At 51.4% G+C, this 71,052-nt stretch overlaps 1 protein-coding gene and 2 pseudogenes across 1 annotated transcript; 2 read left to right on the forward strand and 1 right to left on the reverse strand.

Annotated features, from left to right (window-relative positions):
• Window positions 1–5,866: 5,866 nt before the first annotated feature.
• LOC131571847 (olfactory receptor 14A16-like) lies at window positions 5,867–6,814 on the reverse strand. Its single transcript, XM_058824606.1, has one exon. The coding sequence runs from the start codon at window positions 6,797–6,799 to the stop codon at window positions 5,867–5,869; it is 933 nt and encodes a 310-aa protein (XP_058680589.1). The 5' UTR covers window positions 6,800–6,814.
• Window positions 6,815–38,167: 31,353 nt separating this feature from the next.
• LOC131571849 (zinc finger protein 239-like) lies at window positions 38,168–38,894 on the forward strand (annotated as a pseudogene).
• A 6,835-nt stretch (window positions 38,895–45,729) lies between these two features.
• Window positions 45,730–48,472, forward strand: LOC131571850 (olfactory receptor 14J1-like; annotated as a pseudogene).
• The last annotated feature ends 22,580 nt before the right edge of the window (window positions 48,473–71,052 follow it).

A 71,052-nucleotide genomic window follows, 5' to 3' on the forward strand; every position in this document is an offset into this window, starting at 1 on the left:
TTTTTGATAACTATTGATGGAACTCTTTTGCAGATGTCTGTTTCAGGACCAAAAGGACTCTCAGATATTCGAAGGGAAACAACTTCGGCTCTTGGACTGTTCCTGAAACTCAGCTGCATGGACTTCAATTTCCTTTGCATTGTTTTTGGCAATTTTCTTATATTGTAGGATTGTTTTAGTGAATTGTTAGTATTCTATATTTTATAGGTGAAGGAATTTCCTGTTCATTCCACATCAGCATTTTTCTTTTATTTTATACAATTTAGAAAGGTGAGATGTCGCAGACATTTCTCCACAGAAATCCTTTCTTTCAGATTTCTGCGTCTTCGGGAGGCCAGAGGCCCCCGAAGAGAAGGTAAACAATTATTATCAGCTGCTGTGGAATGCAATAGGATTCACCTTGATTGGCTCATTTTCTATGTTTATAATTAAGGGCCAATCATCAGTGCAAGCCAGGGGACTGAGTCCCTGGACACAACTTTGTTTTAGATTCTTTTCTATCTCTTCTTAGCTTAGCTAGCAGCTCTGCAAACATCTCTCCTTATTCTTTTTAGTATAACTATAATGTATTATATCATATATTAATAAATCAAGCCTTCTGATCAAGATACAAGATTCACCGTCTCTCTCTCACTAGCTGTGACGCACTCAGGTCGCTGTAATATTTTCTTGTATAGTATGAAACAAACAGGTATTGAAACCTGTGCCCCTTTCCAGGCAGATATCAGCTGTATGCCCAAGAATTGGCAGTGCCACTTGTGCCCTGAGGTGCCCAGCTGGAACTGGATCTCTCTGAGAGCACCTAAGGGAGACCAGAGCACCTTGCAAGCTGCAGGTCCCTGACAGCCCCACAGGGCTTCTGTCCCATCAACATCGGCCCGACTCCAGTCTCAAACAGGGCCCAGCATGGTGCCAGGATCATCAGAGAGCTGAGGTGTATGCTGGAATTCAATGCCCTCCCCATCCCACAGCAGCCCTGCATTTCCCTCCTGCAGCCTTGGTCTCCAGCACAGCCATGGAGGCTCTTTGGGCTCTGGACTGTTCCTGCAGCCCTCAAGGGCAGCTGAGCTCTGCCTTTGGCACAGTCAGGTCTGGCCAGCGCAGGCCATGCTCAGCAATTGCTTGTGTGTGCCTGGCCTTGCTGTCAGCCCCGGCAGCGGCTGCGTGGCCCCTTTGTGGCCCTGTGCTGGCCCAGCCATGGTGGCCCAGCCCCTGTGCAGGCCCAGCCCAGGCCAGGAGCATTGCGGCTGGGAACAGCCCCTGTGCCGTGGTGCCCACAGCAGCCTTGGGTCTCTGTGCCCCATGGCCTCCCTGCTGGGCAGCCTCTGCCAGCTCCTGCAGAGCCTGTGGCACCTGTGGGGCTGCACAGACAGCCCTGCCCCAGGCTCTGCTGGCCTCTGGGCCAGAAGAGAGGCAGCCAGGGCTGGCCATGGCCGGGAACAGGACCTGAGCCCCGCAGGAGGATGGAGCTGGGCCACAGCCAAAGTCAGCCCAGGCCAAAGCTGAGCTCAGCAGCCAGGGCTGCCAATGCATGGGCACAGAGGCTGGTATTGACAAATGTCCTGGGCCCCCTCCCTGCTCTGTCCATGCCACCAAGGGCACAGAGCGGTCTCCTCTCTGGGCCACTTGCCTGTTTGCAATGCCTTGCACAGGCGCTGGCCCTGCCCCACAAGGCCTGGCCTGAGTCCTGCCCTGCACGCTCAGCCAGGCTGAGATGGACACTGATGGTTTCTGGGCCAGGCTCTCTGAGCCCAGCCCAGTTCCCTGCAAGCTCTGCCAGCTGCCCTGAGCTCTGGGCTGCACCAAGGGCCTCTCCCCAGCCCAGCCCAGCCGGCTCTGGCCCCACAGCTCTGCTCAGGCCAGGCTGCTCTGGGCACTGCCCCACGGCCTCAGCCCCTGGCAAGGGCACAGCAGCAGCTGCAGCTGCCACAGGACTCAGCCCCACCATGGGGGAAGGTGCTTGGCCAAGGCGAAAGGAGGCTCCCTGGCTGCCCTGCTCCCCTTGGGCTGAGGTGCTGAGAGCTCTGCACCCCCTGCTGCCATCCCATCTGCCCAGGGCAGCACAAGAGCCCTGGCCTTGGGGCCCTCAAGAGCTGCTCCTGCTCCAGGCCCAGGGCCCATCCCAGAGCTGGGGCAGCCACAAAGCTGTGCCCATTTCTGTTCATTGCTGCTCTGATGGGGATGGATCCTCAGCCACTTGGAGGTTGCTCATGGATTTTATTCCTCCAGCAGCCTCATCTTTCTTGGACTCTTCAGTTCAGGAATTCAGTGAGAAAAGCTCATAAACATTTGTTCAAAACACCCGAACAAAAAAAGCTTCTGGGAACATTTAGATTCTCAATCCTTCTGTGATTAATTCAATTTCAGAAGTGTATTCAAAGTGAATATCCTATATTGAAAACAATGCAGATAGAATTGGTCTCTTCTGTTAAGTTTTCATTTCTTGTTTATACTTTGGTATCAGCAATGTCCATATCAGCAATGTCCTCCAGCACCTTCTAATGCAGTCTGCATAGATATGAAAATCAAGACCCTTCATGGCTGACAATTAGGAACACTTTGCCTTCACCCCCTCCCCACCATTTCCCTCATCATACACCTGGCACTCCTATGGATCAGGAATGGTGTGGCCAGCAGGACCAGGGCAGTGATTCATCCCCTGTCCTCAGTGCTGGTTTGGTAGCACCTCGAGTGCTGTGTCCAGTTCTGGGTCTCCAAGTTAAGGAAAGACATGGAGGGGCTGGAGTGTGTCCAGAGAAGGGCAACAAGGCTGGTGAGGGGTCTGGAGCACAAGTCCAGTGAGGAACGGCTGAGGGAGCTGGGGTTGTTTATCCTGGAGAAGAGGAGGCTCAGGGGAGACCTCATCACTCTCTACAACTCCCTGACAGGAGGGTGCAGTCAGGTCAGGGTTGGGCTTTTTTCCCAGAGAACAGCGACAAGAAGAGAGGACACAGCCTTCAGCTGCCCCAGGGGACGTTTAGACTGGACATTAGTAAATATTCTTCACACAAAGGGTGATTCGGCATTGGAATGGGCTGCCCAGGGAGGTGAGTGAGTCAGTGTCCCTAGAAGTGTATAAGGAAAGACTGGTTGTGGAATTCAGTGCCATGGCCTGGGTGACAAGGTGGTGTTGGGTCCCAGGTTGGACTTGAAGCTCTCCAAGGCCTTTTGCAGCCTGGTTGATTCTCTGATGATTGTGGCACTGCAGGGCCCTGAGGAAGCAAGGGGCCATTGTGACATTGCGGGGCCTGGTGGCACTAAGACGACCATGGTGACACTGTGTGTGACATGGCAGCACAGAGCCAAGGGGCCACTGTGACACTGTGGGGCAGAATGGAAGCAAGGAGTCCATGGTGACAGTCTGGGTCCTGCTGGAACCACAGAGGGCACTGTGACCCTTCGGGGCCTTGTAGAACCTAAGGGGCATTGTGACACTGAGGAACCAAGGAGACCCTTGGGAGAGCCTGGAAACAATGGAATCGAGGGGCCATTGCGCCATTGCACCATTGCAGGGACTCTGGGAACTGAGGGAACAATTGTGACACTGTGGTGTCCCATGGAACCAAAGGGTCCCTAGTGACACGGCAGGATCTTCTGTCACCAGGGCTCCATTGCGACACTGCAGCACCAAGGAATTCGTTGTGGCAATCTGAGGCCTCATGGAACCAAAAAGCCACTGTGACCCTGCAGGGCCTTGTGGAACCATGCAGAGCTTTGTGACAGAGCAGGACATGGTGTCATGATGGGGCCATTGTGACACTGCAGGGCCCCATGGGACCAAAGGGTCAGTGCTGCTCCTCAGGGACTCCTGGAATGAAAGAAACATGTTTGACACCATGGTGGCCCTTGGGACCAAGAGGCCATTGTGACACTATGGAACCAAGGAGAGCATTGCTGCACTGCCAGACCTCGTGGAACCAAGGATCCACTGTGAGACTGCAGGGCCTTGGGGAACATGGTGAGATTGTGACACCAAGCGATGCCAGGGAACCAAAAGGAACATTGTGCCACTGGGAGGCCTCATGGAATCATGGAGACCATTGGGACACTCTGGGGCCTTGTGGAACCGTGGTGACACCAAGATGTCTGGGAGTGTTGATGTGCTGGAGGGTAGGAGGGCTCTGCACAGGGCACTGGACAGGCTGGATCCAGGGCCCCAATCAAACAACGTGAGGTTTAAGAAGTCCAAATGCTGGGTCCTGCACTTTGGCCACAACAACCCCTGCAGCACTACAGGCTGGGGACAGAGTGGCTGGATGGCAGCCAGGCAGAAAGGGACCTGCAGGGACTGACGGACAGAAGGCTGGACATGAGCCAGAAGTGTGCCCAGGTGGGCAAGAAGGCCAATGGCTCCTGGCCCGGATCAGGAATGGTGTGGCCAGCAGGAGCAGGGCAGGGATTCTTCCCCTCTGCTCAGCACTGCTTGGGCAGCCCCTTAAATGCTGTGTCCAGTTCTGGGCTCCCCAATTTAGGAAGGACATGGAGGGGCTGCAGCATTTCCAGAGAAGGGCAACAAGGTTGTGGAGGCGTCTGGAACACAAGAGCTTTGAGGAGTGGCTTAGGGAACTGGGGTTGTTTATCCTGGAGAAGAGAAGGCTCAGGGGAGACAAGGCAGTGTCAAGGCACAGGTGGGACTCAATGACCTCCAAGGTCTTTTCCCACCTTGCTGACTCTGGGATTCTCTGAAATCACCCTTGGAGCAGTTGCAGGAGGAGCCCTGGGCCTCCTCTTCAGAAGCTCCAGCAGCCCAGGTCCCTCAGCTTCTCCTGCCAGCCCCAAAGCCCATCCTGTCAGTCCTGCAGAGCCTCTGCAGCTCCTCCTCATTGCCCAGAACAGGGAGCCCCAGAGCCAGACACAGCAGCCCAGATGTGCCCCCCTGGCCTGGGGTGCCTCTGGCAAGGGAGCAGCACCAGGCACTGCAGGAGCCTGCAGACAATTCCTGCAGCACTTGCAGGATGATCCTGCTGCCCAAGGGACATTCCCATGGTGCCAAGTCAGGAACTGCAATGGGGAGTGGGGCCAGAGAGGAAAGGGCAAACAGGGATTGGCTGTTTGCAGGGGAGGGAACAGGGGTGGGCAACAGGAAGAAATTTGCGCCAGACAGAGTAAAGAAAGCAAAGGTGCCACAAAGGAAATGCTCAGGGCAGTTTGGGGGTGGCTGCCAGGCAGCCCTGGCTCTGAGCAACAGCGTCTGCAGTGGGACAGGAAATTCCCAGCTGATGGGAACAAACTTTCTGGCTGAGTGCAGAGGCCAGGACAAAGCTGAGTGGTTTCCCTGGTGTCCTCCAGCCCTTGCTGGCCCCAGGGGCTGATGGCATTTTTGCCTCTCGAACATGTCCCCACACCAACAGCAATGGGCTGCTCATGGGGCTTTTCTGTGCTGAGCACTGGCCTTGCCATGTTCTTGAGAGAGCCTGGGCAAGGAGCCTGGAGCCCCCAGGCCCTGGGCTGAGGCGTCAGCGCTGCCCCAGCAGTGCCCATGGCCTGTCCCTGCTGAAGCCCCGGCACTGCCACCCCCAGGGCTGTGCCCGGCCCCGAGAGCACTCAGGCCCTGCAGCAACACCAGGGCCACCAGGGCAGTGGGGCAGGGCCACGGCAGCAGCACTGGCAACACCAAGTGCTGCTGCTGCTGGGCACAGCTGCTGTGCCAGCCCTGATCTGCCCCATCTCTGCACACAAACATTGCTGCTGGAGCTCCAGAGAAGGCAACTAAAGGGCATCTCTGCAGAAATGGAACGAAGTGTGGCTTTTCTTTTGGAAAATATGAAAAAACTATAATCAAGGGGAAAAAAAACAGCAAGAAAACCAACAAGAGCTATCTAAGATGACTTTTATTGCAAGTGATTTGCAAAAATTGTCATCTAATTTAGTCTTTCTGAATGCATCCAACCATTAGTCTCCACACGGCAGCCTTGAGCTCCTGGTTCCTCAGGCTGTAGATGAGGGGGTTCAAGGCTGGAGTCACTACCGAGTACAGAACTGACAGGGTCAGATCCAGGGATGGGGAGGACATGGAGGGGGGCTTTAAGTAGGAAAATATACCAGTGCTGAGGAACAGGGAGAGCACAGCCAGGTGAGGGAGGCAGGTGGAAAAGGCTTTGTGCCGTCCCTGCTCAGAGGGGATTCTCAGCACGGCCCTGAAGATCTGCACATAGGAGAAAACAATGAACACAAAACAACCAAACACCAAAAAGACCGTAACAACAAGAAGCGCAAGTTCCCTGAAGTTTGAGTGTGAGCAGGAGAGCTTGAGGATCTGTGGGATTTCACAGAAGAACTGGCCCAGGGCATTGCCATGGCACAGGGGCAGGGAAAATGTATTGGCCGTGTGCAGCAGAGCATTGAGAAAGGCGCTGGCCCAGGCAGCTGCTGCCATGTGGGCACAAGCTCTGCTGCCCAGGAGGGTCCCGTAGTGCAGGGGTTTGCAGATGGACACATAGCGGTCGTAGCACATCACGGTCAGGAGGGAAAGCTCTGCTCCAATGAAGAAGACAAACAGAAATAGCTGTACAGCACATCCTTTGTAGGAGATGTCCCTGGTGTCCCAGAGGGAATTGTGCATGGCTTTGGGGACAGTGGTGCAGATGGAGCCCAGGTCGCTGAGGGCCAGGTTGAGCAGGAAGAACAACATGGGCGTGTGCAGGTGGTGGCCGCAGGCTACGGTGCTGATGATGAGGCCGTTGGCCAGGAGGGCAGCCAGGGAGATGCCCAGCAAGAGGCAGAAGTGCAGGAGCTGCAGCTGCCGTGTGTCTGCCAATGCCAGCAGGAGGAAGTGCCTGATGGAGCTGCTGTTGGACATTTGCTGTGCCTTTGCATGGGGATCTGGAGAAAAAGTATTCATGGAATAGTTGGGTTTGGAGAGGACTTGAAATATCCCAGCACAGCCTGGGGGCACTTTCCCCCCACTGCCTGCCCAGGGCTCTGCTGCCTGGAGCTGTCCCTGCCAGCAGCTGCTTCCCTGTGCCCAGGGCTGGGCCCTGCCAGTGCTGCCAGAGCCCAGCCCAGCCCTGGGGGCTCAGCTCTGCCCTGCAGACCCCTCCCAGCTCTTGCACTGCCCAGGGGCAGCTCTGGCTCTGCAGGCTCTGATGGCAACGTCAGAGTAACCCTGAGGAGACTGGAAAAGTGACAAAGATGCTGCCTGTAAGGGGCCCTGTGCTGATTTTCGTCAGCATCTGGTTTATTCACATCTGAGATAACTTTTTTTTTTTCCTAAATGTGAACTGAGAGATTAAAATCTGTGTGCAACTTCCCATTTAGGAAACCCAGAGTAGTAGAATAAAAAGCATGATTTTCTCTTTTATGCAGCCCCTGCCTTGCTGTGCTCCCTGTATATTCTATTTATTCTATTTGCAAATATTCGGCAGTTTAATGCCGTGCTGGGAGCAGTCCTGAACAATGCAGCATCCACCCCACACAAGGAGAAAACTTCCAAGCCTGACCAGCTGTCTCCTCCCACCCAGATCTTGTCCCCCAGGCTGGGAGCAGCTGCCAGGGCTGGCTGAGAGCTGTCCCTGGCAGGCAGCAGAGTCCCTGCCCCAGCACAGCGCCCTGGGCTGCAGGACCCTGCTCTGCAGGACAGTCCTGGGCACCCCTGGCTGCTCTGCACAAGAGACAATCAGAGAATGTACTCACAGGGTCTGTAGGCATTGGGATGTTCCAACTTAAGGAGATGGCTCCAGGAGCTGCAGCTGCATTGTCCTGCAGCCAGAGGTTCCTGTGCCAAGGGCTGGCAGTGATTCTGCCCCAGGCACTTCTCAGCACCTTCCCAGCCCTGACTGATTGAAGCTCTCTGTGCCTCTGTGCTGTGCCCAGGGTGGCTGCAGGCAGTGCCCCAGCTCTGCTGGGCTGGCAGAAGAGCTGCTCATCAAGAGAAATGTGCTTTTGAAGCTCTTCTTGGTTACCAGGAGCTGCCTCTGTGCCAGGAGCCCAGCACAGCTCAGCAGCACAGACACAGCACAAGGACATTAATGAGCCTCTGGGGCTTTGTGCTCAGGCCCTGAACATCAGTCCCTGAGAGGGAGCTGAAGAAACCTCTCCAGAACTCCAAGTCAGAATCCAACTCCAAAGTTTCTTGGACTTTTAATGGGTCCCACTGAGGAACACAACTGAGAAAGTGTCCCCAGGCCCCAGGCAGAGCAGAGAACTGGAGGCAGTGATGACAGGTGCAAACAAAGAGAAGCCAAGTCTTGGTGCCCTGGGGCACAGCAGGGTCTGTGCCACCAAGGGCTGTGAGGAGACACCTTGTCCTGAGGCACTGGGGCCTCCTGGCACAGCCCCAGCCAGGCTGGGCACTGTCAGTCCCTTGTCCTGCCCTCAGCATCCCCCCCTAGCCCACATCCCAGTGGCCTCAAGGATCTGCTGGAAGGAGTCCCTGGGGAGCCTTGCTCAGGAATGGCCCTGGGGGCTCCTGAATGCTCCCTGTCAGGACTGCAGATTTTTGAAAGGTCTTTGGGTTTGGCTTTTGCCTTGGAGTCTCTGAGAGGTTTGTGCAATCATGGCCTCCAATTATCTGCTTTAATTAGTCCCTGGAGAGGCTTTGTCAGTAACAACACTCATTGGAGCTCATTAGTATTTCAGGGTACTTCAGTTATTTTAAGGTACTTGGTGTTTCCCTTTTGATACGGACTCTGTGAGAGGTTTGTGCAATCATGGCCCCAATTCTCTGCTTTAGCGAGTCCCTGGAGAGCATTGTACTGACACTCAGTGGGGCTCATTAATGTCTTTAGATACTTAAGGTTTTTAATGTACTTTATGGATTTAAGAATACTTTTAGGTACTTTTAAGGATTTCCTTGCCCACACTGAGTCTCTGAGAGGTTTTTGTGCCATCCTGACCTCCAGTTCTCTCCTCCAAGGAGTCCATGAGGAGCCTGTGTTGGGTATCTTCCCTCTTTCTGTTTTACTACCAAGATGGAACTAAAAGAATTTTGTAAGGCTTTCTGAAAGCATCCAAACAAACATGAGACAATTAACAATACAACAACAGCTAAGAAAATAAATGTCCTGTTTTAGATAGACATCATCCAACCCTTTTGTCCCTTGGATTGGAAGAGTTCATTGACCCAGTCTTTGTTTTCCACTTGAAGCTTCTTGAACTCTTCATTCAGTACTTGAATGCTCTTGGGGATTGACTCCCTGTGGCTGGAGGGGTTCATGCAACACATGCCCTCAGAGTCTACACAGCCATGCCCATGTGCCCAGAATAAAAATTCTATCGCTGTTCTGCAAGTTGGCATGTTTGATGGTCTCTATGTCTGAGAGCAGGCCACTCAGTGTGAGGGAGTAGCATTGGTTTGCTTACTTAACAGGCACCCAAGATGGTCTGATTGTCCTAAAGCTTTAGCTGCAGCCACCCAAGGTAGTCCAAATTGGGGGTACTATGAAGTGGGACCTGGATTAAAGCTTTCAAAGCCATCTCTTTGATATCATCCTATACTTCTCTGGGGACACCTGCTGCTTGATCATCTAGTCGGCTTTGCTGTCCTTCTCCAGCTAGATGGCTGATTGTCAATTCTGCTCTTGCCTCATTATTAGCATAGTCTGCTATTAATTGATTTAGTAAACACTTCCATCCCCCTTCCCACAGGTTGTATTCTGTAGGAGACAACAACGTGGTGCTAATACATTTTAAATCATAGGGGGTTATGATGTGCTCTAAACATGGCCCTCATTAGGCCATTAAAACAAAGGAAGTCCTTCCTATGGTCTTTAGCTGCCCTACACAGATCCTTGATTTCCCTGTAAACCAATGGCTGATACCTGGGATTCTGCCCCCTTCTTTCATAACATACCGGGGGCAATGAGGGGTTTCGAGACTATTTGCCACGGTCCTTCCTTAATTGCTTCTTTTCGAATCATTTCCTAGGGACCTTCTGGGGTTGAGGGGAAAGGTGGCTCTGGGGAATCCAAACTGTCTTCCGGGGAGGAGGAATACCTTGGAGGAGAAACATTCTGATTAGAAATAGTGTGTCAGTTGGGCTTAGTATCTTTGACCATGGGGTTATATTATTGCTGAAGGGTGAGGCAAAGGGTACTGCCATTTTGTCAGGTGTTGGGGAGGAAGGGCCTTGATTTACGATGGCAGACTTCCGGGGTAGAGTTCTGGAGGCATTGCCCAGGGTGAAAGTGGAATGATTGACAGTAGGGACATGACCCACAGTTGTGGGGATGGAGTTTGGAGGTTCATTCAGGCCGGAAGAGAAGGTTGTGGTAGCAGGAAGTGGAGGAGCCAAGATGGAGGGAGGATGATTCGGCTCCCAAGCCACATTCAGGCTCCTTCCATCTTGAGTCTCCAGGGCATGATATTCCAAGACCACGTGGCCATTGCCATCTTGGACCATTGTGGAAGGTCTGAGAAAGGCATGTTTGAGGGGAGGTCCTGAGTTAGGAGTGACCAACGGATTGAGTTTTTGAGACACTGCTTGCTGGTGAAGGATCTGAAGGATGGTATGGAAGTTGGGGAGCATGTGGGCTGCAATGGGCTCCCTTTGGATTGAAAGGTTGTACAGTTTAAGTCCCACTGAGTCCTAAAATTCAGTGGTATGGATTTCATCAGCAGATGCATCTGGAAAATTTTTAATAATCCACCTCATGATTGATTTTAATTTGTTCTTTGAAAATATTTTGTCACGATCTGTTAGAATTAACTTAAAGCATCCATATAAACTCCTTTCTACTTTGGACATCTAGCTGCCCATTTTTCTCCTTCTCCGCCTTAGGGGCAACAGCCACCAGAGCACACCAAATCAATAATGGGACTTGGGTGCATATTGTAAAAACACAGTGGCAAAATGGGCAATAAATGTCTTGCATTTCCCCAAACCCACCTGAAATCCTATACAGGAGAAACCGTTTTTGCCCCTGCCGATCCTGGGCCAAGGTCCCTTGAAGGAACAATGAATCCACCAGGCCTGGAACAATCCAAAATCCCGGGGAGCACTGACCTATCCATCAGCTAACCCCAGCTGACGTGACTGACCCAGGGAGCCCTGAATGTCATGGTGCCAGTTCGGGTGCCAAATGTCACAATGAGGGTGGCTGCGACAAACCTCTCTGAGTCCCTGACTTCAGCAGGGTGAGGGTGGCAAAAATGAAAAGGAGTGGGTTCGATGGAGTTTCCCAAAAAGAACTTTAATTACAGGGTGAAAAACAATAAACATGGAGAATTCGAGCACGGTATGAGGGGCAGTATCCTAAAACCTGAGACAAAGAGGAAGTCACAACATAGACACTTGGGGCTAGAAAACTAGAAAAATAGAAGTAACAAGTAACCAATAAACCAATACAGGATTAGAACTTGGACAACTTAGCACAACAAAAATAAAGGCTTATTGGAAAAGTCTCAAGCTCAGCCTAAGTAAATCGAATGATTCCTAGAACTTGAAACTCACACCCAGTTCTTCCAGGGTAAAATCTGTCTGACTCTGAGTTACAGCTGGGCTAACTCCCACAGCGCTGCTTTGCACTGGCCCCTTGGGACCATGCGGCCAAACAGAGCCACAATGCTGTCCTTGATTCCACAAGGCTCTGCAGTGTCACAATGGCCCCTTCATTTCACAAGGCTCTCAAATGTCACATTGGTCTCCATAGGAAGGAAACCACAGAGCCCCAATGTTTCAGGAGCTGATGAACAGCAGCCATCAGTAAGCCTGACCTGTCTGTCCTGGCCGATTTGCTTGGAGCAACCCTAGGATATTTGAAATTACGAATGCAGAATCCTAATTTAGAACATTTGTGCTTGGAAAAGAGGGAATTTTTTTTCCATACAAAGAAAAGCTAAGAGCCCTTTCCAGTGTTTGGAAAATAGATGAGTGCTGCGACTCAGGAGTCAAAGACCAGCCAGACTTGTCTGTCCTGGCAGCTTTTGTCTGGGAGCAATCCTTGGATACACAAACATTTGGAGGTGGAATTCAAATTTTGGCCATGGATGCCTGGAAAAAATGGACAGTTCTTTTCCATAAAAAGAAAAGCTCAGAGCCCCAATGTTTCAGGGGCAGATGGGAATGGCCTTCAGCATTCCAAAGTGAGCCTGACCTGTCAGGTGACCCCTGGGAAGCCAAGGCAGCCACACCTATTTCATGTTCCCTTCCTTCCACAGGGCCCTGCAGTGTCACAATGGCTCCTTGCTTCCATGGTGCCCTCAGGTGTCATAATGGTCACTTGATTACACAAGTCCTTAAGGATCTTAATGGTCTCCATGGTTCCACAAGGCCCCACAGTGCCATAATGGTCTATTGGTTCCATGAAGTCCCGCTGTGTCCAATGGCCCCTTGGTTCCATTGGGGCCCAGTAGTGCAACAATGATTCCCTTGCTTCCACAACTTCCCATAGTGTCACAATGGCCCCTTCCTTCCATGACACCCTGCAGGGTCACAATTGTCTCCCTGATTCCATGGGGCCTTGCAATGCCACAATGCTCTCCATGGATCCACAGTGCCCTGCAGGATCACAATGGGCCTTTGGCTCCACAAGGCCCTGAAATGCAGCAATGGCCTCTTGTTTCCACAAAGCTCTGCTGCTTCACACTGGCCCCTTAGGACCGTGAGTTCCAACTGGGCCACATGTTCTTGGTTCGAAGAGAACAGAAAAATGTTCTTGGTTCCATGAGGCCCCAGAGTGTCACAGTGGCCCCTGGGATCCATGGTACCCTGCGGAGTCACAATGTTCCTCTTGGTTCCACAAGTCCCTAAGTGTCACCATGGCCCATTGGTTCCACAATGCTCCGCAGTGTCACAATGGTCTCCATAAGAAGGAAACAAGTGAGCCCCAGTGGTGCAGGGGCAGTCACCAGAGAAGCAGTCACCAGAGGTCAAGTTTAGCCCAACTTGTGTCATCCTGGTTTTTTAAGATTTTCTAAGCCTTCTGATGTTGACATTCTTGTAGTGAACTTTATCACACACTTTCTGTAAGTAACTCATTGTTTCGCATTCCTTTATGGAGGAAGAGGGAGTTGAAGGGCTGTTGGTTTGATCAGTGTCATTGGAGAGGTGGCACTGTCACCCTCCAATCGCTGTCACTTTTGGAAAACTATAGATGTTGGAGTCAGAATATAAACTTCACATTTTTTCTTCACCTTGAGAACAGCCATGTGTGCTTCTGTTCTTTCCTGTTCTCTAGTGACATCAGGTGACTTTCAAAGTGTACTGCAGCCCAGGCTGAGACAGAGTCCGGATTGCCGGTGAGGTTTTATTGTCCCCCCTCTTTGTGCTATGCCTGCTGTTCTTGGGGTAATGGCAACTGCTGTGGGTTTCAAGGAGGATTCCCTCATTTTGGATCTCTGGAGGGGGGGCCCTGCAGTGGAAACAGGTTTCTATTTACTGGAATGAATTCGAGCGATTGCTTCTGTGGGCCTGAGAGCGAGGGCTTTTTTGGACTCTGCAAAGCCGTTCTCCAAGGAGGAGTGTTCTCTTGTGAGGGTCCGCCTCATGGAGGCCCTCTTTGATGATTGCACTGTAGACGTGGGATCACTGCTGGTGCAGTGGAAAAAGTGTGAGGATCTTTGGCGGGGGTCTGGTTCTTGTACCCCTCGGAGTTCCCAGTGGAGCCCTTCTGTCTCGGACATGGACGAGGGGAAGTTTGAGTTTCTGTGCAATGTGGAGCTCTCTCCCCACCCTGGGACGGTGTGCTGAGGGACGGGTCCAACACGGGGGATGGCAATGGTTCCCCCGGAGTGGATTTGGCTGTGCCAGGCTCCCTTGTGCCGCTCTGCAGTGATGCGGCTCCACGGGCTGCACCTCTCTTGGCGCCCCTCCACTCCTCCATGTCAGGGACAGGGCCCCGGCCTCTCATCCTGTTGCAGATATCTTTTCATTAAAATCCTTTCATTAGGATTTTTCCTGCTGAAGCTGACACATTTCAGCAACAAAGTGTAAACAATGGTTAGCTGCTGCGGAATGCAACAGGTGGATCCGTGATTGGTCTCCTGTGGATGTTTGGATTTACTGACCACTCATGGCAGACCTGCTCTTGCTCTCTGATGAGACACAGATCTTTGTTATTCATTCCTTTTGATTCTATTCTTAGCTTAGCCTTCTGATAAACCTTTTCCTTTCTATTACTTTTTAGTACATTGTAATGTACTATATATTTAATAAAATAATTAATCAAGCCTTCTGATCATGGAGTCAACATTCTTGTCTCTCTCTCATCCTGAAAACCCTTGTGACCACCATCACATCGTCCCAGTCCACACTGGGTTTGCAGGCCATGCTGGCATCTGTGCCCGCCAAGGTGCCCCCTGCCAGGGCTGTGGCACAACAGGGTGCTGAGGTATTTACCTTTAGTCTGAATGCCGACACGGCCGGTGGGAGGCCGGTGGGTGCCCGGGGTTGTGGCGCTTCCTCACAGAATTTGTGGACACTTTCCTCGTGCCAGGTGACTGTGCATCCGAGGAACCCTGAGCGTTTCTGGCAAGAAGCCAAAACTAAGACTAACGAGATGTCTGAGCCTGCCTCCTCACAGCATCTGCTGGGTCATGGAAAGGGCTCCTCTGGCTGCAAGGGGTGCAGGGGCGAGTGGTGTTGACCTGGCTCCCAGTCAATCATCTCCTCTTGTCCCTGTGGGGCTCAAGGACCGGGACACAGCAGGTGCTGTGGCTTTGTCGGAAGGTCCCCAGGCTTTCCCTATGCTCAGGGGTGTTACTCATAACACCCATGAAGCACTTTTGTATAAGCCGGAGAGGGAAGTCCATGATGCGGTTGCTCAGCATGGTTTGGAGTCTGCTGAGGTTATGCAGACTCTCTGGAGGGTTGCTATGGATGTGCTGACACCTCATGACCTCTGTCGTGTAGCACATTCTCTTTTTGACTTCGTGCAGTTTGATGTTTTTGAGACCGTGTGGGCTCGTTTGGTGGCCCAAGCGGTGGTGCAGAATGCTGCACTGGCGCCGCAGGGCCCCTGGCCTGTGGATGTCACTGACATGCTGCTGGGCACAGGGCTTTATGAAAATGCTCAGGGGCACGTTGGCTTCGATCCCCTTGTGCTTGACCAGTGCCACGCATTGGGCTTTGCAGCGATTGTTCAGACCCTGGAAATGGCCGCTCCGAGGCAGCCGTTTGGAACCATTGTCCAGGGGGATGATGAGCCTTTCATGGCATTTGCGGCAAGGCTGACTGCATCTGATTAGGGGCAGGTTCCTGATCCTGTGGCAAAGAGGATTGTGATTGCAAACCATGTGAGATGTAATTGGAATAATGCTTGTAGTAGGGTCATAGTGGCTCTGCCTGGTTTTCCTACTGTCTCTCAGATGGCGGAGGCCTGTGCGGACATCATCCACTTGGGTCAGAAGTTGGCTGCCGTGGCTGCCGCTGTGCAGCCAGTCTGGGCAGCACTGCAGGGCAGGCAGCCACAGCAGGGGACTGCGCAGGCTGGCAAGAAGCAGGGGAAGAAAGCACAGAGGTTCAAATTTCCCATGTTCTTATGTGGTCAGTGTGTGAGTTCGAATCACATGTCCAACGTCTGCGAGGCGACTGTTCATGTTAATGGCCAGGCTTTACCAGGCTCGGGAAACGTGAAGCGGAGCGTGCAGCAGGGACATGCCCAGACACAAGCTTCTCTCCAGACCCCGGAGCCGATGGAGGTCTCCTTTGCCGGCTTGCAGCCAGCACCCGCGGATCAACAGGTGTAGATGTCTGCACCACAGCAACAGTTGTCTTAGAATCTTGTAAAATACACAAGGTACCCCTGGATGCCTTTGGTCACTTGGGCGGGGGCATGAGTCCTCTCCTGATGGGGAGGTCTAGTGCCACCCTTCAGGGCATCATTGTGGACCTGGGGCTCATTGATGCAGATTTCACAGGGCAGATTTGTGCCATGGTCTCCACACCCACCCCCTCCCGTCACGATCCCGAAAGGGACACAACTTGCTCAATTTGTGCCTTTTAAGTTCTCGGTTCGCAGGACAGCTGACCAGTCGCATGTAGCTGGTGGCTTTGGATCCCCTGGGCTGCCTCAAGTTCGCTGGACTGCTGTCCTGACCAAGGACCATCCCGAGATGCTGTGTACCCTGTCTGTTCCTGGTGCGATGCCGTTGGAGATCCATGTCTGTGGGCTTCTTGAAAGAGGTGCTGACATCACGCTTCTCTCCCTTGCTGCCTGGCCCCCAGAGTTGTCCCTGGATCCAGTGGGGACATCTGTTGCAGGCCTGGGAGGGACGGCGGAATGCATGAGCCAGCGGCCCGTGCTGGTCACGAATCTGAAAAGACAGATGGCCTGGGTTGGGCCTCATGTTACTTCAACTCCTCCCAACCTCTGGGGGAGGGATGTTCAGTCTGTCTGAGGGTTGTGCATCGGGACGGGTTTTTGATGGGGGCCACTGTGATGAAGGGCGCAGAGTGTCCTATGCCTCCTATATGGTGGCTGGTTGACAAACCTGTCTGGGAGAAGCAGTGGCCCTTCCCTCAAGATAAATTGGTCGCCCTTCAGAATCTGGTGCAGGAGCAGTTGGACCAGGGTCATCTGGAGCCTTCTACGGTTCCCTGGAACACTCCTGTCCTGTGCATCAAAAAGAAATCTAGGAAATGGAGGTTTTGCAAGACCTCTGAAAGGTTAATTCCATTATGGTAAGCATGGAAACATTGCAGGTAGGCATGCCATCGCCTACCATACTTCCTGCAAACTGGCCGGTCCTCATTGTGGATCTGAAGGATTGTTTCTTTACGATTCCTTTGCATCCTGATGACTGACGAAAGTTTGCCTTGTCAGTGCCAGCGATTATTGAGGCTGAGCCCGCACAGTGGTTTTAATGGAGAACATTGCCCCAGGGCATGTGCAATTCTCCTGCCATATGCCAGTGGCATGTGGCCCGTGCCTTGTCTGGAGTTCACAAGCAGTTTCCTGATGCACATCTATATAATTATATGGACGACCCAGGATGAGCTGCTGAGGATTCAGCCTCGGTTGCTCGATACTTTGCATGCTCGTGGACTCTAGGTGGCTCCAGAAAAGGTTCAACAACAACCACCTTGGAAATACTTGTGGGTCAAAATTCTGGAACGGACAATCCATCACCAGGAGGTGCAATTTGTGCATTCTGTGAAGACACTGAATGATGCTCACAAACTGGTAGGTGTCATCACTTGGTAATGTCCGTATTTGGGGCTAACCAACCCACAGTTGTCTCCTCTGACAGGAGGAAATGATTTGTTGAAAGGAGATTCTGATCTAAAGTCACCTTGCACACTGACCCCTGAGGCATATAAGGTGTTGGAGGTGGTTCAGCGAGCTGTTTTGGCTTGCCAAGTTCATCGCATTGAATTCTCTGTTGATGTCACTGTGTTCATCACCACTCCAGATTCCTATCCCACGGGCATCATTGGCCAATGGAGTGACAAATGGTCTGATTCCTTGCATGTGTTGGAATGGGTTTTTCTGCCCCATCAGCTGCAGAAGATGGCAATTGCATTGTTTGAGCTGATTGCTCGCATGATAATCAAATGCCGGCAATGGTGTTTGCAATTGGTGAGTGCAGATCCTGCAAAGATCATACTCCTGGTGCAATGGGAGGATTTAACTGGAGCTTTGCAAACAGTGTGTCCCTGCAGAGTGCTCTGGAAAATTTTTCAGGGCCGATCATTTATCATCTGCCCTGCCGTAGGCCACTGCATATGGCAAAATTCCCACAAATCTCTTTGCAGCCCAAGAATAGTCAGGAACCCGTGCAAGGACCCACCGTCTTCACTGACGGTTCAGGGAGAATAGGAAAGGCTATTGTTACCTGGAGGGATGGATCTGAGCTGCAGGTTCTGGAAGGCCATGATGATGGGTCAGCCATATTGTTGATCTGAGGGCTGCTGTCATGGCATTTGGGAAATTTTCCCAGGAATCTTTCAACTTGGTCATGGATTCCGCCTATGTGGCCAATACCGCACAGAGTTTGGGTCATTCAGTTTTGAAGGAGCTCAGTAATCCTGCCTTGTTTCATTTGCTGAAGACCTGGTGGTGTGCCATTCAGGCCCGGGTTCATCCATTCTATGGTCTGCATGTGAGGAGTCACACCGATTTGCCAGGCTTTATAGTGGAAGGTAATGCGAGCGCTGACAAGTTGGCTAACCCAGAGTGGGTAGCGCCTCAGCCAAGGCATCACATGGGTTTTTCCACCAAAACGCACACACCTTGCAGAAGCACTTTCAGCTGATGCCAGCTAAGGCTTGTGACATTGTTGAGTCATGTGATGACTGCCACGCACTTGCTCTGCCTTTGCCGGCAGGGGTAAACCCCAGAGGCCTTAGGGCCTTGGAGCTTTGGCAGACCGATGTCACCCAGATTGCCGAGTTTGGCCGGCTCAAGTATGTGCATGTCACGGTGGACACATTCTCCTCTGCGATTTGGGCTTCGGCTCACACTGGGGAGAAGGCCCGTGACGTCCTTGCCCAATGGAGGCAGGCCTTTGCCGTTCTGGGCATACCTTCTGCTGTGAAAACCGACCATGCTCCTGCTTACGCATCACAAAAAGTGCGGCAGTTCCTGCAGTTGTGGGGTGTCTTGCACAAGTTTGGTATCCCTCATTCTCCGACTGGTCAAGCTATTGTAGAACGCGCTCATGGTTCTCTGGAGTTGGTTCTTCAAAAACAAAAACGGGGAATGCAGGGTGAAACCACGCACAGTCGGTTGGCAAAAGCTTTGTGAACAATCAATCATCTCACTGTGCCACAGAACTCAAATAACCCTGTCATTTTGAATCACCATCTCTCACTGCAGGCTGCAGACGAGGCACATCAGCCTTGAGTGAAGGTACAGGTGCAGAATTTAGTCACCAAACAGTGGGAATGTTCCTATGACTTTATCGCTTCGGGGCGCGGGTATGCTTGTGTCTCCACACACACTGGGGTACGCTGGGGACCTTTGAAGTGTGTTCACCCTGACCTGCAACTGCAGAGACAGAATCCAGCTGATGAGCAAGATGGAAACCGTGACCAACCTGGAAGGCATCAAGCAAGGGAATCATTGAGTGATGATTCGGATGCAGATGATGAGAGTGATCACTCTGATGATTCCTCTGCAAGTGGACACTGAACAGTGTTCATGTTTTCTTTATCATATTGTTCATTTCAGTTTTTTTCTTTTTTAAAGGAAAACGGTGAGATGTTGCCCTGGTTTTTTAAGATTTTCTAAGCCTTCTGATGTTGACATTCTTGTAGTGAATTTTCTCACACTTTCTATAAATGACTCATTGTTTTGCATTCCTTTATGGAGGAGGAGAAAGTTGATGGACTGTTGGTTTGTCCAGTGTCATTGGAGAGGTGTCACTGTCATCCTCCAATCCACTGTCACTTTTGGAAAACTGTAAATGTTGGAGTCAGAATATAAACTTCCCCTTTTTTCTTCACCATGAGAACAACGATGTGAGCTAATGTTCTTTTGTTTCGAGAGTGACACTCCTGGGCCAGCAACTCCCTCTAAGTGGGGCCTCTCCCAGTCGGGAACTCTCCCGTTTGCTGCACTTGGGGATCCCGAACAACGACGGAGCCTGGGCTGATCCCCCCACTCCTCCAGGCTCAGCCCTTCACCCCCTGGGGAGATGCCAAAGGATCCACAGTGAGCATTCCCTTCCCTCAGGGGAATTTCTCACAGGTGCCTTGCACTGACTCTTGGTGTCTGTGTGCACACAGGAGTGCCTGTGCTGGGGAAATGTGGCAGAAATGCTGCACTCTGAGGGGTTGGAGTGCCTTGGATAGCTGAATCAGTCAGTCGTGTAGGTAAGGTTAAGTCACAAGTTCTAAGTGAAGTTAAATGCTGCAAAACAGTATTTAACTTAAATTATAACTTATGACTTAGCAATTTAAAAGAGGACTAACACTTAACAATATTTAACTTAGCTTATAATAAACGTAAAAACTTAGCAAAAAAACAACTCTTAGCAGCATTTAACTTCACTTAGACACTTGACAGCCTCATGGAACCAAGGGGTCATTGTGACACTGAGGGGACTCATGAAATCATGGAGATCATTGTGACACTATGAGGCCCCATGGAATAAGCAAAGCATTGTGACAGTGCAGGGCCTCAAGGAACCAGTGAGACAATTGTGACCCTGGGGGTCCCCATAAACCAAGAGCACCATTGTGATGCTGTGGGGCCTTATGAAACCAAACGTCCTTTGTGACACTGCAGGGCTGCATGGAACAAAAGGTCCATTGTGACATTGCAGGACCTTGTGTCATCAGTGGTCCATTGTGACACTGGACCACCAAAGGAGACCATTGTGACACTGCAGGGCTTCACGGAACCTCGAGGCCATGGTGACATTGTGGAACTCCATTGAACAAAGGGTTCATTGTGACACTGCAGGCCTGCATGGAACCAAAGCTTCAGGGTGACACAGAGGTGCCTCCCTTCATCAATGGTCCATTGTGACACAGTGGAACCAAAGAGACCATTGTGACACTGCAAACCCCCAGGGTCCGAAGGTCCATTGTGACATTGCAAGGCTCATGGAAAAGAAGAGTCACATGACATTGTGGGACCTGGGGAACCACGGAGACCATTGTGACACTGCAAGGCCTGATGGAATCAGTGGGATCATTGTGACACTGTGGGGCCTTCTGGATTCTAGGAGCCATTGTGACACTGTGGGACTCCATTGAACCACGGGTCTATTGTGACACTGCAGGTCTTCTTGTAATCATGGGACCATTGTGACACTGCTGGACCCCATAGAAACAGGTCACCATTATGGCACTGTGGGGCCTCATAGATCCAAGGCACCATTGTGGCAGTGTGGGGCCCCATAAAACCAAAGGAAAAAATAACAGATCTGGCTGGTTTGGCCTCCCAGGGGCCACCTGACTGGTCCAGCTGACCCTGGCATGTTGAGGATCTCTTCTCATCTGCTGCTGAAGCACGGGGACTCCATGCTTTCCTTCCTATGGAAAAGAACTGCCGTTCTCTTTCAGGCGCCCATGGCCAGAACTGGGGTTCCACTTCCAGCATTGCCTGTTGTGACAGACTGGAGGAGATTTTTGGCTGGAAACATTTCATGTGTGAGGGAGGAAGGGGCAGGTCCAGCCTTGACCTGCCCTGGACCCCCAATCCCCCCAGAGCCTCTATCCCAGCCCAGCAGTGGCTGCCAGTCCCTGGCACAGCACAGGCAATGCTCCACAGCCACCTCTGCAGCCCCAGCCCAGCTCCTCAGGGACCAAATGAGCCCAAGGCCCACCTGGGGGAAGGGCCCAGGAAGACCAAGGGGTATTGAAGACTGACCACAAGGCAAGCACACATCTTGACCCTACCTCCTCTTGGCATTTCCACCTGAACAGTGCTGGAATCCAGGAGTTGGTAACTGTGTGTGTGCTTCTCTGCATCTTTTTGCCTTGCTCTCTTTCTGTGTCTTCTTCTGTTTCTGTGCTCCTGCAAATTTTGATTAATATTAAATGGAACAGGCTTACAATTTGTGAAGTTGAATGGCTCAATTCAATGCTTTGAGAAGTGTTTTATGTTGACTTAATGTCAGTTGTGATTTGAGATGAGAAGAATTTTCAAAAGTAAAACTTTTTCGTGTAAGTGACAATCTGTTAAACCACTAAGATACTGAACACGCCTCTGTGAAACACAAATGTTAAAGATGAAAAAACCCAGGAACCTCCTCTTTCTTTTCCAGTCAACAAAGAAGCAGTGGGCCCTGGCCCTGGCCCCCATCTCAACCAAACCAAACCAAACCAAACCAAACCAAACCAAACCAAGCAACCCTGACATGGGCTTAGCCCCTTCTCCCCTCCCCAGGCTGCCCCTCTGCACATTGGCCCCATTCTAACCAAACCAAACCCCAACAACTACCAAACAGGAAAACAAGAGGCTACAAAACCACAACCAGAACAAAGCAAGACACAGCTATTGAAATATTACCAAGTCCCCTCCCCCCAACACAACTAAAACATAAAACCCCTACAACCTACAACCCATACAAAATAACCTTACAACTAACAACTTAAACATAAAAAAAGCCAAAAACCAACCGTAAAACAAATTGCTGCACAACACAACCATGACTTCCACAACAAGTTACAGGCAGGTCAGGTGTTACTCCTTTCAATACTTCAATCCTCCCTCGAGTTAAAGAAAAAAACAAAATGCAAGCATATGAAAAAAAAAAAAAAATCAAAGTCAGTAAAGAAGAAATGAAATCCTAATTTAAAAGAAAGAAAAAAAATACCTTTAACTTCAAACTCAAATTCTTCTATAATCTATAAAGAAAAAACTCTTTTTCTTCACAAAACTATTTTAAAAATTCAAATTTGTATCAAACAAAAAACTCCATGCTAAAATAATCAAATTCCAAAAAACCTGCAATTTCATGAGAAGTTTAAACAGGAAAAAAAAAAGAAATTCAGTATCCCCAAGAGAAGATCTCTATTCCCAGAGATAAAAATAATTTATAAAGTAAATAATAAAAACTTCATTATAATTCATCTTTAAAACAATAACCCACAAGTCAACATGGCCCATCAACAAGCTGTAAAAAAGCTTGTAGCTATAAAGACAACTTCACAATAACGAAGTTCCCCAGACAACTGTTATCCATGACAAAATTAAGTACCACAAAAAAAAAATTTCCTCCTGTAAAAAACCTCCATAATTTTAACAAGAAAAACTTATCACCCTAAAACTTAAAAAAAAGACAATTCTAGAAATAGTAAACCACTAGAAATTTTAAGCTTAGTTTCTTTATATTGTCAGTTGAAAAAAAATTGTAAAGAAAAAAAAGTGTTCTAAAGAATTTATTTTAATTGTTACTACCTTTTTTCTTTTATTTGCTTTTAATAAAATTTTCTTTACACCCTTTTAAAATTTTAAGTCTACTTTACCTTTCTCGTAATCCTATCTCACAACAAAATAAACACATAAATAATTAACCGACACTAAAACCGACCACACTCATCAATCCATTAATTAAGAAATCTCTAGATGGGAAAAATCTTAAATTAACAAACCAAAACCACTACAGTGTTATCATGTTATCATTAACCCTTTGCCAAAGTTTCTCTCATTTTCTAAAGCTGCCAGTAAAGGTTGTTTGGTTGGTTTGGGCTCCTGAGAATCTCTTATTGGTATTTCTTCAGAGAGTCAAACTCAGAGTACACAAACAACTGTAATTCCTTTTAAATGTTTCCTTGAGAGAGTTTTTTGGGGAATGGGAGTCAGGGCTTGTGTGTCCTGCTTGGCACAGCCCAGGCAGGGCTTTCCCAGCCACATTCCACACTCCATTTCCCAGCTGGAGCCGCTGCTGCCTCTGAGTTGTGCTGCCCCAGCCCCAGGGACGCTCTCCTTGTCTGCCCATTCCCCCACGGTCTCTGGGCAGGGATGGCCTCGGTGGGGGCTGCTGACATCCTCAGCACCTTGGAGGCTGCTGCTGAATTTTCCTGCTCCAGAGGCTTGTTCAGCCTTCAGCTCTTCAGTGCAAGAATTCAGTGTCCCAGGGCTCATTAACATTCAGAACACCTTAACAAGCCAAGCCTCTGGGGGTAATTTGATTTAATTTTCAAATCTTTTGTGGTTAATTAGATGAATTCCAGTAGTGTATTCAAGTTGAATAGATTCTATTTAAAGAGACAGTGAGAAAAGATTTCCTAGGTCCAATTTAGGTTTCTTCTCCCTGTTAATTCATTGATACGTGCAATCTCCAGCTGACACTGAATCCAAGTACCTCCTCATGTAGTTTGAATAGTCATGAAAGTCAAGACCCTCCATGGCTGACAATCAATCAGACTCTGTCCCTGCCCCCACCCCACCATTTCCCCCATCCAAGCCCTGGCACTCAGAGCAGCCTTGTGCAAATCTGAGCTCCCTCCAGCCCAGGCTGCACCTGCAGCTTTCAGCTCCTTGGCTCCAACTCCCACCTGCTTTCCTTGGAGAAGGAGCTGCCCGAGACACAGAGGGATGTTCATTTCTTGCCAGCCAACAAAGCCAGGGGAAGGCACATCTCCATCAAATGCAAAAGTCAGTCTTGTCCCTGGATCTACCCCGCATCTGATCCCCACAGCCTGTCCTGTTTCGTTCATTCCTCCTTTGCCAGGGACTTTCTGGTACAAGGGAGCTCTGCTCTGGCTATGGAGGAGGGTGGAAGTGCCACCACTGGAGTGGGAAGCGCAGCTCATCAGGGTTTCTGTACTTTGGGGGTCAGGAACTGATGAGGATCAGAGGCACGGAAAGATTCTCTTCATGGCCAACGGACCACAGTTGAACAGGACACAATTTAATAACAATCACGCTCTTCCCTGAGCTATGTGCAACACCCCAGCAGCACCTGATGAGTCCACCATCCACAAGTGATTTCCATATTAAAAGCAATTTTAGACAAATGTGGTTCTGTGATAGATATAAGCACAATTAAGTTCTTGTATCAGGATGCTCATTCTGTAGTGGGGACAAAACAGCTCAAACAATTCCTGATTTGCAAAGCTGTCATTAGTGGATGGAGAAGGGAAGTCAGGCTGCTTTTGGTGTTGAGGAAATGCTGAAAGCACCCTGACTCATTTCATCTCCTCCTGTCCTGGCTGATCTCCCCTCTTTCCCCTTCCACCCATTGGCTTTTGTCTCCCCCCAGGCCCCCATGTGAAGAGCCTGGCTCTGTGTTCCCATCCCCTCATCGCTGGCACTGCCAGGCTGGCATGAGGAGCCCCTCAGCCTTCCCTGCTCTGGGCTGGACAAGCCCAGCTCCCTCAGCCTCTGCTCACAGCCCAAGGGCTCCAGCCCCACCTTGGAGGCCCTTCCCAGACCCTGCTCCAGCTGCCAGACATCTTTCCTGCCCTGGGGAACCCCACCCAGGCCACAGTGACCTGAATAATCCCTGTCCTTGATGTCCTGGTCACACAGCCCTGGCCCCTTGTCCCCATGTCAGGCTCTGGGGTGGATCCTGTGGAACATCCTTTGGTGGAGGCTGTGGCTCCAGGTGGGCCGGGGGGATCCCGGGGGACAGGGACCCTGCTGGGCATGGGCAGGGTTGGACTTGTTGGGAGAAACTGTGAGGGGGAGCTGGGGCAGAGTGACCAACCCAGTGACCTGACACAGCCCTGCTGGGATGTCACACAGCCCCTCTGGGATGTCACAGCCTGCTCTGTGATGTCAGACATCTGCCCTCTGATGTCACAGCCGAAGTATATGTGACAGAGGTAGTATATGATGTCATATTGCCCAAACACCTCACATAACCCACTCTGTGATGTCAAAGCCCACTCTGTCACCTCATGCTACCAGATGATAAATTGTCTCCACCAGGTGAGCTGACACCTGGAGCTTTTTCTCCACAACCCCAAGCCACACAATGCCCATTGTGTGAGAAGGGGAACTGGAAGTTCAGCAGCATCAGTGTCCTCCCAGCTCAGCCAGGCCCACTGGAACACTGGGGTCCACGACCACCAGAGAGACCCCCAGAAGAGAAGAACACATGGGTATAGGGGATGGGAAATATGTTAACGATTTTGGGGAAATTATTATCATATGTAAGTTTAGTCCAGAAAATCAATGAATATGTGTGTAAAATAGAGAAAATAAAGAGAAATTTTCCTGCACTCAGCCTGCATGGCTTTGGGAGGAGCTCTCCCCCATGCATCTAGCTGAATAAAGAATGCTGCTTCTTAATGCTATACTGGTGTTAAGGAGTTTTCTGTTTTACTGAATTTTTGGTAACACTCCCACTTCCAAGGAAAGCTCTGTCTGCTGCTGTTCACAAACAGAGAAGGGTTGGTGGCAGATGTGGGGTTCGGAGGCTGCATGGGACAGAGTGACCATGAAATAATCAAGTTTTCAATGTTCTGGGAAAGAAGGAGGGGCAGCAACAAAACTTCTACACTGGAATTAGGAAGGGCAGGCTTTGGCCTATTTAGGATGCTGATTTGGGGAGTACCAAATCAGGTACTGATTTTTTTGAAGAGAAACAGCCCTTAAAAACAAAGGGGTCCAGGAAGGATGGACACATTTCAAGAAAGTAATCTTAAGGGGGAAGGAGCAGCCTGTCCTAGTGTGGCAAAAGATGAGCTAGTGAGGAAAATGACTGGCCTGGTTGTCCATGGAGCTTTTGTGGGAACTCAGGGGAAAAAAGAGAGAGCATCAACTTTGGACAAAAGATCAGGCAACTTAGGAAATGTTTAAGGATCTTGCTAGGTCATGCAGAAAGAAAAGCTGAGAGGTGAAAGATCAAGTAGAGCTTAACCTGGCCACTTTCCTGAAAAATAGTAGAATATGTTTCTTCAAATTAATTTTTAGCAAAATATGGGATAAGGAGAACCTCTACTCTTTTTTTTTGACACAGTGTAGAATATAGTAACTAAAGATAAGGAAAGGCTGAGCTGCTTAATACCTTGTATGTCTCAATGTTCAATATTAGGATAGGCTGTCCTCAGGACAAGTGTTCTCCTGAGCTGGTAGGTGGGCACAGGGAGCAGAACAGCCCCCTGGAATCTATGAGGATGAAGTTGCTGACCTGCTGAGCCCTTCAGATTCTCACAGGTGTATGGGATTGGATGGGATCCATCCTAGTGGGGTGAACGAGCTGGTGGGTGAGCTCCCCAGGCTGCTCTCCATCATTTACCATCAGTCCTGGCTCAGTGGGGAGGTTCCAGAGCACTGGAGGTGCCAGTGTGAGCCCATCCCCAAGAAGGGCTGGAAGGAGGATCTGGGGAACACCAGGCCTGTCAGCCTGACCTGGGTGCCTGGCAAGGTTATGGAACAGATCACCCTGAGTGCCATCACAGGGCACCCATGGGACGGCCGAGGGATCAGAGCCAGCCAGCGTGGATTTAGGGGTGGCAGGTCCTGCCTGGCCAACCTGGTCTCCTTTTATGACCAGGTGACCCACCTATGGATGCAGGAAATGCTGTGGATGTTGTGTGCCTGGACTTCAAAGGCTTTAAAACCAGGAGCCACAGAATTCCCTGGAAAAACTGCAGCCCATGGCTTGGACATGTTCACCCTTCCCAGGGTCAAGAGCTGGCTGGAGGCTGGGCCCAGAGAGTGGTGGGGATGGTGCTGCACCCAGCTGGTGTCCAGGCACTGGTGGTGTCCCCCAGGGATCTGTGCTGGGCCCAGTCCTGTTTAATATCTTCACTGATGATCTGGCTGAGGGGATCGAGTCCACCATTCACAAATTGCAGATGGCACCAAGCTGGGTGTGAGTGTGGATCTGCTGGAGAGCAGGTAAAGAAGACACAGCCTTAAGCTGCACCAGGCAAGGTTCAGGCTGGACTATAAGAAGTTCTTCACAGAAAGGGTGAGTGGGCATTGGAACGGGCTGGCCAGGGGAGAGGTGGCAGAGTCACTGTCCCTCTCCAGTGGCATTTAGTGCCATGATCTGGGTGACAAGGGAGTATTAGGGTATTGGTTGGGCCTGATGATGCCAAAGGTCTTTTCCAGCCTATTTGACTCTGTCATTCTGTGATAATTGGGGCCCTCTGGGGCCATTGTGACACTGCAGGGCCTCATGGAACTAAGAGGACCATGGTGACACCGTGCAGGCCCACAGAACCAGGGGTCCACTGTGGTGCTCTGGGGCCTAATGGAACCAGGGAGTGCGCCGTGACACTCGGGGTACTCGTGGAACTACAGAGACCATTGTGACACTGCAGGGCCTTGTGTAACCAAGAGGTTTCACCATTTTGACACTGCAAAATCAAGGAGACCATTGGGAGACTCCACGGCCCAGTGGAACGAAGGGGCCTTTCTGACACTGCGGGGGCCCATGGAACCAAGGGGCTCCTGTGAAACTGCAGCACCAACGAGAACATTGTGACACTGTGTAGCCCCATGGAACCGAGGACACCATTGTCATATTTGGGGCCCAATGGAAACAAGGACACCATTTGCTCTGCATGGTCACATGGATCCAAGGAGACCAGTGTGACATTGCAGGGCCTGGTGTGACCAAGAGGCCTTTGTGACACTGAGGGGCCCCATGGAACCAAGGACATCTTTGCAGATGTCACCAAACTGGGTGTGAGTGTTGATCAGCTTGAGGGTAGGAGGGCTCTGCACAGTGCCTGGGATAGACTGGATCCAGGGCCCAAATTAAAAAGGTGGGGTTTAGGAAGACCAAGTGCTGGGTTCTGCATTTTGGCCACAACAACCCCTGCAGTGCTACAGGCTGGGGACAGAGCGGCTGGACAGCAGCCAGGCAGAAAGGGACCTGCAGGGACTGATGGACAGCAGGCTGGACATGAGCCAGCAGTGTGCCCAGGTGGCCAAGAAGGCCAATGGCTCCTGGCCTGGGTCAGGAATGGTGTGGCCAGCAGGAGCAGGGCAGTGATTCTTCACCTGTGCTGGGCACTGCTTGGGCAGCACCTCGAGTGCTGTGTCCAGTTCTGGGCCCCCTGGGGTGGGCAATTAGAAGAAATGTGAAGCAGGGGGTATAAAGAAAGCAAATGTGAAGCAAAGGAAATGCTCAGGGCAGTTTGGGGGTGGCTGCCAGGCAGCCCTGGCTCTGAGCAACAGTGTCTGCAGTGGGACAGGAAAGTCCCAGCTGATGGGAACAAACTTTCTGGCTGACTGCAGAGGCCAGGACAAAGCTGAGTGGTTTCCCTGCTGTCCCCCAGCCCTTGCTGGCCCCAGGGGCTGATGGCATTTGTGCCCCCTCAGGTTCATGTCCCCACAGCAACAGCATGGGGGTGCTCCCCCTGCTGTGTGCAATGCAAACAGGGGCTGCTGAGCCAGTGCTGCCGTGTGTGTGCCTGCAAGGATGGGGCACCTGCGTGAGCTGGGGGAGAGGCAATGGCTGCAGAGGGGCGATGTTGTTGGCAGCTCCATCAGGACGCTCTGGGCTGTCCAGCACACTGGGGATGGATCAGCCCCTGCTCTGCTGCTCCTTCCCATCTCCCCCAGGGCCCTTGCAGAGCCGCAGCCATGCCGTTTGCCCCCAGCCTGCCCACGGCCAGCCGGGGGCTGCTTACGGGGGTTTTCTGTGGTGAGCATTGGCCTGGCCGTGTTTTTGAGAGAGCCTGGCCAAGGCCCTGGGCTGAGGGGTCAGCGCTGCCCCAGCAGTGCCCATGGCCTGTCCCTGCTGCAGCCCCGGCACTGCCACCCCCAGGGCTGTGCCCAGCCCTGAGAGCACTCAGGCCCTGCAGCAACACCAGGGCCACCAGGGCAGCGGGGCAGGGCCACGGCAGCAGCACTGGCAACACCAAGTGCTGCTGCTGCTGCTGGGCACAGCTGCTGTGCCAGCACTGATCTGCCCCCAGCTCTGCACACAGACATTGCTGCTGCAGCTCCAGAGAAGGAACAAAAGGGCATCTCTGCAGAAAACTTTGCTGGGACATCCTTTAGTGCGTTTAGAGGTAGCAAGGGCATAGCCCCTCATTGACACAGTCTGTGACCATAGGGATGGTAGAGAGAAACAAAATGGGAAATGGCATAAAAAGGGACCTTTCTTTGTGGACAAGATTAAAAAAGTAAATAAAAAAAACCCCACAACCAAATGAACAAAAAGTATCAAAAATTACTTTTATTAGAAATGATTGGCAGAAATAGGCCAGCTCTTTAATATTTCCAAAACCATCCAGTCAGCAGTCTTCTCACAGCAGCCTTGAGCTCCTGGTTCCTCAGGCTGTAGATGAGAGGGTTCAGGGCTGGAGGCAACACCGAGTACAGAACTGACAGGGCAAGATCAAGGGATGGGGAGGACATGGAGGGGGGCTTCAGGTAGGCAAAAAACCCAGTGCTGAGAAACAGGGATACCACAACCAGGTGAGGGAGGCAGGTGGAAAAGGCTTTGCGCCGTTCCTGCTCAGAGGAGATCCTCAGCACGGCCCTGAAGATCTGCACATAGGAGAAAACAATGCACACAAAACAACCAAATAGTAAAGAAATGGAAAACACAGTAAGCCCAAATTCCCTGAGGTAGGATTTGGAGCAGGAGAGTTTGAGGATCTGTGGGATTTCACAGAAGAATTGGCCCAGGGCATTGCCATGGCACAGGGGCAGGGAAAATGTATTGGCTGTGTGCAGCAGCGACTAGAGAAAGGCACTGGCCCAGGCAGCTGCTGCCATGTGGGCACAAGCTCTGCTGCCCAGGAGGGTCCCGTAGTGCAGGGGTTTGCAGATGGACACATAGCGGTAGTAGCACATGATGGTCAGGAGGCAAATTTCTGTTGCAAGGAAAAAAAAAATCAGAAAGACTTGGGCAGCACATCCTGTGTAGGAGATGTCCCTGGTGTCCCAGAGGGAATTGTGCATGGCTTTGGGGACAGTGGTGCAGATGGAGCCCAGGTCGCTGAGGGCCAGGTTGAGCAGGAAGAAGAACATGGGCGTGTGCAGGTGGTGGCCGCAGGCTACGGTGCTGATGATGAGGCCGTTGCCCAGGAGGGCAGCCAGGGAAATGCCCAGCAAGAGGCAGAAGTGCAGGAGCTGCAGCTGCCGCGTGTCTGCCAATGCCAGCAGGAGGAAGTGCCTGATGGAGCTGCTGTTGGACATTTGCTGCTGCTGGCCATGGGGACCTGTTCATGAAGAAAGGACAGCTAAGATTTAGTGGAGATACCTGTCACGAAAATAAAAGCCATTTCCCATATACCCTCCTCTGGAATAGACACACACACTCTTTTTTTTTTTTTTTGGAGTTCTGGGGTTCTTTTAAAAAGCTTCTCCCTTTCTCTGCTCCTGTTCTTGGATATCAGAAAGCCTCAGAATTTCTGCTGCCCCCAAGGAAACAGAGTGCATTCTGTGAGGCAAAGTGATGAATGGAAAGTGAGGGTAGATGGTCTCACATTCTGACATGTTCAGAGTTTCTCTGGGCTTTAACCTTTCTCAGGTAGAGGAGGGTCACATTCTAATGATTCCCCTATAATGTCACCAGGTCCTGGTGAGAGCAGATGGATCCACCACAGCCCAGCTCCACATTTGAAGCCAAAACCTCATATTGCTCATTTCTCCAACCCAGCAGCATTTTCAGTGTCAGAACACCTCTGCATCTCCTCATCAATCTTATAACTCAGAGATGCTCTAGGACAGGTTTGAGCCCTGGATTGGAGCTCCCAGCTGGGACTGAAATCTCAGGGAGACTCCCAAGTGTCCTTATGTGACATTGGATGAAGGCAGACGCAGCTCCTTCCCTGGCTGCACTGACAGCATTGCCCAGAGCTGGGCACTGGGGACAGTGTCACCCTGAGCCAGCTGTGCAGAGCTGCCCCACAGCTCTGCTGCAGCTCTGCCTGCACAGGAGGGGCTGCACGCCTTGGAGCCCTGGCCCTGAGGGCAGAGGCTTGGCTGGGGGCACAGGAGGGAGGGGGCTTGTTCAGAGGGAGGGGCTGCACTGGAGGGGATCCTGTGGGCATCTCTAAACTCTCCCTGCCACAGCATTGCTGGATATTGTTTTCTCTCATTGCCTGATCTTCTCTCTGCTTCCTGGAGATTTCCCTCCTGCAGGTGTTTTCCTGTGCCTGATCTCTCCCTGCCAACCCTCACAGACCCCAAATCTCTGTGCCCTCTTCTTGGCCTGACAGAATCCTGCCTGTTTGCAGGGCACTGGCTGGGGCAGGTTCTGTTTGCAGCTTGGAGAAAGGACAGCTCAGACTGAGTCTGTTGGCTCCAGCAAAGGTGATGCTGGTGCTGTCCATGGACAGAGTGACTGAAAGCACATTGGGTATCTCCTGTGACCCTATAATCACCAAAAGTAACAGTTCAGATGTTGCTCCTCTATGTGCCTGCACTTTGTCCTTTTCTCTCACTCAAGGGAGGACGGAAGCACTGAAAGAGTTCATATCTCACCCGGGGCCTGCAGATGGTTCCATGACCCCAGCTGGGCTCAGTACTCGCAGCCAGACCTGCTCCGTGTTCCCTCGGTTCCATGGGGCCCCACAGTGTCCCAGTGGTCCCTTGCTTCCATGAGGACCTGAGGTGTCATAATGCCCCCTTGGTGACACGAGGCCCTGAAGGGTCACAATGGTTTTCATGGTTCCATCAGGCCCCACAGAGTCATAATGGTCTCTGGGTCCATGGAGCCTTTCTGTGTCACCATGGCTTCTTGGTTCCATGGGCTCCAGCGGTGCCACAAGGATCCCCTTGGTTCCACGAGGTCCCCAGAGTGTCCCAGGGATCTTCCTTCTTTCCCAAGGAAAGAACCCAGCCCCAGTGTTGCAGGGGCATCCACCAGAGGCAAGGCCAGCCAGACTTGACGGTACTGACAGATTTACCTGGGAGCAACCCTTGGTATAGGGAATTTTGGAGGTGGAATCCCAATTTCAGACATGGACACCTGGAGGAGAAGGATGGTTCTTTTACATAGGAAGGAAAGCAGGGAACACCGATATTTGAGGGGCAAATGAAAGGTGGCCATCAGAGGCCTAAGTCAGCCAGACCTCTCTGTTCTAATTGCTTTTGTATGAAAGCAACCCTTGGATATAGGGAATTTGCGAGGTGGAATCCCAATTTTGGCCATTTCTTTGTAGATAAGAACGACAGTTCTTTTTCATAGGAAGGAAAGCATGGAGCCCAAGTGTTTCAAAGGCAAAAGAGGGGACAGGTGGCTCCTGTCCTGGCTCCCAAGCCAGCCAGGCCTGATTGTCATGGCAACTTTTGTCATGGAGGGTCCTTGGATATCAGAGGAGAAATCTCACTTTTGACCTTGGACTCCTTGAGAAGAAGGATGGTTCTTTTCCAGAGGAAGGAAAGCATCGAGCCACAGTGTTTTGAGGCAGGTGAGGAACAGCTCCCAAGTGGCAAGGACAGCTAGACCTGTCTGGCTTTCATTTGGGAGCAATCCTTGGATGTACAGAGTTTTGGAGGTAGAATTCCAGGTTTGGCTATGGGCACTGGGTCAGGATGGATGGTTTTTACCAATAGGAAAGAAAAATGCCAAGTCTAAGTGTTTTTGAAGAAGATGAGAGGTGGCCACCCTTAGGCCAACACAGCCACACCTGTCTGTCCTGGCACCTTTTGTTTAGGGGCTATCCTTGGACATTGGGCATTTTGGAGGTGGAATCTCATATTTGGCTGTGGGTGCCTGGACAGGAAGACAAGTCCTTTTCATTAGGAAGGAAAGCACAAAGCCCCAGTGTTTCAGGGGCAGTTGAGTGCCAGGCCTCAGGAAGACAAGGCCAGCCAGATTTTTCAGTCCTGGCAGCTTTTGTCTGGGAGCTATCCTTGGATATTGGGAATTCTGGAGGCAGATTCTCAATTTTGGCCATGAGCACCTGGTCGAGATAGATGTTATTTTCCCCTCAGCCAGAAAAGCACATGGTCCCTGGGTTTCAAAGGCAGATGAGAGGTGGCCCCTGGGTGGCCAAGGCAGGCAGATCTGTCTCTTCTGGCAGATTTCATCTGAGAACAATCTGTGCATATATGGAAATTTGGAGGAGGAATTCAAGTTTGGCCCTGCTCCCCTGGAGGAGAAGGACAGTTCTCTCCCATAGGAAGGAAAGGCAAGAGCCCCAGTGCTTCAGGGGCTGATGAGAAGCAGCCCTCGACATGCCAAGGTCAGCCAGACCTGTCAGGTGATTGCTAGGAGGCCCAGCCAGCCAGACCTGTTCCATGTTCTCTTGGTTTCATGGGACACCACAGTGTCACAATGGTCTCCTTGGTTCCATGAGGCCCTGGAGTGTCACAATGTTCTCCTTGATTCTGTAGTGTCACAATGGCCCTGTGCTCCCATGAGGCCTTGCAATGTCACAATGGCTTCATGGTTCCACAAAGCTCTGATGTGTCACCATGGCCCCTCGGCTCCATGCGCCCTCGCTGTGTCACAGCGGCTCCTCTGTGACACTACGGGCTGCACAATGTCGCCATGGACCCTTGGTTCCTTGGGGCCCCCAAGTTTCACAATGGTCTCCTTGATTCCATGAGGCACCACAGTGTCACCATGGCCCCTTGGTTCCATGAGGTTCCGTAAAGTCACTGTGGTGTCCTTGGACATGCATTGTCACAACTGACCCTTGGTTCCATGAGGTTCTGTAGTGTCACCGTGGTCGCTGTCAGAGGCTGGATGAGATCGATGTCCCGAGACACCTTGGGATGCTCGGAATGCCCGTGTGGGGCCAGGGCCGGGTCAGGTTTGTGGTGGAACAGAGCCCTGCCCCCAGCCCTGGTCTGGCAGAGCTGTCAATCACACAGCAGGGGCTGTGCTAACCCAGCTCTGATTAGCCCAGATGTTAATCAATCAATCACACACTAGCAGCTGGTGCCTACCCTGGCTCTGATTGGACAAGCAACTGGCAGTCTCACCCCAGGGGCAGGCCCATGAAGGCCCAGGGGATTAACAGCTGGAGCACGAGGGCAGCCCATGGTCTGGATCCTGCCTTCTCCTGGGATTTCTCTGTTGGTGATGCTGGAACCCCAGCAGTTGGTACCTATGTGCGTCTCTTTCTATGGATCTTCTGTCTTTCTGTTGTTCTCTATTTCTTCCCCTTCTAATCCTACTTACCTGGAGCATTTTGGGGTAACTTCACATGTCAAGGATTAAAGGGTTTTAGGTTAAATGTGTGGGAATCCAAGGCACAGGGAATATTTCTCTGTCTGCTCTAAAGGTGTCCTGACCCCCAGAGAAACGCTGCCTTTAACCGTCCCCCATGGAGAGGACTTCCAGGACTTTGAGACAGATTAGAATTTACCAAAGTCCAAAATAGATTAGAGGGTAGTATAGCATGTGCCTTGGGTGAGAAATTTAGGTCTTGGGATTTTTAATATGATGTAGATAGGAAGCAAGATGGAGGAATTTGGATGTAGTCCATTTCATCTCCTTCATCTACTCCATGTTCTGCAGTGTTGGTGGCACAGGGTCATTGGTCGAGGAAAGCACAGTGTAGAGGTTATGTGGACAGTCAAGGGATGAGTAATTGGTAGATAAGTAGAAATAATATACATTTTAGGAGTTAATTGGTGAGACAACTTTAAAAGACCTTGAAACCGTACATTTTAGAGCCATTTTGAGGTGTTTATCCAGCATGTTTAGCCTGGTATGCAGAGCATGCAAAACTTTAGAGAGGATAACCATACACAAGAAGCTGAAGACCAAAAAAGTCCTGTGCTTCTCCTTTTACCTGGCACAGAACTGCTACAGGAGGGTTTCCCACATCCAGAGAGCGCCCACAAAGGCCGAATGTAAAACAAACATCAATAACTGGTCCTTGACAATATTTATAATAGGTTGTTTTTTCCATAAAGTTGTTTAATGAAGAATGTTGTCTTAATTAGCAATCATGTGAAATGTGTTGGTTAAATGACCAATGAGGTCCATGTGTAGCAAACTAAGGTATAAAAGAAGAGGATTGTAAAAAGGGTGGCTTTTAGCCCTTAGCCTTCTGATCTGAGTCTGTGTCATCTCTGATTCAACAATGACATTTGGGGATCTATGGGGGCTATTGGGAATCCTTTCTGCACCTTGTGACCCAACAGGAGCTTCTCTAATAAACTTTGCCTGAAGCTCCCACTGTGCCCATGACAGAAACCCCTGTGAGTGTCTGGGACATCCCGGCTCTTTGGCAGCCTGGAGACTCCTGGGATGTCCCTGTGGAGCCTCCGTGAGTGCCTGTGACAGATAGGTGCCTTTGCAGCCCAAGGTCCCCTGGGATGTCACCATGGAATGGCTGTGACTGCCTCTGACCACAGGGCTCTTTACCATCCCCAGAAAGCCATAGGGGGGTGTCCATGGAGCCCCTGTCTCTGCCTATGACATTCCAGCTCTGGAAGAGCCTGGAGACTCTTGGAAAGTCCCCAGGGAACCCCTGTGATGGCCTGTGACAAATCTGATCATTAGCAGGCAACCACCACCAGAACCCTGTTGCTATGGTCAGTTTCCATGGCAACCATCACCAGGACTCTGTTGCTATGGTCAGTTTCCATGGCAACCATCCCTAATCCCCTGTTGCTATGGCCAGTCCCTTGGCAGCTCCATGGAGACCCCATGCCAGGGGTGGTTGCCATGGACACCAGCTCAGGCCTGCAGCCAGAGCCCGTTGCCATGGCAACCATTTGCAGCCCCATCCCCAGGCTCATGGGATCCCAGAACCACAGAATTGGCTGAGCTGGGAGGGACCCATCAGGATCCTCCTTAAAAAGTTTGTTAAAATCACTGGAGGAAAGGGAGCAAATGTTACCAGCGAGACTGACAAGGTTCATTCACCCCATGGTGAGGAACACAAGGCTGCTGAAAGTCCCACAAGAAGCCCAGCTCAAGTAGCTGAATTTCCAAATAACTACTGAATTCCCAGGCTTGGGTTCCTTGCCAAATGTGAAAATCGTTATTCTCTTCATCCCTGTCACCTTTGTGACAGCTACACAGAGCTTCCCCTTCCTTTTAATAATATCTGTATTGGGCTGAATTTGCCCTTTTCTTTTATTGGAACCTGCCAGCAGCTGAGCTGGAGCTGTGCAGGAACTGATGAAACTTGGGATTGCCACAGATTAGCTTCTATTGTCAGCCAGTGCTGCAGCGGCCACAGGGCAGAGGGGTGGGAAAGGGGGGTCCAGGGTGGGAGCAGAGGAATTGCCGGGGCCGAGTGCTGAGCACAGGGCTCAGCACACAGAGATGGTTTTGTTCTTGCTGAGCTCGCACTGAGCCAAGGCCTGTCCTGCCCCTCGTCCAGCCATGCTGGGGCGGGGCTGAGGGTGTGGTGGAGGTTGGGAGGGGACACAGCCAGGACAGGTGATCCTAACTGTCCTCAGGGATACCCCAGACCATAGGATATCATGATCAGTGTAAGAAGTGGGGGGAACAAGGAGGAAGGGGGGACATTTGAAGTGAGGGTTATTGTCTTTCCAGGTAACACTTAGGCAGGATGGGGCCTTGTTTCACTGGTGGACCGGGCCAGCACCAAAGACACAGACACCAATATAATTAAAGAACAGTGTAATTTAAATAATGCACATTTGAAAAAACTTACAAAAGTATTTGGCCAGCAAAGCAAAAACTCTTTAGTAAATAATTCCAAAAGAGAAGATGTTAAATGAGTATCACACAACTCTGCATTTCTGGCTGCAGGCTCTGGAGATTCTATCTCTGCCTTCAATTATGGTTGCATTCCCTAATAAGTCCTGGTACCAAATTCTGCTTTCCAAGGCTGGAACAGTTTCTCAGGTTTAGCTGGGTATGTATTCAATTACCATCTGTTAAAGGTGGGGCAGTTATCATCTCTTAATTGAGCATTTTACTTTATCTCTTCCACAAGGAATCCTCCCACCAGGGAGATATCTTCTGTTAATGGCCCATTCGATGTCACCAATAAACATTACATCATCCCATTGTGAGAAGTTCCACCCAGAGGGAGGAGCCAAGCATTTCCACCTGGATATAATCTGAGGATGTGGACAACAGAGTCAGCCTTCTCCCACAGGATTCCCAGAAGAGCAGCTTTCAACTCCACTGGATCCCAGAGGAAGACCAGGGCGATTGACACCACCACTGGACCTTCAGAGGAAAACTCCACCCTTCTACAGGATCCCTGCTCCAACAGAACCACACCTGTCACTCCAGGAGCACTGCAACCACGATTTAACGGGAGTGCTCCCAACACTCTGACCCAGAGGGGGTCAGGTTGTATTCTGACTCTGTAGGTAGTTTTTTAGTACTATTGCATTTATATTTTTAATTTTCCTACTGATGAACTGTTATTCCTATTCCTATTGATTTTGCTTGACAGCCCCTTATTTTGAAAATTGTAATTTCGAGGGAGGGGATTAACATTTTCCATTTCAAGGGAGTCTCCTGCCTTCCTTAGCAGACACCTGCCTTTTCAAACTGACACAATGCCCCGGGACACCCAGGCAGGCAAGGGGGAAGCCAGTGCCCCGTTCCCCCTCTCTCATGCTCCACCTCCCAGCCCAGCACTGCCCCTGACTGCAGGACAACACTGCTGCCAATGCCGTCCTGCTGGGGATACACTGGGGGGATCTCCTTCCCCTTCCCTCTGGCACGGAGGCAAATCCCATCCTCTCCTTGTCCTTCCTCCCCCAGACAAGAAGCTGAGGATGGAGACCAGGGAGGACAAATCTCCTTGGCAGACCCTTGTGGAAGAGGCTCTTTTTAGTGACTCCACATTGCAGAATTCCAATGGGGAGGAAAATCCAGAGAGATCCTGCAGGAGGATGGGCTCCAAAGCCAGCCCAGGGTGCTCTGAGGAGGAAAGACCCACCCTGAGCCAGGAAGGTGGACAGAGCTTCAACCTGAGCTCCGAGCTGGTGGTCCATGAGCAGCTTCACAATGGGGAGAAGCCCCACAAGTTCTCGCAGTGTGGGAGAGCTTCAGGCAGAGCAGCACCCTGATCAGCCACCAGATGATCCACATCGGGGAATGGTCCTACGAGTGTGGGGAGTGCGGGAAGGGCTTCAGCTGCACCTCCCATCCTCATCACCCACAAACGCAACCACACTGAGGAGAGGCCCTACGAGTGTCCCCAGTGTCAGAAGAGGTTTCACACCAGCTCTGACCTCCTCCAGCACCAGCGGATTCACATGGAGCAGAGGCCCTTCTGCTGCCCTGAATGTGGGAAGTGCTTCATGTGCAACTCCCACCTCATCAGGCACCAGTGCATCCACACTGGGGAGAGGCCTTATGAGTGTGGGGAATGTGGGAAGAGCTTTAGCCAGAACTCTAACCTGATCTCCCACCAGAAGACCCACACCAGGGAAGGGCCCTATGAGTGTGGGGAATGTGGGAAGAGCTCCAGTCAGAAGTCTCTCTTCAACTGCCACCAGAGGATCCACACTGGGGAATGGCCATACAAGTGTGGGGAATGTGGGATGACCTGTAGTACGAGGCCCCATCTGATCATCCATCAAATGATCCACACTGGGGAGAGGCCCTACGAGTGTCCCCAGTGTGGGAAGAGCTTCACCCAGAGCTCTCACTTGACCAGACACCAACAGAGGCACCAGCAGAAAAATCCTTACAAATGCCCCAACTGCAGGAAGAGCTTCATGCACTGGTCCAGCTTTATTCCCCATTGGAGACCCCACATTTGTCAGAGCCTTGGTGATCCATGTTCCCTGTGATCCATGCTGGGAAGACACCTTTTGTACCTTCTGTTGCGCCTGCCAATGACTGTCACCAATATTTTTTCATAAAAATCCTTTCTTTGGGATTTTTTCCTCCTCTGGGAAGCTGAGGCCCCAGAAGTAGAATGTAAACAATTATTATCTGCTGCTGTGGAATGCAACAGGTGCATCTGTGATTGGTCTTCTGTGAGTCTTTGGATTTACTGACCAGTCACAGGAGAGCTTTCTTGCTTTCTGCCTGGACACAAACTTTGTGGATTCATTCCTATGCTATTCTTAGCTTAGCAGCTTCTGAACTTTTCTCTCTATTCCCTTTAGTATAGTAATAATGTAATATATATCATAAATTAATAAATCCAGCCTTCTGATCATGAAGCCAAGATTCTCGTCTATCTCTCTCACCCGGAGGAACTTTTGCAAAGCCATGCAACAAATGACATGATGTGGGATTGGAGAACATGAGGGTCTGGCCATGGCCCTGTCATTACATTCACTCCCACCTCAGGTTATTGCCAGGGGCAGGAAAGCGACTCTCTCTCCCTGAGGAGAAGGGTGTCCTTTCCAGGCAGGGGAAAATACATTGCCAGGAAGAATCAGTTGTTGATGTTGTAGTTTTCTCTGTAAAAGTTTTACTTATCCATTCTGTTATCAGTATTGCTTCTGTTCCTGTTTGGTTCTTATCTCGTTGCTGTTCCACATAAATTGTTCCTATCCCAGCCCGCGATCTTTGCCTTTTGTGCTTTCCCTGGGAGGCAGGAGGGCAGCGAGGGCAGTGCAGTTTTAGCAGGAGCAGGAAATTGGGGAATCCCATTCCTGAACCCCGGCCCGTGGAAACCGAGCATCCCAGCTGGTCCCAGCCCTGGTGGCCATGGCAATAGCCCTGGGAGCGGGTCCCTGGCTGGGGCTGTGGGAACCTCTTCCCTCTGGTGCAGGGACAGGAGTGGAGGGAACAGCTGCAGCTGAGTCGGGCCATCTCAGGTTGGATGTCAGGAAAAGGTTTTTGTCCAAAGGCTGCTGGGGCCCTGCCCAGGCTCCCCAGGGAAGGGTCCCAGCTCCAGGGCTCTCTGAGCTCCAGCAGCATTTGGACAGCGCTGCCAGGCCCAGGCTGGCATTGTTGGGGTGTCCTGTGCAGGGCCAGCAGTTGGACTGGAGGATCCTGATGGGTCCCTCCCAGCTCAGCCAATTCTGTGGTTCTGGGATCCCATGAGCCTGGGGATGGGGCTGCAAATGGTTGCCATGGCAACGGGCTCTGGCTGCAGGCCTGAGCTGGTGTCCATGGCAACCACCCCTGGCATGGGGTCTCCATGGAGCTGCCAAGGGACTGACCATAGCAACAGGGGATTAGGGATGGTTGCCATGGAAACTGACCATAGCAACAGAGTCCTGGTGATGGTTGCCATGGAAACTGACCATAGCAACAGGGTTCTGGTGATGGTTGCCTGCTAATGATCAGATTTGTCACAGGCCATCACAGGGGTTCCCTGGGGACTTTCCAAGAGTCTCCAGGCTCTTCCAGAGCTGGAATGTCATAGGCAGAGACAGGGGCTCCATGGAGACCTCCCAAGACCTCCCAGGGCTTTCTGGGGATGGTAAAGAGCCCTGTGGTCAGAGGCAGTCACAGCCATTCCATGGTGACATCCCAGGGGACCTTGGGCTGCAAAGGCACCAATCTGTGACAGGCACTCACGGAGGCTCCACAGGGACATCCCAGGAGTCTCCAGGCTGCCAAAGAGCCGGGATGTCCCAGACACTCACAGGGGTTTCTGTCATGGGCACAGTGGGAGCTTCAGGCAAAGTTTATTAGAGAAGCTCCTGTTGGGTCACAAGGTGCAGAAAGGATCCCCAGTAGCCCCCACAGATCCCCAAATGTCATTGTTGAATCAGAGATGACACAGACTCAGATCAGAAGGCTAAGGGCTAAAAGCCACCCTTTTTACAATCCTCTTCTTTTATACCTTAGTTTGCTACACATGGACCTCATTGGTCATTTAACCAACACATTTCACATGATTGCTAATTAAGACAACATTCTTCATTAAACAACTTTATGGAAAAAACAACCTATTATAAATATTGTCAAGGACCAGTTATTGATGTTTGTTTTACATTCGGCCTTTGTGGGCGCTCTCTGGATGTGGGAAACCCTCCTGTAGCAGTTCTGTGCCAGGTAAAAGGAGAAGCACAGGACTTTTTTGGTCTTCAGCTTCTTGTATATTGTTATCTTCTCTAAAGTTTTGCATGCTCTGCATACCAGGCTAAGCATGCTGGATAAACACCTCAAAATGGCTCTAAAATGTACGGTTTCAAGGTCGTTTAAAGTTGTCTCACCAATTAACTCTTAAAATGTATATTATTTCTGCTTATCTACCAATTACTCATCCCTTGACTGTCCACATAACCTCTACACTGTGCTTTCCTCGACCAATGACCCTGTGCCACCAACACTGCAGAACATGGAGTAGATGAAGGAGATGAAATGGACTACATACAAATTCCTCCATCTTGCTTCCTATCTACATCATATTAAAAATCCCAAGACCTAAATTTCTCACCCAAGGCACATGCTATACTACCCTCTAATCTATTTTGGACTTTGGTAAATTCTAATCTGTCTCAAAGTCCTGGAAGTCCTCTCCATGGGGGACGGTTAAAGGCAGCGTTTCTCTGGGGGTCAGGACACCTTTAGAGCAGACAGAGAAATATTCCCTGTGCCGTGGATTCCCACACATTTAACCTAAAACCCTTTAATCCTTGACATGTGAAGTTACCCCAAAATGCTCCAGGTAAGTAGGATTAGAAGGGGAAGAAATAGAGAACAACAGAAAGACAGAAGATCCATAGAAAGAGACGCACATAGGTACCAACTGCTGGGGTTCCAGCATCACCAACAGAGAAACCCCAGGAGAAGGCAGGATCCAGACCATGGGCTGCCCTCGTGTTCCAGCTGTTAACCCCCTGGGCCTTCATGGGCCTGCCCCTGGGGTGGGACTGCCAGTTGCTTGTCCAATCAGAGCCAGGGTAGGCACCAGCTGCTAGTGTGTGATTGATTGATTAACATCTGGGCTAATCAGAGCTGGGTTAGCACAGCCCCTGCTGTGTGATTGACAGCTCTGCCAGACCAGGGCTGGGGGCAGGGCTCTGTTCCACCACAAACCTGACCCAGCCCTGGCCCCACACGGGCATTCCGAGCATCCCAAGGTGTCTCGGGACATCGATCTCATCCAGCCTCTGACAGCGACCACGGTGACACTACAGAACCTCATGGAACCAAGGGTCAGTTGTGACAATGCATGTCCAAGGACACCACAGTGACTCTACGGAACCTCATGGAACCAAGGGGCCATGGTGACACTGTGGTGCCTCATGGAATCAAGGAGACCATTGTGAAACTTGGGGGCCCCAAGGAACCAAGGGTCCATGGTGACCTTGTGCAGCCCGTAGTGTCACAGAGGAGCCACTGTGACACAGCGAGGGCGCATGGAGGCGAGGGGCCATGGTGACACATCAGGGCTTTGTGGAACCATGAAGCCATTGTGACATTGCAAGGCCTCATGGGAGCACAGGGCCATTGTGACACTACAGAATCAAGGAGAACATTGTGACACTCCAGGGCCTCATGGAACCAAGGAGACCATTGTGACACTGTGGTGTCCCATGAAACCAAGGGAACATGGAACAGGTCTGGCTGGCTGGGCCTCCTAGCAATCACCTGACAGGTCTGGCTGACCTTGGCATGTCGAGGGCTGCTTCTCATCAGCCCCTGAAGCACTGGGGCTCTTGCCTTTCCTTCCTATGGGAGAGAACTGTCCTTCTCCTCCAGGGGAGCAGGGCCAAACTTGAATTCCTCCTCCACATTTCCGTATATGCACAGATTGTTCTCAGATGAAATCTGCCAGAAGAGACAGGTCTGCCTGCCTTGGCCACCCAGGGGCCACCTCTCATCTGCCTTTGGAACCCTGGGACCATGTGCTTTTCTTGCCGAGGGGAAAATAACATCTATCTCGACCAGGTGCTCATGGCCAAAATTGAGAATCTGCCTCCAGAATTCCCAATATCCAAGGACAGCTTCAGACAAAAGCTGCCAGGACTGAAAAATCTGGCTGGCCTTGTCTTCCTGAGGCCTGGCACTCAACTGCCCCTGAAACACTGGGGCTCTGTGCTTTCCTTCCTAATGAAAAGGACTTGTCTTCCTGTCCAGGCACCCACAGCCAAATATGAGATTCCACCTCCAAAATGCCCAATGTCCAAGGATAGCCCCTAAACAAAAGGTGCCAGGACAGACAGGTGTGGCTGTGTTGGCCTAAGGGTGGCCACCTCTCATCTTCTTCAAAAACACTTAGACTTGGCATTTTTCTTTCCTATTGGTAAAAACCATCCATCCTGACCCAGTGCCCATAGCCAAACCTGGAATTCTACCTCCAAAACTCTGTACATCCAAGGATTGCTCCCAAATGAAAGCCAGACAGGTCTAGCTGCCCTTGCCACTTGGGAGCTGTTCCTCACCTGCCTCAAAACACTGTGGCTCGATGCTTTCCTTCCTCTGGAAAAGAACCATCCTTCTTCTCAAGGAGTCCAAGGTCAAAAGTGAGATTTCTCCTCTGATATCCAAGGACCCTCCATGACAAAAGTTGCCATGACAATCAGGTCTGGCTGGCTTGGGAGCCAGGACAGGAGCCACCTGTCTCCTCTTCTGGCTTTGAAACACTTGGGCTCCATGCTTTCCTTCCGATGAAAAAGAACTGTCGTTCTTATCTACAAAGAAATGGCCAAAATTGGGATTCCACCTCCCAAATTCCCTATATCCAAGGGTTGCTTTCATACAAAAGCAATTAGAACAGAGAGGTCTGGCTGACTTAGGCCTCTGATGGCCACCTTTTGTTTGCCCCTCAAATATCAGTGTTCCCTGCTTTCATTCTTATGTAAAAGAACCGTCTTTCTCCTCCAGGTGTCCATGTCTGAAATTGGAATTCCACCTCCAAAATTCTGTATATCCAAGGGTTGCTCCCAGGTAAATCTGCCAGTACCATCAAGTCTGGCTGGCCTTGCCTCTGGTGGATGCCCCTGCAACACTGGGGCTGGGTTCTTTCCTTCCCATGGAGATCCCTGGGACACTGTGGGGACCTCATGGAACCAAGGGGATCCTTGTGGCACCACTGGGGCCCATGGATCCAAGGGGATCATTGTGGCACCACTGGAGCCCATGGAAACAAGGGGCCATGGTGACACAGAGGGGCTTCATGGACCCAGAGACCATTATGACTCTGTGGGGCCTGATGGAACCATGGAGACCATTGTGACCCTTCAGGGCCTCGTGTCACCAAGAGGGCATTATGACACCTCAGGTCCTCATGGAAGCAAGGGACCACTGGGACACTGTGGGGCCCCATGGAACCAAGGGAACACGGAGCAGGTCTGGCTGCGAGTACTGAGCCCGGCCGGGGTCATGGAACCATCTGCAGGCCCCGGGTGAGATATGAACACTTTCAGTGCTTCCATCCTCCCTTGAGTGAGAGAGAAGTGCCAGCCCTTGGCACAGGAACCTCTGGCTGCAGGACAATGCAGCTGCAGCTCCTGGAGCCATATCCTAAAGCTGGAACATCCCAATGCCTGCAGACCCTGTGAGTACATTCTCCGATTGTCTCTTGTGCAGAGCAGCCAGGGGTGCCCAGGGTTGTCGTGCAGAGCAGGGTCCTGCAGCCCAGGGCACTGTGCTGGGGCAGGGACTCTGCTGCCTGCCAGGGACAGCCCTCAGCCAGCCCTGGCAGCTGCTCCCAGCACTGGGGGACAAGATATGGGTGGGAGAAGACAGCTGGTCAGGCTTGGAAGTGTTCTCCTTGTGTGGGGTGGATGCTGCATTTTTCAGGACTGCTTCCAGGATGGCATTTAATGCCAGAACAAATAGATTATACAGGGAGAACAGCAAGGCAGGGGCTGCATGAAAGGGAATTTCCTGCTTTTTGAATATACTGTTCTGGGTTGCCTGGATAGGAAAGTGCACATAGATATTCATCTCTCAGTTCAGGTTGAGAAAAAAACCCCCCCAAAAACCCCAAAATTCTCTCAGATGTTAATAAACCAGGCAGTGACAGAAATCCTTGCAGGGCCCCTTAGAGGCAGCATTAGTGTTGCTTTCCCAGTCTCTTCAGAGTTCCTGTGATGTTGCCATCAGAGCCTGCAGAGCCAGAGCTGCCCCTGGGCAGTGCCTGACCTGGGAGGGGTCTGCAGGGCAGAGCTGAGCCCCCAGGGCTGGGCTGGGCTCTGGCAGCTCTGGCAGGGCCCAGCCCTGGGCACAGGGAGCAGCTGCTGGCAGGGACAGCTCCAGGCAGCAGAGCCCTGGGCAGGCAGTGGGGGGAAAGTGCCCCCAGGCTGTGCTGGGATATTTCAAGTCCTCTCCTAAACCCAACTATTCCATGAATACTTTTCTACAGATCCCCATGCCAAGGCACAGCAAATGTCCAACAGCAGCTCCATCAGGCACTTCCTCCTGCTGGCATTGGCAGACACGCGGCAGCTGCAGCTCCTGCACTTCTGCCTCTTGCTGGGCATCTCCCTGGCTGCCCTCCTGGCCAACGGCCTCATCATCAGTGCCGTAGCCTGCGGCCACCACCTGCACACGCCCATGTTCTTCTTCCTGCTCAACCTGGCCCTCAGCGACCTGGGCTCCATCTGCACCACTGTCCCCAAAGCCATGCACAATTCCCTCTGGGACACCAGAACCATCTCCTACTCAGGATGTGCTGTACAGCTGTTTTTCTGTCTCGTCTTCATCTCAGCAGAGCTTTCCCTCCTGACCATCATGTGCTACGACCGCTACGTGTCCATCTGCAAACCCCTGCACTACGGGACCCTCCTGGGCAGCAGAGCTTGTGCCCACATGGCAGCAGCTGCCTGGGCCAGTGCCTTTCTCTAGTCGCTGCTGCACACAGCCAATACATTTTCCCTGCCCCTGTGCCATGGCAATGCCCTGGGCCAGTTCTTTTGTGAAATCCCGCAGATCCTCAAGCTCTCCTGCTCCAAATCCTACCTCAGGGAATTTGGTCTTCTTGCTGTTAGCGGTGGTTTGGTGTTTGGCTGTTTTGTGTTCATTGTTTTCTCCTATGTGCAGATCTTCAGGGCTGTGCTGAGGATCCCATCTGAGCAGGGACGGCACAAAGCCTTTTCCACCTGCCTCCCTCACCTGGCCGTGGTCTCCCTGTTCCTCAGCACTGGTACATTAACTTACCTGAAGCCTCTCTCCATCTCCTCCCCATCCCTGGATCTGGCCCTGTCAGTTCTGTACTCAGTGGTGCCTCCAGCCCTGAATCCCCTCATCTACAGCCTGAGGAACCGGGAGCTCAAGGCTGCAGTGTGGAGACTGATGACTGGATGGTTTCAGAAATATTAAACTGCTTGCCAGTTTCTGCCAATCATTTGTAATGAAAGTCACCTTTGATACTTTTTGTTTGTTTGGTTGTGAGTTTTTTCTTTTCTTTTACTGTTTTCATATGGTCCACAAGGACATGTTGTTCTTTGTGCCATTTCTCATTTTGTTTCTCTCCACCTTCCATGTGGCCAAAGACTGTGTCAATGAGAGGCTGGTTTCCTTATGGCTTTAAAGGAACTAAAGGATCTCCCAGCCAAGTTTTCTGCAGAGATGCCCCCTTTTATTGCCTTCTGTGGAGCTGCAGCAGCAATGTCTGTGTGCAGAGCTGGGGCAGATCAGTGCTGGCCCAGCAGCTGTGCCCAGCAGCAGCAGCACTTGGTGTTGCCAGTGCTGCTGCCGTGGCCCTGCCCCGCTGCCCTGGTGGCCCTGGTGTTGCTGCAGGGCCTGAGTGCTCTCGGGGCTGGGCACAGCCCTGGGGGTGGCAGTGCCGGGGCTGCAGCAGGGACAGGCCATGGGCACTGCTGGGGCAGCGCTGACGCCTCAGCCCAGGCCCTGGGGGCTCCAGGCTCCTTGCCCAGGCTCTCTCAAGAACACACCCAGGCCAATGCTCAGCACAGAAAAGCCCCGTGAGCAGCCCCAGGCTGGCTGTGGGCAGGCTGGGGGCAAACAGCATGGCTGGGGCTCTGCAAGGGCCCTGGGGGAGACGGGAAGGAGCAGCAGAGCAGGGGCTGATCCATCCCCAGTGCGCTGCACAGCCCAGGGCAGCGTCCCAGAGCGTCCTCATGGAGCTGCCAACAACATCCCCCCTCTGCAGCCCTGGCCTCTCCCCCAGCTCACACAGGTGCCCCATCCTTGCAGGCACACACACGGCAGCACTGGCTCAGCAGCCCCTGTTTGCATTGCACACAGCAGGGGGAGCACCCCCATGCTGTTGGTGTGGGGACATGAACCTGAGGGAGCACAAATGCCATCAGCCCCTGGGGCCAGCAAGGGCTGGGGGACACCAGGGAAACCACTCAGCTTTGTCCTGGCCTCTGCAGTCAGCCAGAAAGTTTGTTTCCATCAGCTGGGAGTTTCCTGTCCCACTGCAGACGCTGTTGCTCAGAGCCAGGGCAGCCTGGCAGGCAACCCCCAAACAGCCCAGAGCATTTCCTCTGCTTCACCTTTGCTTTCTTTACTCTTCCTGATACAAATTTCTTCTAATTCCCCACCGCAGCGGACCCAGAGCTAGTCACAGCACTCGAGGTGCTGCCCAACCAGTGCCCAGCACAGGGGAACAATCCCTGCCCTGCTCTTGCTGGCCACACCATTCCTGACCCAGGCCAGGAGCCATTGGCCTTCTTGCCTACCTGGGCACTCTGCTGGCTCATGTCCAGCCTGCTGTCCATCAGTCCCTGCAGGTCCCTTTCTGCCTGGCTGCTCTCCAGCTGCTCTGTCCCTAACCTGTAGCACTGCAGGGGTTGTTGTGGCCAAAGTGCAGAACCCAGCATTTGGTCTTCCTAAACCTCACCTTTTTGGATTTGGGCCCTGGATCCAGCCAGTCCCAGGCACTGTGCAGGGCCCTCCTACCCTCCAGCAGATCACCACTCACACCCAGTTTGGTGACATCTGCAAAGATGTCCTTGGTTCCATGGGGCCCCTCAGTGTCACAAAGGCCTCTTGGTCACACCAGGCCATGCACTGTCACACTGGTCTCCTTGGATCCATGTGACCATGCAGAGCAAATGGTGTCCTTGGTTCCATGGGGCTACTCAGTGTCACAATGTTCTCGTTGGTGCTGCAGTTTCACAGGAGCCCCTTGGTTCCATGGCCCCCGCAGTGTCAGAAAGGCCGTGGAGTGTCCCAATGGTCTCCTTGGTTTTGCAGTGTCAAAATGGTGAAACCCCTTGGTTTCACAAGGCCCTGCAGTGCCACAATGGCCTCTGTGGTTCCACGAGGACCCAGAGTGTCACAGTGCACTCCCTGGCTCCATTTGGCCCCAGAGCACCACACTGGACCCCTGGTTCTGTGGGCCTGCACGGTGTCACCATGGTCCTCTTAGTTCCATGAGGCCCTGCAGTGTCACAATGGCCCCAGAGCGTCCCAATTATCACAGAATGACAGAGTCAAATAGGCTGGAAAAGACCTTTGGGATCAGCAAGCCCAACCAATACCCTCATACTCCCTTGTCACCCAGATCATGGCACTAAATGCCACTGGAGAGGGACAGTGACTCTGCCACCTCCCCCCTGGCCAGCCCATTCCAATGCCCACTCACCATTTCTGTGAAGAACTTCTTCCTATTGTCCAGCCTGAACCTCGCCTGGTGCAGCTTAAGGCTGTGTCTTCTTGTCCTGCCCTCCAGCAGATCCACACTCACACCCAGCTTGGTGCCATCTGCAATTTGTGAATGGTGGACTCGATCCCCTCAGCCAGATCATCAGTGAAGATATTAAACAGGACTGGGCCCAGCACAGATCCCTGGGGGACACCACCAGTGCCTGGACACCAGCTGGGTGCAGCACCATCCCCACCACTCTCTGGGCTCAGCCTCCAGTAATCTCTTGACCCTGGGAAGGGTGAACATGTCCAAGCCATGGGCTGCAGTTTTTCCAGGGAATTCTGTGGCTCATGGTTTTAAAGGCTTTGAAGTCCAGGCACACAACATCCACAGCATTTCCTGCATCCATAGGTGGGTCACCTGGTCATAAAAAGAAAATGAGGTTGGTCAGGCAGGACCTGCCACCCCTAAATTCATGCTGCTGGCTCTGACCCCTTGACCATCCTGCGGGTGCCCTGGGATGGCACTCAGGGTGATCTGATCCATAACGTTCCTGGGCACCCAGGTCAGGCTGACAGGCCTGGAGTTCCCCAGCTCCTCCTTCCAGCCCTTCTTGGGGATGGGCTCACACTGGCACCTCCAGTGCTCTGGGCCCTCCCTGCTGAGCCAGTACTGATGGTAAATGATGGAGAGCAGCTTGGGGAGCTCATCCAAAGCTCCTTCATCCCCCTGGGATGGATCCCATCTGATCCCACACACCTGTGAGCATCTGATGGGCTCAGCAGGTCACCAGCTGCTTCCTCCTGGATTACAGGGGCTGTTCTGCTCCCTGTGCCCATCCACCAGCTCAGGAGAACACTTGTCATGAGGACAGCCTGTCCTAATATTTAAAATTTACACAAGAAATTAAGTAGCATAGTCTTTTACTTATCTTCAGTTACTCTGTTCTCAACTGCAATCGATAAAGGGTTGTGGTTCTCCTTCTCCCTCCTTTTGCTACAAACTTTTTATAAAAACATTTTTTAGTCTTCTTATAGAAACCACCAGGTTAAGTTCTAATTGAGCTTTCACCTCTCAACTTTTCTTCCTGCATAACCTAACAATATCCCTAAACACTTCCTAAGTTGCTGGCCCTTTTTCCCTGAGTTCCTACAAAAACTCCATGCTCTGCCAGGCCAGTCATTTACCTCACTAGCTCATCTTTTGCCACACTGGGACAGGCTGCTCCTTCCCCCTTAAGATTACTTCCTTGAAATGTGTCCATCCTTCCTGGATCCCTTGTTTTTTAAGGCCTGTGTCCCCTAAAAAGATCAGTACCAGATTTAGTACTCCACACATCAGCATCCTAAATAGGCCAAAGTCTGCCCTTCCTAATTCCAGTGCAGAAGTTTTGTTGCTGCCCCTCCTTCTTTCACAGAACATTGAACACTTGATTATTTCATGGTCACTGTGTCCCAGGCAGCCTCCGAGCCCCACATCTGCCACCAACCCTTCTCTGTTTGTGAACAGCAGGGGACAGAGCTTTCCTTGGCAGTGGGAGTGTTACCAAAAATTTAGTAAAACATAAAATTCCTTAACCCCAATGTAGCATTAAGAAGCAGCATTCTTTATTCAGGGGGATGCATGGGGGAGAGCTCCTCCCAAAGCTGCGCATGCTGAGTGCAGGGAAGTTTCTGTTTCTATTCTGTATTTTGCACACATATTCATTGATTGTCCTAGACATACATATGATAATAATTTCCCCAAAATCAATAACATATTTCCCCTCCCCTTTATCTATGTATTCTTCCAGACCCTGGGGGTCTCTCTGGTTGTCCCTGGTGGTCGTGGACCCCAATGTTCCTGTGGGCCTGGCTGAGCTGGCAGGACACTGAGGCTGGTGAGCTTCCAGTTCCCCTTCTCACACAATGGGCATTGTGTGGTTTCCATAGGCCTGGGGTTGTGAAGAACAAGCTCCAGGTGTAAGTTCACCTGGCGGAGACAATTTATCATCTGGTTACATGAGGACAGAGAGTGGGCTAGGACATCATAGACTGCCTCTATGAAATTACACAGCCAGCTGTGACATCACAGATAGGCTGTTCCATCACAGACCATCTGTGGGGCATTGGAGAATGGGCTGTGACATCCCAGAGGGGCTGTGTGACATCCCAGCAGGGCTGTGTCAGGTCACTGAGTTGGTCACTCTGCCCCAGCTCCCCCTCACAGTTTCTACCAACAAGTCCAATGCTGGTCATGCCCAGCAGGGTCCCTGCCCCCTGGGATCCCCCCGGCCAACCTGGAGCCACAGCCTCCACCAAAGGATGTTCCACAGGATCCACCCCAGAGCCTGACATGGGGACAAGGGGCCAGGGCTGTGTGACCAGGACATCAAGAACAGGGATTATCCAGGTCACTGTGGCCTGGTTTGGCTTCCCCAGGTCAGGAAAGATGTCTGGCAGCTGGAGCAGGGTCTGGGAAGGGCCTCCAAGGTGGGGCTGGAGCCCTTGGGCTGTGAGCAGAGGCTGAGGGAGCTGGGCTTGTCCAGCCCGGAGCAGGGAAGGCTGAGGGACTCCTCATGCCAGCCTGGCAGTGCCAGCGAGGAGGGGATGGAGAACACAGAGCCAGGATCTTCACCAGGGGGCTGGGGAGAGACAAAAGCCAATGGGTGGAAGGGGAGGGAGAGGAGATCAGCCAGGACAGGAGGAGATGAAACGAGTCAGGCTCCTTTCAGCATTTCCTCAACACCAAGAGCAGCCTGACCTCCCTTCTCCATCCCCCACTGACAGCTTTGCAAATCAGGAATTGTTTGAGCTGTTTTACACCCACTCCAGGATGAGCATCCTGATACCAGAACTTAATTGTGTTTACATCGATCATAGAACCATGTTTGTCTAAATAATTTTAGTATGGAAATCACTTGTGGATGGTGCACTCATCAGATACTGCTGGGAGGTTTCACATAACTGTGATTGTTATTAAATTGTGTCCTTTTCCACTGTGATCTGTTGGCCATGAAGAGAAATTTTCTGTGCCTCTGAGTCTCACCAGTTCCTGACCCCCAAAGGACACAAACCTGATGAGTTGTTCTTCCCACTGAGGTAGTGGCACCTGGGCCTCCCTCTACAGCCAGAGCAGAGCTCTCTTGTCCCAGAAAGTGTCTGGCAATGCAGGGATGATGGAAACAGGACAGGCTGTGGGGATCATGGGCAGGACTGAGCCAGGGACAAGACTGACTTTTGCATTTTACAGCGCTGTGCCTTCCCTTGGCTTTGTTGGCTGACAAGAAATTAACTTCCCTCTGTGTCTCGGGCAGCTCCTTCTCCAAGGAAAGCAGGTGGGAGTTGGAGCCAAGGAGATGAAAGCTAAAGGTGCAGCCTGGGCTGGAGGGAGCTCAGATTTGCACAAGGCTGCTCTGAGTGCCAGGGCTGGGATGGGGGAAATGGTGGGGTGGGGGTAGGGACAGAGTCTGATTGATTGTCAGCCATGCAGGGTCTTGATTTTTATATCTTCATTCTGCATGAGGAGGTATTTGGTTTCAATGTCAAGTGCAGATTGCTATTAACAGGGAAAAAAAAATAAAAAAAACTAAACAGGTCCCACAAAATATTTTCTCAAAGTATTTTTAAATAGAACATATTCAGTTGAATGCACTTCTGAAATCTCTCTTTTTAACCACACAAGATTTGGAAACTGAAATCAAATTATTCCCAGAGGCTTGGCTTGTTAAGGTGTTCTCACAGTTAATGAACCCTGGGACACTGAATTCCTGCACTCAAGAGCTGAAGGCTGAACAAGCCTCTAGAGCAGGAAAATTCAGCAGCAGCCTCCAAGGTGCTGAAGATGTCAGCAGCCCCCACTGAGGCCATCCCTGCCCAGAGACCGTGGGGGAATGGGCAGACAAGGAGAGCATCCCTGGGGCTGGGGCAGCACAACTCAGAGGCACCAGCGGCTCCAGCTGGGCAATGGAGTGTGGAATGTGGCTGGGAAAGCCCTGCCTGGGCTGTGCCAAGCAGGACCGACAAGCCCTGACTCCCATTCCCCAAAAAACTCTCGCAAGGATGTGGAGAAGATTTATTAATAATTGGTTAGCAGAGAAAGGCCATACTGACATAAAGCCGTTGGTTAAGCTGAAGGAAGAAAGTCAGCAGTCAGCAAGCTGAAAGGAAAGGTCAGCAGTGACCTTGCTGCAACATGAGGATAGGGAGTAGAGATTATTCCTGAATATATCCTGAGAATATGTAGAAAGTATCAAAAGTAGAACCATAGGAATGCAGAAGTAGGCGTAGGTGCTGATATGTAACTGACCAATCCTGAGCTCACCTTTTGCAATATGTATGAAGCTCATTATTAACTGTATTTAACCCGCCGTACTGATCAATAAAATTGAGCCTGTGATGATCAAATGGATGTCCTGGTTCCCTTCCGTCGACAAATGGTGGAGAATGCAGGCATAACCGAATCTCTGCCCTTTTTCTCGGATTAAAAGAAAAAGGGATTACGCCACGGTCGAGGAACTTGGGTTTGGGTCCCTGCAGCCGGGATGGTGCTGGAATTTGAAGCACCCTTAAGGTTCACAACGGTGACCTAAGCCAATACGTGTCGCGGGAGCCTGGAGAGCTGCAACAGCGCACGCTGATTAATAGGTATGGATAGGCAAGTGGCATATGATTTATTTACCGCCTATTTAGAGCGGCGTGGGATAAAAGGGATAGATTTAAAAAAGGAGTTACCAGGGTTATTAGCCTATGGCCATGCTAAGGGTATCTTTTCTAATCCTCATACAGTTCATGAGCTAACAGAGTGGAAGAAGTTTGGGGAAATATTGTGGGATACAGTGCTAGACGATGATAAGTCAGCAAAGAAATTAGGAAAGTTATGGCAGGTGGTGTATAACAGGTTGCTTCAACAGGTCTCTGAGAGAAAGGCAGCAGAAAGGGCGACAGGAATATAGGGTATGGTCGTGAGGATGATCCCCTGGCACCTTCTGTAACTAAGGTACTTATGCCTAAGGGTCCCCAGCAAAGTGGTGTGGAGGATTTTCCTATAGGCGCAGTGGAACCGTCTGCACCTTTCCTGTCAGAGGGGGAGGGCGAGTCGGATGGTGGGGGTAAGAGAAAACCAGCTTTGCCTCCGCCACCAGCTTCAGGCGGGTCGGATGGTGGGGGTGGGAGCAAGCCAGCTTCGCCACCGCCGCCAGCCTTGCCTCCGCCACTTCCCCTCAACGAGCCGGCTCCGGTTACAGCTTCGGTGGGGGGGTCGATTCCCCCGCACGAGCCGGCTCCGCTCGAGTCGGCTCCGGTTTCACTGTCAGCTCCAGCGGGGGGGCTGCTTCCCCTGCTTCCCCCGCGCGAGCCAGCCTCTGCTCCACTGCCTTCCCCGTGCAAAACCTCGGTGTCTGCACCGAAGTGCCAACAGCATAGCACCCTTAAAGAGTCATATCCCATCCCAGGGCAACACCGTGATCCATGGGGGGAGATGGCTAAACAGAGGAGGGAAGCTTGGGCTGCTTTGGCGAGGGAAGTAATGCAAATGGGGGATGGTGAGGCGGTGGAAATAGCTTCTAGTCTTGCATGCCCAGTTACATACATGCCACAGTATGATGCACAGGGGAACCTAACGCATAATATAGCAGAATATACTCCCTTAGATTGGAAGCTGTTAACTCAGCTACGTTCGACGGTTAGTCAGTTTGGAGTAAAAAGTGAACCTGTTAGGCAAATGTTAGATTATCTTTTTAATACTCAGGTTTTATGTCCTAATGATTTAAGAGGAATAGTTCGGTTGATATTTACTCAACATCAGCAGTTATTGTTTAACACCCATTGGCAAGCGTTGGTAAATGAATCGGTTGCTGTACAACGAGCCTAGGGAGACCCATTACATGGGGTGACAGTAGAGGAGCTGATGGGCTTAGGGGCATATTTGCGTACAGAGGCACAGATGACATCGGGAGCGGATAAACTTAGAGAGGCTATGAGGTTAGTGCGTGCTGCAATAGACATGGTTAAAGAGCCAGGAGGGTTACCGGCTTATATGGGCATTAAACAAGGAAGGGAAGAATCATTTGGAAATTTTATTGATAGAGCAGCTACTGCCATAGATCGGGCTGGTATCGCAGACTACATGAAGGGGGCGCTATTGAAGCAGTGTGTTTGCAAAATAGCAATCCAGCAACCCAGAGAGTGTTGGCTACTTTAGGGGCAAATTGGACTATTGAGGAAGCATTAGAAAGAATGGCATTGATGCTAACAGCTTCACAGGCATTTATAGCAGAAGCTTTAAAGGAATTAGGATTAGGTTTGCAAAAGCAAGCAGAGTCCACTCAAAATCAGGTGTTAGCTGCTCTTGCTCCTCTCCGAAACGGCTCCCTGGCATTCACACAAGGAGGTTTGAGACCATTCATCAAGTGTTACCGATGCGGCAACGAAGGACACACACGCCGAACATGCCGAGCGACTGGCATATGGTGTCAACACTGCCGATCCACCTCCCACAACACTACGGCTTGTAGGCGCCAGTCGGGAAACCATCCGCGGAGCGCGCATCTCGGGGGCCGCGCCCAGACACAAGTTGCCGCCGTGACATCGGAGACACCAGCAGCTGCCGTGACATCGCTGCCACCTCCTGTCTGCAACCCGCAACAACCGGGAGCCTCGGCTTGGACTTATCAGCAGCAGTAGACGTCACACTAATGACAAACCGGCCTGAGAGGATACCCACTGGAGTAAAGGGTCCTCTTATATTATATTATAATGTGGAGCATTATTGCTGGGACGTTCCTCTATAACTATGTTGGGATTATTTGTTTTGCCTGGTGTTATCGATGCGGACTTTACAGGGGAAATACAAATCATGGTTTACACCCTTTATCCTCCGATTAAAATTACAAAAGGACAACGCATTGCACAATTGGTACCATTGTCACAAATGACATCAGGAATACAATCATTTACTGGACAAACACGGGATGAAAAAGGTTTTGGCTCTACTGGTGATACATCTTTTAACTGTGGATTTACAAAATAGACCACAGCAAAAGGTTGAAATTACTTATGGGCATCAAAGCATAACCCTTTATGGATTATTGGATACAGGAGCAGATACCAGCAACATTTCTCCAGAAGCATGGCCACAACATTGGCCTCTATTTCCTTCATCAAACATGCTCACAGGAGTGGGAGGATTTACATTGGCAAGTAGATCGCCATCTTTGTCTGTGTGCATTGAGAATCAACAAATATCTGCTGTGTTTTCAATTGTTCAACTGCCTCCTACAGTTTCCTGCTTAATTGGAAGGGACATTTTAACACAATTGGGAGTGGTGTTAACTAATCAGCACCCTTTGGGGTAATTGCCATTGCTTGGACTTTCCCCATTCCACTCACCTGGAAAACGGATACACCGGTGATGGTTAAGCAATGGCCATTAAAAGGGGAGAGTCTTATGCATGCCCATGAATTGGTACAGGAACAATATACAAAAGGGCACCTACGACTATCCACAAGCCCTTGGAATACACCTATTTTTGTAATCAAAAAGAAATCAGGGAAATATCGTTTGATACACGATTTGAGGGCTGTAAATGACCAAATGGAACCAATGGGAGCCTTACAGCCTGGTCTTCCAAATCCAGCTATGATTCCAGAACACTGGCCACTTTTAATTATTGACCTAAAGGATTGTTTTTTCACTATTGGCCTGCATCCTGATGACATGAAGAGGTTTGCTTTTACTTTACCAGCAATAAATCGTGAAGAACCAGATAAAAGATTTGAATGGACATCTCTTCTGCAGGGCATGCGCAACTCCCCCACTTTATGTCAGCTTTATGTTGATGCTGCATTACAGCCACTACGTCGCAAATGGCCAGCAACTATAATATATCATTACATGGACGATATTTTGTTTGCACAGCAACAGCCATTCTCCTCTTTACAGATTGACACCATTAAAAATACTCTTGCTGCATATTCACTTGTTTTTGCTGCAGAGAAAATTACGACTACAAAGCCCTGGAAATATTTGGGATGGACTCTGATGGATCAAATAGTAATACCACAAAAATTGGAATTACAATTTGACATTAAAACTTTACATGATGCACAGAAGTTGCTGGGAGACTTACAGTGGCTGAAGCCTATTGTGGGAATACCAAATAATTTATTAGAAACCCTACGGCCTTTGTTAAAAGGCGTGGACCCTACTACTCCTGTACGCCTGACAAAGGAGCATCATCTTGCCTTGCAACAAATTAGTAACTGTGTACAGCAAGGGTATGTGTCTCGTCGACAACTCGACCACCCCATTGACCTTACTATCTGGAATAGTCCTTGCCACTTGCTTGGTGCTCTCTCTCAGTTGCAAAAGAAAACAGGGGAGATACGGGTGTTGGAATGGTTATCACCACCACTACAGCATAAGAAAACAATATCTTCAAAAATTTAACAATTGGCTGCATTAATCAAAAAGGGGCGTCTCAGAATTCCTAAAGTGGATGGTAGAGAACCTGCTACTATTAGATTGCCTATGGAAAAAGAAACCTTGGACTGGTACTTGATTAATTCGAAGAATTTACAAGAAGCATTATTGATGTCACCTGCTAAAGTAGAGACTAGTAAATTAGTGCCTAGAGTTTTGCAATGGATGACAGAATGGAACTGGATCACTCGACCTTTGAGAGAAGAAAACCCCATAGAAGGAGCTATTACAGTTTTTACAGATGCAGGAAAGAAATCAAGGCGTGCTGCTGTTACCTGGCAAGAAAAAGGACAATGGAAGCATCAACTCCTCACAGCAGACCCTGCAGATAGCTTACAAACTCTGGAATTGTTAGCAGTAGTATGGGTGGTGTCCAACTTACAGGAGTGTCGCCTTCTGATGCAAGGCGAGGTGACCTGGTTCTGAGGAAACGGCACGGCGACCCAAACTCTCCAGGGTCACTCGGGCCAAGAACACACACAGACACCAGTATGGTGGATGGTTCAAGACCTTTATTGTCCCGTCTCGTCGGGTTTTATACCAGGAAAGTTTTTTCCCTACGTCAGGGGGTCTTACTTTACTGTAATTGGTTAGTAAGGAGTAGAAAGTTACTAATGTTAGGGGGGACTACATTCTTGGGTGATCCCTTATCACTAGGCATTAGGGGGAGAGGAGCTCTACTGCTTTCCGTAACATCGCGAGACCTTCCGACCGCCTGACCCTATCTACTACATCTCCCCCCCCTTTTTTACAAATGAACGAAGTAGTCATATACATAGGTACTGAGATGAGGCATGGGGTTGTCGACAGAGAAAGGGGTTTGGTGAACTTGGGTAGAAAATCTTGTGACTGGCAGTGTTCTCTGGTTGAATTCACAGCGGTGAATTGCCGGCCTATGAACAGGATGTTGGCCCACTCTAGGCGGGTCTGAACGAATGAGACAAGCTTGTTCAGCAGGCATGGTCCGAAGGTGACAGCTAAAAGTAGCATTGCCAATGGACCTGTTAGGGTAGAAATCAGAGTGGTTAGCCATGGTGATCAATTGAACCAGGACTCGAACCAACACTGTTGGGCTTCCCTGTCCCTCTGTCTCTGAGCCAGTCTGTTTCGGAGTTCTGTCATGGAGTCTCTCACGACTCCCATGTGGTCTGCATAGAAACAACACTCCTCTTTCAAGGCGGCACACAGGCCTCCTTGCTGCACGAACAGGAGGTCTAGACCTCGCCTGTTCTGCGAGACCACTTCTGAGAGTGAGGAGACTGACTTCTCTAAAAGGGAGATGGTTTTCTCGATCCTCTGCAGGTCCTCGTCAATTGTTGTCTGCAGCTGTGACAGTCCTTGGTGTTGGGTCGCTGGGACTGAGACTCCTGTGGCTGTTCCTGCTGCTCCTAGGCCCAGCAGCATTGCGACAGCTAAACCTGTTACTATTTCTCTTTTGTGGAGCCGGCTGGGCTCCTCGAAATGGCGATACACTTCTTCATCCGCGCGGCACAAGGCCCTAGGAACAATCAGAACTTGGACACAAAAGTCGTTAGAGTCATCGAATTTGGCAAGGAACACACAGGGACTCACTCCAGATCGCTGGCAAACCCACATCCCAGATGCGGATGGGACTGCCCACTTATTGTTTTTCCCGTTGGGTTTGACAACAATCGGTGCAGACGTTGCCTTTCCGCCTAGCTAGGGTTGCATTGCCAAAGCATCTGCCCCGGCCTGTGACTTGACTCAGGGTGATTCCTTTGCGGGGAGTGTCCCCTCTACATTGGTTGGGTGCATCTGCTGTGGAGTAACTGAAGGGAGTGTTTAAAGCGACTCCTTTGTAAAAGGGAGATTCGACATTGTAACAGAGCCAGCAGGATTCGGTTAGGTAAGGGTTGGATTCGTTCAGGGATAGGAAGGTAGCTTCTAACATACGAAGGATCGGATCTAAATCTGACTCGGCTAAATGGTCTACCTGAAAGGACATGTGTGTGGCGTGTGGGGAATAGAGGTCTACCTTTGGTCGTCCTAGAATCAGGTCGGTGATGCGGAGCATGAAGGATGGGGTGTTTGGTGTGGTGATTTCTCTGAGCACCTTGTCGCTACTAAGGTGTTGCGTGACCCACCTGAATGGCCAATGGGGGTAGTGATCTGGGCTGGCTTGCCCTCTGGCAACAAGCCCCAACAACAAAATCACACAGAAACACCATTGACGCTTGGGTTCCACCCGTGCGGGTCTCTCGAGCACTGCCTGACGGCTTGGTGGTCTGTCGCTTTCCTCTGGAATGGGGATGTACGCGTCACGAGGACGTCCCACGAGCAGGTCCTGTAAACAGAAACTCACAACTCTCATCAGTCTCATTCTGCTCACCATGGAGGTCCGGCTTAATTGACTTAAGTGGACACCACCTGACCTTGCCGTCCTTTCCGACAGCTGCGTACCCTCGCCCCGCAAGCATCAACCTCCAGCCCCGTTCCCATTCGCCTAGCTCATTTCTAATTACCACCTGTGGGCCCCCTGCTCCTGTTTCTGCTCCCGTGCCTTCTGATCCTCCCTTTTCATCTGCTCCAGTCGCTCCAGCTGCCTCTGGCCCTCCTGGTACAGCTCCTCAGCCCTCAATGCCCACTCCCCTGCATTCTGCTCCATCTGTTTCACAATGTCCTGCCAGGCTCTCATCGGCTCCTGCTTCCTTTGGCGCTCCAGCTCCTCCTGGACCTCCATGCCCTTCTCCCGCTCCATTTCCATCATCTTGTCCAAGCGCTTCTCTTCCTCCGCCAGTTCCTCGAGCATCATCTGCTTCTCCAGGACTTGCTTGTCCCAGATCATGTTACACCTGGCACTGAGGAACAGCGTGTTCAGTTCCCGCACATCTTCCTCCTCCTCCAGCTTCATCCTTGTCGCTCGCTGCGGCAGCTTCTGCTTCCCCTGCTGCAGCTCCTCGTCCATGTCTCTCCCGCGGTCCCTCTCATCCTCCAGCTCTGCCTTTCTCTGCTCTTTGATCTGGGCCTTTTTCCGGGCTTCCTGCAACATCCAGACGCCTTTCGCTGCGGCATCCACTTTGTTGTTGCTGATCTGGAAGTAGCCTTTGACTGGGTCATGGCTGTTGATGTGAATGACTGACACGGTGCCCTGTCGCGAGGAGAGTGCCCCTTCCAGCATTAGGGCTGCTGCTGATGTTGACACTCCCGGTCCCTTTTTTGTGTGAAGTATTATAGCCACCAGCTGGGTGCTTTTCCATGCCCGGGACTGCCCTCCCACTCCATTCACTGGAGGGACTTCTTTGAATTGCCAATGCCCGGGCCAATGCGTTTGGGGGATAATTGTGCAGTCTGATCCCATGTCTGCCCAGAACTGAAACCCTATGACATGGGGATCTTTACCGATGACTGCGGTAAAGGCGGCATGTCCCCCACACCATCAGGGGCTCCTTCCCTATTCTCATGGCCAGGGCCACCCAGGGATCCTGCTCTGGGGCATCCCCTGCTGGTCCTTTGACACCGGCGCGGCTTGTGGCGGTGGGGGGTGCGAAAGCATTACTGGTGGTGTTGTGCAGTTCTGGCATTGCGTTGTAGGTGGGGATACAAAATTGACTGCCTCCTGTGGGGGCATGGGGTACGAGGGTCCCCTGCCCCACTGGGGGTTGCTGAAGCTGGGCCGCTGCACATTCCAGGTGGGAGGGGGCTGAACACGGCCCGGCCACTCCCTCCCTCTGCTATTTCCCTGAAGCCTGGATCTGCATTCCTCAGCTAAATGTCCCTTAAATTCCTCTTGGCGTGGTGGAGCAGCTGCTGATAGCCGCCTTGGTTGGGGGCAGTTTACTGCCAAGTGGCCTGCCTGGCCACACTTAAGGCATGCCATCACACTGATTATTGCAGTGTGGACTGCTGCTTGGATGGGAGCAAGGTGTTCCTCCTTTGCCACGTGTCTGATCATGTCAGCTATGTTAGCCCCAGGTGGCAGTGATCTTAAAATGTCCTTGGTGGCTGAGTTGCATTGCTGGCGTAGGCAGTCTGCCAGCACGGGACCTTTTGCCTCTGAGGGTTATGAGGAGGAATCTAATGCTGCCTGAAGCCTGTCCACAAACTGAGTGAAGCTCTCACTTTCACTCTGTCTTATGGTAGACCACTGTGAGGGTTTGGCTACTACTTTGGCAGTAGCACAGATGGCTTCCCGGGCAGCACGAGTGGTTGTCATAACTTCATGGGCCCTTAATCCCTCAGCCTGGGCCTGGGGGGTGATCATAGTGGGGTCTCTACCCATCAATCTCTGTATACTGGAGCCGTGTAGTGGATGGTCAGGTCCCATTATCTGGGCTAGCTCCTTTGCGCATTGATCCTCCCATTCTTGTTTAAAAACAATCATTCCCGCCCCATCAAAAATCATTCTGCACGTCTGTTTGATGTGAAAGGGAAGCATGTCATCCCCCCCAAAAACGCCGTCAATAAGTTTGGTAACCATGGCAGAATTAATTCTCTTGTCTGCAGTCGCTTTATTAATTGCCTGTACCTCTTTTGGATTCACTGGAGAATAGGTCCTTCTTTGGTTTTCGCCTGCCCCCCCAACACGGACTGGGAACACTAGCTTGGCTGAAGGGGTGTACTCAGCACAGGCTATCTTTATTTTTCGCCAGTCTGTAAGCGGCGTCCGCTCTTTCTCTGATGATCCCTTCACCCATGCGGGAGGGCTGCGACTAGAGACCTTATATGCTGCTGCTCTCCCTCTGTTAAGGCTAGAATCTGAATTGGAGCTCTCCGACTCCCTCTCAGACTCGTCCCGGCTCGAGTCTGAGTCGGAGTCAGAAGCCGAAAGACCAAGTACTTCTGGGCTGCTCTGCCTTTTTCTTGGGCTCCGACCCCGCCCCCTCCTGCAGGGGGCAGACCGTTCCCTCCCCCTGGGGTCCCCCTGCCTCCTGCTGGGGGAGGTCCTTGCCTTATCTGGGCTTAATTTGAATAGAGCGCTCTGATTGGTCTCACCCTCCACCGCGGGGACCGCCCCCCCTCCCCGCTCTCCCGCGCATGCGATGTTAGGCACACTGACTCCATTTCTGCCCTTTGTCCCCTCTTCTCTTCCGCCCTGACCATGCGGTTGGTTGCCATTTTCAAGCCCATACAGTGGCAGAGAGATTTTATCGATCCAGGCGGTTTCTGACCGTCCCGCCGCTTCCCGCGCATCCTCCGCCAGCCCCCTCCAAAAACACTGCGCCCGTTGCTCTGCCTCCTGTGTTGGGTCGGCAATCGGCGGGGGGAGACGGGTAGAGGAGCCGCGGTTTTGCCAAGAGGCTCCGAGGGGGGACTGGGATCTGGCGGGCTCCGCGGGGGGGTTGGGGGGTCTCCCGGGGGTTTTGGGCTCGGGCTCGAGGGGAGGTGGGACGCGCCTAGCCCCCGCACATCCCCGTCTTCAATCTGATCACTTTCCGGGGTGGTCTGTGTCATAGCTCCCACCCCCAACTGCGGAATGGCTATTAAACAGCTTCTCGCAGCTTTCCAGGTTTCTTGCTCTTGTCGAGTTTTTTGCAGAGCCCGGATGACTCTGCCCCACAATTTTAGGGCTTTCCCTGAGCCTGAACACATGTTATCCTCGGCCAGGGTTTTCGTACAATTATCCCACTCCTCTGGGTGTAAAATATCCACAGGGCTTTCTATAGCCCTCAGCTTGATCAATCTTGGCAATGCGAGAGTCATATCTTTAAGCTTACATTCACTTCCCCATTGTGCATGCACCTCACTTACTACCTTTGCAATTGCTTCCATGAATTGAGGGCGTCCCCTCCACTGCACAAGGCCAGCTGTGCAGCCTCCGTCCTCTCTCCAGGTGAATCCCCGTTCCCCGGCACTGGTTCGATCCCGGGTTTCCGGCACCAGGTGTTGCCTTCTGATGCAAGGCAAGGCGACCTGGTTCTGAGGAAACGGCACGGCGACCCAAACTCTCCAGGGTCACTCGGGCCAAGAACACATGCTAACACCAACATGGTGGACGGTTCAAAGGCCTTTACTTTTTCGTCTCGTCGGGTTTTATACTCGGGAAAGTTTTTTCTCTACGTCAGGGGTTCTTACCTTACTGTAATTGGTTATTAAGGAGTCGAAAGTTACTAGTGTTAGGGGGGACTACATTCTTGGGTGATCCCTTATCACTAGGCGTTAGGGAGAGAGGAATCCTGCTGCTTTCCGTGACATCGCGAGATTTTCTGAGCGCCTGACCCTATCTACTACATTGGATTGGAGATTCAAAACCAGGAATTAATTTATTTTCATGAATCAATTGCAGGCAGCCAGCTTTGTGAATATTTTCCAGGAGTTGGTCGGGGGTACCGAGCAAAGGGTCTCTCCTTTCCAAGGGGTTAAGCCCCCCTGCCCAATGAGCAGTGTGCTGAGTTAGGGACCATGGGATGTGTCTGTCTGCTGTTGTTAGGAACACCCCATGCCCTCAGCACCCACCGGCTTCTTGTTCTAACGAAAGAATCTGATCTCCCCCAGTGAGAGACACTTGACAAATGTGTTCTGTTTCTGATTTTTGGGGGAGAAGCCTGTACTGCTTTGCAATTTTTTTTAATTCAGTAGCAGTGTACGAGACTTCTTTAGTGGTTTTGTGTGGGCTAAGATCTTCATTATTATATAGTTGCATTCTGTTTTAATTAGAGGTTTCATGTTATTACAGCAGTGTTTCCTGCAATTTTTCATCAGGGCTAATTCTTTTTGAGGGCAATTTTAATTAATGTGAGGAGTTTCTTTCTCTTCTGTTTCTTTTGAGGAATCAGAGTTCTGTGAATTTTTAACATGTTCCTCTCTCAAGGCAGCCCATAACAAGTTATTTATGTTTCTTTCTTCATCCAATTGTTTTTGCAAAACTTCAAGTAGGTTTTGAAGGGAGTCTATAATAGCATTTTCCTCACTTTTTCGCTTAAAGCGAGTTTCTATGGCTGCTGTGAGGCAGGAACCCAAGACTGAGCACAGGATGGTTTTATTTGTGCCCAGTTTGAATTTTGATTCATGTTGCATAGAAGATATTCTATCAATAACACTTTCTAAGTTAAAGCAATTGCAGCTTGCCCATTCTTCTCTCCCCGGAGAAGGTGTGGCATTGTATTTAGCAAGCAGAGCATAAAATTCAGCTTTACCTTTTGCACTGAAGTCTTTAGTTATTTTGTGAGGGGACCAAAGCTACACCAGGGAGTTAAGTTACACAAATCACACAGCCTTTCCACTGTCCCCTGGCTTCCCTAGGTAGTTGAAGAGACAGAATCAGTCTGGGAGGCCCTGTGAGGTTGCTTCAAATTTGTCTCTTCCTTCCCAGACAGTACAGATAAGCACTCACATGAACACACACACACAAATATTTTCTTTGTGAGGGGACCAGAAACCTAGAACAGGGAAAAAGCCACTCAGCCTTTGCCGGGCCGCCCCTCGCTCCCTGTGTAGGTGAAGGGACAATATCTGTCTAAAAGGCACAGCTTATTTCTTCAGGTCTGTCCCTTCCCTTTTTAGACAGTCCAGATACACAAAATACAACAGTAAAAAGAGTAACAGTTTCAAATACAGCTCAAATACAACAGTAACAGGTTCAGATTCAACTCAAATACAACAACAACAGTATCAATATCAATATCAATATCAGTAACAGCATCAATATCAGGATCAGGAGAAGTATCACTGTCGGTGTCAGTGCCTGTATCAGAGTCAGCAACAGTAGTGACAGTAACAGTTTCCCCTGTTTTGCACTGAGAGATCTTTTATGCCAATTCCGGAGACAGAGCACTCAATTTAGCATGGGATTTGCCTGTAAATCCCTCTGCCTACTGGAATCCTGTCCGTGATGCCAATTTAATGTCAGGGTCCATCCTAGTGGACAGATGACCTGATGGTTCATAGGAATGATCTCAGAGTGCAAAACACCAACACGGTACAAGGGGGTTTGCAGTGATAATCAAAACAAATGCAGTTTTATTGAAATAACTACAGCAAAAATGCGATAGAGGGATTAAAGGAGAGAAAAAGAGAGAGAAAGAGAGAGAGAGAGAGAGAGAGGGGATATAGCTACCGACGCAGAGACGAAGTCCTTTGGTCCAGTCCAGCCAAGGGTCCGCCTGCTACGCTGGGGAGATCTCAAAGGCTCTAGCTAACTCAGAGGCTTTTATTACTGAAAATTGCAGGGGGGGGGGAACAGATACAATAGGGAACAGATGTAACAGGTAGTCCATGTTCTCAACAGTATATGAGCTTGATAGATGTAACAGGTAGTCTATGTTCTTAGCAGTAAGCGAGAGCCATTGTATTCTTGGTCCAGTGGTCACAATCTGCAGGCAAACATCTCTCTTCGGTCAGCTTGCCTCCCCACACACCTCCCCCGGGCTGGGGGTTTCAGTCCCAGTCCTTGGAAGGAGCAGAGGGGCCTTTTTAGGAGTTTCATGTCTCAGTCCTTGATGGAGAATCTTCTTACATCTCAGTCTGTCTGTCACGGTGGTTGTAAAACAGGTGAGGGTCTTCTGTGGGAGATCACCTGAAACTCAGGAGAAGTCCTGCCAGGCTGAGAACTGGGACAGCTTCCAGAGCTGCTATTGTTGCAAACGGGGCATGGTGCCCTCTTCTTAGCATACAGCAAACACACTTGTGAAAACAATAATTCAACACTGAGCTTTCAGGTCTCAGGGCCCGTGGCGTATAACTTTTCTCCTTCAGAGCCAGATGTAGACAGGGGAAGAGGGTCTTCTCTTCAGTGGTCTCCCAAGGACGATCATGAGGCAGATGAGGGAAAATTCAGACAGACTCTCACACACTGTCAGATTGCAACCCCCAAGGGGTTGAGCTCTGCCTTTGGCACAGTCAGGCCTGGCCAGCGCAGGCCATGCTCAGCAATTGCTTGTGTGTGCCTGGCCTTGCTGTCAGCCCCGGCAGCGGCTGCGTGGCCCCTTTGTGGCCCTGTGCTGGCCCAGCCATGGTGGCCCAGCCCCTGTGCAGGCCCAGCCCAGGCCAGGAGCATTGCGGCTGGGAACGGCCCCTGTGCCGTGGTGCCCACAGCAGCCTTGGGGCTCTGTGCCCCATGGCCTCCCTGCTGGGCAGCCTCTGCCAGCTCCTGCAGAGCCCCTGGCACCTGTGGGGCTGCACAGACAGCCCTGCCCTGGGCTCTGCCAGCCTCTGGGCCAGCAGAGAGGCAGCCAGGGCTGGCCATGACCGGGAACAGGCCCTGAGCCCTGCAGGACGATGGAGCTGGGCCACAGCCAAACTCAGCCCAGGCCAAAGCTGGGCTCAGCAACCAGGACTGCCAAGGGCTGTGCACAGAGGCTGGCGCTGACAAATGTCCTGGGCCCCCTCCCTGCTCTGTCCATGCCACCAAGGGCACAGAGCAGCCTCCTCTCTGGGCCACTTGCCTGTTTGCAATGCCTTGCACAGGCGCTGGCACTGCCCCCAAGGCCTGGCCTGAGTCCTGCCCCTGCACGCTCAGCCAGGTTGAGATGGACACTGATGGTTTCTGGACCAGGCTCTCTGAGCCCGGCCCAGCTCCCTGCAACCTCTGCCAGCTGCCCTGAGCTCTGGGCAGCACCAAGGGCCTCTCCCCAGCCCAGCCCAGCTGCCTCTGGCCCCACAGCTCTGCTCAGGCCAGGCTGCTCTGGCCACTGGCCCCATGGCCTCAGCCCCTGGCAAGGGCACAGCAGCAGCTGCAGCTGCCACAGGACTCAGCCCCAGCCATGGGGGAAGGATCTTGGCCAAGGCTGAAGGAGGCTCCCTGGCTGCCCTGTTCCCCTCGGGCTGAGGTGCTGAGAGCTCTGCAGCCCCTGCCGCCATCCCATCTGCCCAGGGCAGACCAAGAGCCCCGGCCTTGGGGCCCTCAAGAGCTGCTCCTGCCGCAGGCCCAGGGCCCATGCCAAAGCTGGGGCAGCCACAAAGCTGTGCCCATTTCTGTTCATTGCTGCTCTGATGGGGATGGATCCTCAGCCACTTGGATTTTACTCCTCCAGAGGCTTTTTCTTTCTTCAGCACATCATTTCAGGAATTCAGTGAAAAAAGCTCATAAACATTTGCTCAAAACACTAGAACAATACAAGACTCACAGAAAAATCTAAGTTTTCAATATTTCTGTTGTTAATTCAGAAGTGTATTAAAAGTGAAACAGCTATATTGAAAAAAAAAAAAAACAAAACAGAACTGTTTTGTCCTGTTTTCTTTTACTATTTATGGATTGATATCAGCAATGTCCAGTTGGTATTAACCCCCAGAACCTTCTAATGCATCCTGAACATATATGAAAATCAAGACCCTTCATGGCTGACAGTCAAACCGACTTTTTCCACACCTCCTCCCCACCATTTCCCTCATCCCATGCCTGTAACTCCTATGGATCAGGAATGCTGTGGCCAGCAGGAGCAGGGCAGGGAGTCTTCCCCTGGGCTCAGCACTGCTTGGGCAACTCCTTAAATGCTGTGTCCAGTTCTGGCCCCCAGTTTAGGAAGGACATGTGTGGGATCTCAGCACGTCAGGACTGATGTGCAGAGTGACCGAGACCACCCTTGGGGGGCTCAGGAGTCCTGGAATGTTGCCAGAAGTGTCTGGTGGCTGGACTTTGATCCTACACAGGAGACGACACCGGTATGAGGATGGGAGGATTTCACTGGGGTAAATGGTGAAGGGATAAGTTAATCAGAGTGTGAAACACAGGGTTTAAGATTTCTGTAAAGGGGGGTCTAGAGAAGTAAGATGGAGGAATTGGGGCGTGTTCTGTCCTCCTTCTTCTTCTTCTTGGCCTCCATCTTCTGTGGTGATGTTGGCACTTTGGGATTGGTTATTACTAAAAGTGCACTGGTTAATAAGGGTGAAAGGTATTGGGGAAAATTGATAAATATTGTATACGTAATTTGGAGTATAAAGATATGTGACCGCCCTTGGGGCTCTCAGTGTGCTCATGGCTGGCTTGCTGTGCAGACTCTGTCGGGCCGAGAGAAAATCTTTTAGATAAACAATTAATAAACACCGAGACCAAGAAAAAACCTGAAGTCTTTTCTCGTCCTTTGAAGCGCGGGCTGTCCAAGGCGAACCTGGGCCTTTCCAGGTCATTGAAACAGCTGAGAAACCGACAGACATGGAGGGGCTGGAGCATTTCCAGAGAAGGGCAACAAGGTTGGGGTAGGGTCTGGAACACAAGAGCTTTGAGGAGTGGCTGAGGGAGCTGGGGTTGTTTATCCCTGAGAAGAGGAGGCCCAGGGGCAACAAGGCAGTGTCAGGGCACAGGTTGAACTTGATGACCTCCAAGGTCTTTTCCAATCTTGCTGATTCTGGGATTCTCTGAAACCACCCTTGGAGCAGTTGCAGGATGAGCCCTGAGCCTCGTCTTCAGCAGCTCCAGCAGCCCAGGTCCCTCAGCTTCTCCTGCCAGCCCCAAAGCCCATCCTGTCAGTCCTGCAGAGCCTCTGCAGCTCCTCCTCACTGCCCAGAACAGGGAGCCCCAGAGCCAGACACAGCAGCCCAGATGTGCCCCCCTGGCCTGGGATGCCTCTGGCAAGGGAGCAGCACCAGGCACTGCAGGAGCCTGTAGACAATTCCTGCAGCACTTGTAGGATGATCCTACTGCCCAAGGGACGTTCCCATGGTGCCAAGTCAGGAACTGCAGTGGGGAGTGGGGCCAGAGAGGAAAGGGCAAACAGGGATGGGCTGTTTGCAGGGCAGGGAACAGGGCTGGGCAACAGGAAGAAATTTGTGCCAGACAGAGTAAAGAAAGCCAAGATGAAGCAAAGGAAATGCTCAGGGCAGTTTGGGAGTGGCTGCCAGGCAGCCCTGCCTCTGAGCAACAGCATCTGCAGTGGGACAGGAAACTCCCAGCTGATGGGAACAAACTTTCTGGCTGACTGCAGAGGCCAGGACAAAGCTGAGTGGTTTCCCTGGTGTCCCCCAGCCCTTGCTGGCCCCAGGGGCTGATGGCATTTGTGCTCCCTCAGGTTCATGTCCCCATACAAACAGCCTGGGGCTGCTAACGGGGCTTTTCTGTGCTGAGCATTGGCCTGGGTGTGTTCTTGAGAGAGCCTGCGCAAGGAGCCCCCAGGCCCTGGCCTGAGGCGTCAGCGCTGCCCCAGCAGTGCCCATGGCCTGTCCCTGCTGCAACCCCAGCACTGCCACCCCCAGGGCTGTGCCCGGCCCCAAGAGCACTCAGGCCCTGCAGCAACACCAGGGCCACCATGGCAGCGGGGCAGGGCCACGGCAGCAGCACTGGCAACACCAAGTGCTGCTGCTGCTGGGCACAGCTGCTGGGCCAGCACTGATCTGCCCCCAGCTCTGCACACAGACATTGCTGTGCTGTGCAGAGAAGGCAACAAAAGGGGGATCTCCAGGGAAAACTTTGCTGGACTGTGGCAGTGAGGATCTATGTTCTTGATAGCTTCATATGAAAGAAATCCTTTATTTCATTTAAAGGTATCAAGAGCACAGCTCCTCACTGACGCAGTCTACAGATCACAGTGGACGTGTGGAGAAACAAAATGAGATATGGCAAAATTGATTGCTTTCATTTAGGGACAACATTAAAAAGGTAAACAATGAAAAAGAAGCTCCATAATGAAACCAACAAGAAGTATCAAAGAAAACTTTTATTACAAATTATTTTCAGAAACTGTCAAGCAGTTTCATGTTTCTTACATTGTCTAGTCATCAGTCTCCAGACTGCAGCCTTGAGCTCCTGGTTCCTCAGGCTGTAGATGAGAGGGTTCAGGGCTGGAGGCACCACCGAGTACAGAACTGTCACTGCCACATCCAGGGATGGGGAGGACATGGAGGGGGGCTTCAGGTAGGCAAAAATGCCAGTGCTGAGGAACAGGGATACCACGGCCAGGTGAGGGAGGCAGGTGGAAATGGCTTTGTGCCGTCCCTGCTCAGAGGGGATCCTCAGCACAGCCCTGAAGAGCTGCACATAGGAGAAAACAATGAACACAAAAATACCAAATGCCAAAAAGACATTAACAGCAATAAAACCAAGTTCCCTGAGATTAGAGTGTGAGCAGGAGAGCTTGAGGATGTGTGGGATTTCACAGAAGATCTGTCCCAGGGCATTGCCATGACACAGGGGCAGGGAAAATGTATTGGCTGTGTGCACCAGAGCATTGAGAAAGGCACAGGCCCAGGCAGCTGCTGCCGCATGGGCACAAGCTCTGCTGCCCAGGAGAGTCCCATAGTGCAGGGGTTTGCAGATGGATATGTAGCGGTCATAGCACATGATGGTCAGGAGGAAATACTCTGCTGAGATGAAGAAAAGAAAGAAAAAGAGCTGTGCAGCACATCCTGAGTAGGAGATGTCCCTGGTGTCCCAGAGGGAATTGTGCATGGCTTTGGGGACAGTGGTGCAGACGGAGCCCAGGTCACTGATGGCCAGGTTGAGCAGGAAGAAGAACATGGGCGTGTGCAGGTGGTGGCTGCAGGCTACGGCGCTGATGATGAGGCCGTTGCCCAGGAGGGCAGACAGGGAGATGCCCAGCAAGAGGCAGAAGTGCAGGAGCTGCAGCTGCCGCGTGTCTGCCAATGCCAGCAGGAGGAAGTGGCTGATGGAGCTGCTGTTGGACATTTGCTGGGGCTGCACATGGAGAATGGACAGTGACAAGTCTGGAGAGGCTGCTTTGAGCCAAACCTTGGCCATTCCCTCTAGATTGTCCTACTGGGACTCACCCACCCTTGTTCCTGCTCTGCGAAAACCTTCACCCAGGTCCCTTCCTGAGCTTCAGGTGTGCTGGCTTGGTGTGCCAGGAGCAGCGCGGTCTGTGTATGCAGACACCCAGGGGGGCAGCTCAGAGATTGGAAGGGCACAGCAAGGAGATCCCTGGCTGTGCCCATGATGGGATCTCAGGGAGGGGGCTCAGCTCATTCCCCTTTCCCATGGACTGCTTTGCCCACAGCCCCACAGGTGCCAGGGAAGCTTGGACACCCCATTCCCATGGACAGCCCTGCCTGGCAGGAATGACAAGGGCAGTGCCTGATTCAGCTGCTGCAAATGCCAGAGCCTCCCTGAAGCAGCAGATAACAGTGACAATATCAGGGCAGGGCAGAACCAAGAGAAGAAGATGTGGTGCTGTGCCTGAGAGGGCAGGGCAGAGACAGCCGGGCACTCAGGACCGTGTTCCCGTGCC

Source organism: Ammospiza caudacuta, unplaced genomic scaffold (genome assembly GCF_027887145.1).
Source record: "Ammospiza caudacuta isolate bAmmCau1 unplaced genomic scaffold, bAmmCau1.pri scaffold_39, whole genome shotgun sequence".
Lineage (NCBI taxonomy): Eukaryota > Metazoa > Chordata > Aves > Passeriformes > Passerellidae > Ammospiza > Ammospiza caudacuta.

Coding starts and splice junctions, on each gene's coding strand:
- LOC131571847 (XM_058824606.1), bottom strand. CDS start 6,799: ATGTCCAACAGCAGCTCCATCAGGCACTTCCTCCTGCTGGCATTGGCA.